The sequence below is a fragment of the Somniosus microcephalus genome, chromosome 7 (assembly GCF_052327205.1).
Source record: "Somniosus microcephalus isolate GS21.2 chromosome 7, FLI_Smic_1.0, whole genome shotgun sequence".
NCBI classification, from domain to species: Eukaryota; Metazoa; Chordata; class Chondrichthyes; order Squaliformes; family Somniosidae; genus Somniosus; species Somniosus microcephalus.
In genome coordinates this window covers 253,735,841-253,807,929 of record NC_140993.1, presented here as the reverse complement: position 1 = coordinate 253,807,929, position 72,089 = coordinate 253,735,841, and the positions used below count along the sequence as shown (strand labels likewise).

The 72,089-nt window shown below is 44.7% G+C and overlaps 1 protein-coding gene across 2 annotated transcripts; it reads right to left on the bottom strand.

Moving 5' to 3' along the window:
* Positions 1 to 48,864: 48,864 nt before the first annotated feature.
* On the bottom strand, positions 48,865 to 57,545 carry txnl4a (thioredoxin-like 4A). 2 transcript variants are annotated; one of them, XM_085993618.1, is made up of 4 exons: positions 57,358 to 57,545; positions 54,214 to 54,387; positions 53,379 to 53,482; positions 48,865 to 50,136 (listed from the first exon to the last, which is right to left on the bottom strand). In XM_085993618.1, the coding sequence occupies exons 2-4, from the start codon at positions 54,364 to 54,366 to the stop codon at positions 49,965 to 49,967; spliced, it is 429 nt and encodes a 142-aa protein (XP_085849744.1). In that variant the 5' UTR covers positions 54,367 to 54,387; positions 57,358 to 57,545; the 3' UTR covers positions 48,865 to 49,964. The 2 variants fall into 2 exon arrangements, with proteins under 2 accessions (XP_085849744.1, XP_085849745.1); XM_085993619.1 differs by lacking the exon at positions 57,358 to 57,545 and adding an exon at positions 56,947 to 57,182.
* Positions 57,546 to 72,089: the final 14,544 nt, after the last annotated feature.

Here is a 72,089-nt window from a genome sequence, read left to right as displayed (position 1 = left end):
AGATAGAAAACAGAGAGTTGGAATAAACGGCTCATTTTCTGAATGGCAGGCAGTAACAAGTGGGGTACCACAGGGATCTGTCCTGGGCCCCCAGCTGTTCACAATTTACATTAATGACCTGGATCAGGGAGTCGGATGCAGCATTTCCAAATTTGCAGACGACACTAAACTAGGAGGGGGGGTGGGCTCAGAGGAAGAGACCAGGAAGCTCCAGAGCGATTTGGACAGACTGGGCGATTGGGCGGATAAATGGCAGATGCACTATAATGTGGACAAGTGCGAAGTTATCCACCTTGGGTGCAGGAACGGGAGGGCAAATTATTATTTAAATGGCAATAGATTGGGAGAGGGGGAAGTACAGAGAGACCTGGGTGTTCTTGTACACCAGTCACTGAAGGCGAGCATGCAGGTGCAACAGGCGGTCAAGAAGGCAAACGGTATGCTGGCCTTCATAGCAAAAGGGTTAGAATACAGGAACAGGGATACCTTGCTGCAGCTGTACAGGGCACTGGTGAGACCACACCTCGAGTACTGTGTACAGTTTTGGTCGCCTCATCTGAGGAAGGATGTTCTTGCCATGGAGGGGGTGCAGCGGCGATTCACCAGGCTGATACCAGGAATGGCGGGAATGACCTATGAGGAGAGACTATGTAGTTTAGGGATGTACACACTGGAGTTTAGAAGATTGAGAGGGGACCTCATAGAAGTGTATAAAATTCTGACAGGTCTAGACAGACTGGATGCAGAAGGAATGTTTCCCTTGGCGGGTGAGAACAGAACTAGAGGACATAATTTAAGGATAAGGGCTAAACCATTTAGGACAGAGATGAGGGGGAATTTCTTCACTCAGAGAGTGGTGAACCTGTGGAACTCATTGCCACAGAGGGCAGTGTATGCCAGCTCATTAAATATATTTAAGAGGGAATTAGATATATTTCTACGGGCAAAAGGGGTTAAGGGTTACGGAGAGAAGGCGGGGACGGGATACTGAATTAAAGGATCAGCCATGATCTCATTAAATGGCGGAGCAGGCACGAAGGGCCGAATGGCCTACTCCTGCTCCTATCTTCTATGTATCTATGTATCTATGTATCCCAAGTTCACGTCATTACAGTGATTTCAGTGCTGAGTCTATCCGTGTGGTATCGCACCCTGTGGAGGAGCAGGGTATCTCTAACAGCAACTTTTGGATTTCCGCATTTAACTGCACATGTGCAGACGCCAGAAGTTGCTGTCGGAGTACTATTCGTCTCGACCACTCCCTGTGGTAGCGAGTTCCACATTCTCACCACTCTCTGGGTAAAGAAGTTTCTTCTGAATTCCCTATTGGATTTCTTAGTGACTATCTTGTATTAATGGCCTGTAGTTTTTGCTCTTCCCAGTTGAAGGACGTGCCTTTGGCAGTGACTACCATCTCCAGTGACTCCCACATGGGTACTCAGTGCCGGAAGAAGTTCAACGAGCTCACCAGGTTAGCCAAGTTAAAGAGAGGCAGTCACAATTTGAACCAGTGCAATGTTAGAAGCATGTTTCACATTTCCACCCACCTTACCATCCCTGCCTTGAACACCATGTGCTACTTCCCATGTGGGTATCACAAGACCCTTCACATCCCCTTCAACTGCTGCAAATGTTCCTTTGCTTATAGTCCAACATGAATCCAAACAGGAAACTTCTATGTATTACCGTATTTCCTACACTTGGTATTGAGGAAGGATTACTGATCCCTCGATGTATATGTTTAGCAAGCTTTTTGGCAAGGTGGGGAAGTGCCTTACAGAATTAGGAGGCACAGTAAGTTGTGTAGATGGAAGCGGAAATTACAAAGGGACATAGACAACAGCAATAACATCTTGCATTTATATAGCACCTTTAATGTAGTAAAATGTCCCCAGATGCTTAAGACAGATTAAGTGGGTGGGCAAAACTGTGGCAGATGGCGTTCAATGTGGGTAAGTGTGAGGTTATTCATTTGCATCCACGAAAGACAAATCGGAGTGGTGAAAGTTGAGGAGCTGTGGAGGAACAGTGATTTGGGTGTCCAGGTACACAAATCACTAAACGTTAGTGCACATGCGCAAAAAGTACTCAAAAAGGCTAATGCAATGTTGGCCTTTATCTCAAGGGCATTGGAATACAAAGGTCAGGAAGTGATGCTTCAGTTGTACAGAGCCTTGGTCAGACCCCATCTGGAGTGCTGCGTATAGTTTTGAGCACCGCACCTCAGGAAAGATAACTTGGCCTTGGAGATGGTACAGCACATATTCAACAGAATGATTCCAGGGCCTAAAGGTTAAATTATGAGGACAAGTTGCATAAACTTGGCTTGTACTCCCTTGAGTTTCAACAGTTGATATAACTGAGGTCTTTAAAATGTCAAAAGGGTAGATACAGGAAAATTATGTCCTCTGATGGGGGACTTCAGAAGAAGACAGCACAATATTAAAATTAGAGCTAGGTCATTCAGGAGTGAAATCAGGAAGTGCTTTTCACACAAAAGGTAGTGGAAATCTGGAATTCTCTCCCCCTAAAGGCTATGGACACTGCGTCAATTGAAATTTTCAAGACTGAGATTAACAGATTTTCCCTGTTGGTAACTTCCCTATAGTTAACTCTTTCCCTTTGGGAAAATATCTCAAATGATGCGTTGTATTGCAGTGTGGGCAGGTACAGATTGTGAAGTTGGATGCACCACAGCCAAAATACTTCAGCTGTTGATCCCTTGCCAGAGATAGTGTGTCCATGTCCAATGCCCCAAATCTGCTATACACATTGTGGCTGCGCCCCAAGGCGGGTCCGGGGGGGTCGGTTTCGCGGTCCCAGCCTGCTGCCTACTGCAGCCCGCACTCTCCAAAAGATTTTTCGTTGATTGGGCTGCGAGGTTCCCGGCCAATTAATAGGAAGCGGGTCTGATGACGGTTTCCTTAAAGGGGCCATGTCCAAATTGATCTTGACAGTTCTACAGCATTGAGGTGCTGCAAACACTAACAAGCACTGCACAGAGGTGCACGGCTGCACCCAGGGTCTCCCATGACTCCCTCCATATGCCTATGGAGGGAGTCACAGCACGCAGGGAGGTTCTCTTCCCTTCCCATAGGCGGATGAGACCTCCCCAGGACACCAATGCAGCCTGGTTGCACATTGCACAGGAGGACACAAGCAGCGATGTTGTCAGGAGGACCAGGCTGCAGTGGCGCAAACCTTTCAATGATCTGAGCAGCTCACAAAACGTTACTGCCAAGCCACACTCAACCTCATCCTGCTGTGCCACTCATCACATCCCCATCACTCTGCCTTCCCTACCCTACTCCTGCACATCCTTACTCACACCAACTTACCTTGCACCTCCATCCATCCCTCTCTATCTACATTATCACTTCCCCATCTCACTAGCCACCCCTCACACTCACCCTCATCGAACTGCAAGCGTACAAACTAATAACACACAAGGGTAGGCACCTGGATGGTTTAGCCAATGTTCATGTGAAGTTTCTGTTAATGTGTTGTCAAACATTGAAATCTTTATTTTCAACACTTTACCTTATTGGACAGATCTGTGCTCACCTTTGGAAGTGTCGTAGTCAGTTCCAGTGAATGTTGAGACATAACTTCCCCCTCCCCCACAATTGTGATGAGTGTGAAAGGAAGGGCTTCGACATTGTAGGAATGCTTTATAGTGCTGGTGCGGGGTGGTGTCAACCTGGCGCATTATGTGGCAGCCAGGGTGTACAGCATCAAGTGAAATAAATCTGGCCATGGTGATGCCATCACTGGCCTCCCGGGCAGCAATGTTGTCGGGTGCTGATGCCCTGTGTCCTGTGCAGCATCAGGTGATTGCGGAGAAGGTTGGTACTGATGTTGGTGTGCCTGGTGATGTTGGTACTGGGGCTGATTGTGGAGGGATTCAGAGGACCCAGGTGAGATTTTTTCAAGGGCACCGATGTTGCTGGAATAGATGGCGGCTGAAGTTGAGATGACAGAAGCGATCTGTCAATGGTGAGAGAGCTTGCTCCAAGGAGGTGACAGTGGATAGAGAGTTTACTTCAAACACTTCCAAACTGCATAAAGCTCAAAAGTGTCTTCCAAGTCCTGAAGGCTCAAGCTTCTGACATTGGCAAGTGAACAGCTGTGAAATAGTAGCTTTCATACCACTTTTGCAGCTGTCACCTATTCACAACAATGGGGAGAACCCAACCTACTTACCTGACGTGATCTCCGAACGACGTGAAACCCGTTAAAAAAGTGGGAAAATAGAAATAGGCTGGCAAAATAGTAGTTAACGAGTATTTAACAAGCATTTAACTATCTTAAATGCCTCCCCCGCTGCTTGGTGGCGGGTCTATTCTGAAATTGCAGACCCGACACTTTGGAAACTTACACAGAGGTGGGTTCGGAGCGGGTTCCCAACCCGCTGTCAATCATTTCGATTTTAACAGCGTACCCACCTCCGAACCCGCCCTCTGAGCACCGGTAAAATCATGGCCTGTGTGTTTGTAATACTAGCTCAGGTACGGTTGTCAAATCTACAGACCGCAATGCAATTTGGTATTTCATGATAAGCCTCCTCAGAATGAATGAGATTTGATTTGAGTTTGATGGGGTATTTGCCAAGCTTCTGAACAGTGCTCCCACGAAGTACACAAATGTGGGCAGAGTCCTCAGGCCATTGTTTCCTAGCTATGATTTTCTGTAAGATAGGTCATTTTCTGTAATAAAAACAGAACAGGTCCTGTTGAATATTTCCAGCATTTTCTGTTTTTATTTCAGATTTCCAGCATCTGCAGTATTTTGCTTTGGTATTTGTTGTAGGTCATTTTCTGTGCTCCATTGTTAAACATAGTGGGCTTATTATATAAAACAGAACAGTGACTACAGTAGCAGTTGTTTCTCATAACTGGGTTCTGTCAGGGATTGATATCGGCAAGTGTGTCTGGTTCCTCATATCACACTTGGCTTGTCGACTGGCAGGACTTTTGTTGGGGTGCTCATCACAGGCCACCCACTAACTCCTGTCATTGATTTAATTTCCCCTTCTAGAGTTGCCAAATCCTGATGCCACAAGTTTACATACTCTGTCTTGAATGTATGGTTACATTCCAAACACCTGCCAGCTATTCCTCTGTACAATTTAAATCCTCTTCCTATCATATCAATTACCAGGTTTAGAGCAAAACGAACAGTGATCAAGTACCACAACTTGCATTTATATAGCGCCTTTAATGTAGAAAAAATACCCCTGGACACTTCACAGTGGCATACCAGGATTCATTTTGCACAAACATCGAGTTTCAGTGCAGCACTCCCACTCAGCAATTGAAATTTAAATTTAAACAATTAAGATTCAAAACAATGGGCCGTATATTCCGGTTTCAGGCATGCCAAGCGCATGCGCTGAAAACCGGCATTTCCTGCCTGCCCTGGAGAAGGGCCTCTGCAAGGGGAGAGTTCCACTTTCTGGAGAACCTCCGCCCGCTGAAAACCCTTAGGAATCTTACGCCTGGTAAAGGCCTGCTTTTACCAGCATAAGAGTTGAAAAAAAGTTTTAAAAAAAATGTTTTCACTCATTTATCATTTAAAAATACTTTAAAAAAGGTAAGTTTATTTTTAGCCCCGTAAAAAACTTTAATGGCCCAGAAATTCGGGTCTCCATGGGTGAGTACGCACGGGGTACTTGAGAATACCAAGGTCAAGGAAATAGAAACCAGAAACTGTGAAGGCAGCAAGAAGTAAAATAAAAAGGCTAAACTGATCTTTGGCTGCTAATATGGCTGGCGCCCACAATGTTACACCTTGCTGTTAGAAACAATGTAAGGCAGAGTGCAGAAGTTATACAGACAATAGGCGATCAGAAAACACATTACCGTGATTGCAAACGCATTACCATAATGTTTAGGTGATCAGGAACCCATTACCAGGATATTTACTTAACTGTAACCCATTCAGTAAAATGTGACTTCTTTATTTCAAACTGCCAGGCCAGGAAATCAAATTAAATGTATACGTGCACAGCTCAGGATTGGCTCAGAATGTACGATGTGTTAATGTCTTCTCAAATGCAAGTATAATAATGTAGCACACTGTATGGCAAATTGCTTGCTCTGTTGGGTTCGTCAGACTCTTGCAGGAGTCGGTGCCGACATTCCAGAGTAAGACTCCGCGGATAATAAATCGTTTGAATTCATCCAGTTGTATTCGACTCAGTGTTTGCTGAACCAGACTGAGGGTAAAAGAATCCGTTCTATCATTTGGTGTCAGAAGTGGGATCTCAACGGACAGTCACCGAGAGTTTGCGAACTAGGAGCTGAATCATCTCGGACGTGGAGGGAGGAAATGGGCCCCCGATGTGAGTAATTTTTGTACTGCCTCGGTTTTCCTCCGATTCCGCCAGTCCAACAACGAGTCGGCCAATCGCTAACTCCCGTGTGGTGTCCCGCCGAGATCCAGGTCAGTCTGGCGAATACTGGAAGGGATAGGTGATTAGGTCAGTGATCGGATATCACTGAGGGTCAGTGATCGGATATCACTGAGGGTCAGTGATCGGATATCACTGAGGGTCAGTATACGTACTGAGGGAATAACTAGGAACTGTGTAAACTTAGAAATAAGCACTTGTGTCAGGTAAAGAGTGTCGACCTTGTATCTCACTTGGCCCGCCTAGGCTCTGAACAAGTTTAAAACGCGACTGTGTAAAGTTCACAAGGGGAGTAAGATGGGCAACTGTTCAGATACCACGACTGAATCGGGTAGCGCCTTACAGACCCTTTGTGAACAACATCCTGACAAAGCGAAGCAACTCAGACAGTTGTCGGGAGGATTGAATAAGAAATTAGGAAGTGATCAATGGCCACTAGGAGGAACTAAGAATCTAGATGCCGCTAAAAAGGCTCAAGAACTAATTTGGAAAAGTAACAGGGGCACCACTGCCAAAGAACTAATTGCCCTATGGAGACAGTACTGTCAGGAACTGAAAGAAACTTCCTTGCTAGCAAGTTGGCAGGATAATGCCTTAAAATTAGGAATAGCACTTACAGGGGGAGGGGTAGCCAAATCAGTAGAGTTATTGAAAAAGGAATGCGCTCATGAGAAACGCTCAAAACAGGAGTCTGAAAAGACCACGAGCGAGCCTGGAAAGGCTGATAAGAGTGGATTACGTAATCCAATGGTTGGCCTTGCCTTGACAGAGGGAGATGGTGATGATGATTTGGACGAATGGAATCACAGGGCTCAGGTTGTTCCCCACGCTCCCCCCCCCCGTACGTTAACATCTATCCCCCGGTGGCACCTGTACCAGCTGCACAAACCCCCGCGCCGACACCTCAAGTATCTGCCAGTGCCGTTTCCCCACCGCCGTCAGTCACGGTTCAAGTAAATAATCCCCCGCCGGTCCAGATGGGAGACCAACAACCGGGTCCCCAGTATACCGACCCTGTTGCCTTTAACACCCAACTCAGGACTAAGAATAATCGGCCCCCGACGACACCTTCCCCACCCCAACCCAGTCCATCAAGGTCACGAAAATGGAGAAATCAAAGGCAGATGATTCAAAGTCAGAGACTAGAGAGTCAGAGCCAGAGTACCCTCAAGGCTTTAAGGTCCTTTTAGAGTGCCGGGACCATAGTGACATTGACAGTGGAGATTCAGGAGACGACTTGTCATCCCTGGAATCAGAATCCGATACCGAGAGACCCGCCAGACATAAACCGACACCCCGGCAGTTGCCGGTGAGACAAATGCCTAACCCTGCCTTTAACGCAAATATTCCAGTGGCCGCCGATAACCCCCGAACCATAGGTATCTTCTACCCCTGGAAACCTAACGAGATAATGGCTATCTTAGCCGGGATGCCAGATAGGAAGAAATCCCCCACCCTGTTTGTAGAATTCCTCCGGACTACTATACTCGTCTATAATGCTGAATCAAGAGACTTATGGGTGTTAGTACAGCAGATCTTGAATCCCGCCGAACATGCAAGGTTTTTGGTTAACCTAGGCTTTGAGGACCATGCTGCATTAGAGGCTCAAAACGCACAGGGTGCTGCTCGTGAACAGGCCATACTCACTGCTTTAACCACCACCCTGCAGAAACCCATTGATATATCCAAGGTGTTGGATACTAAACCATGAAAGGGCGAGGGAGCAGAGGAATTCCTAGAGAGATTCTCTGAGGTATATCGGAGTCAGTCAGGAGATGCTAATTACCGGAACGGAGCAAACTCGCCGCAATACTGTGCTATCCTGATAAATTGTCTACCAACCTCGGTGTCTGAAGCAATTAAGACTAACAATATGGACTGGTCAGAGAATAGTCCCAGCCAGATGGCCAGGGCAGTGAAATATTATTGGAAAGAGAGTAAGAGTCAGGAGAGTCAGCCCCAGGTCAAGGTCAAGACCGAATATGTGATAAAAAAGGAAGAGCCAAAGCCCACCCAAGATGTGATAGGATATCAGACGGAGCCCCAGTACTGCGTCCCAGGGTGGGTTGATAGACAAGGGTACAGAGATACCAGCCATCCCAACGGACCAACCGTCCCTAATTATGGCCCACCCTACGCTCCCCCAAGACAAAATTTCGGCGATAGAGGAAGAGGAGGGAGGCAAGCAGGGTCCCCTGCCACAGTCTGTTCGCCCTCCTACCATCTGGAAGACGCTACAGATGCATTCGCACCCGTACGACCAGATTTAGGAACAGCTTCTTTCCCAGGGCTGTCATCCTACTGAACTCCACAAATAAACACTAAAGCCTGCACATCTGCCGATGCACTTTATTATGGTCATATTTATGCTAATATATATGTACAAATGTATGTTGAAATGTTTAAGTGTCCTAATCCAAATTGTACACTCTCGGGAGCCGCAAGCCTACATTTCGTTGTACTGCACTTGTGCACTAACAATGACAATAAAAGTTGATTTGATTTGATTTTGATTTGATTTGATATCTGTTTTAATTGTGGCCAGCAAGGCCATTGGAGCAGGGAATGTCCCTCCCGAAGACAAGGAAGAGGGGGCCACATGCAAGGACAACGGGGAGGTTGACAGGGAAATCGGGGACGAGGAAGATATACAGACTTCTCCCAGAATAATCCGTTTCCCCAGTACTGACTAGCCAACCTCGTGGCGAACGGGTTCCAGTCAGACAAGGAGCCCCTTTCTATCCCTGCTGATTGAAGGGAGCCGACATACGTTTCTGGTAGACACCGGAGCTGCTATGTCATCTGTCCGATCAGAGCTCAATCTCCCTAAATCCGGGGAGACACAAAGCCTGTCCGGATTCCAAGGACAAGTGTGCCAGTACCCGATATCAGAACCAGTTGAAGTAACACTGCGAAATGAGTCTGTGAAACACCAATTCGTGATCACAAATGGGCTGGATTGTAATCTCATGGCCAGAGACCTGTTATGCGCATTTCAATTAAGAAGCATTGTACTACTATCAACCCAGCATGTTTTCTCACAGAACCACCCCTCGAACAAACAGACCCAGGACATGATTGTCTATTTTAATCAAGGAAGATACCTCCATCAGGGAGGATCTATCTGATGCCCCAATGCAGAGTCCTGACACAACCATGTATGTAGATGGAAGTGCGTCCGTCAGTCCCCTTGGGAAAAGACTTTCTGGATATGCAATCGTAGATCAGGACAGTAATACTTTGGAGTCTGCCGCCTTTGAGTTTCCGTATTCCGCCCAACAAGCAGAACTGTTCGCATTAATACGAGCTTGTATCTTAGGGAAGGACTTAAAGGTTAATGTTTATACAGACTCGAGATATGCCTTCGGAGTGGTTCATGATTTCGGACAATTATGGAAAAACAGAGGGTTCCTAACCTCTGCAGGAACACAGATATCTCATCAAAAATTAGTATCTGATTTGCTACAAGCCCTCATGCTACCAAAACAGATCTCCGTGATAAAGTGCTCCGCACACACAGCAGGACAAACCCCAGTAGATATAGGGAATAGATGCGCTGACCAGGGAGCTAGGGAAGCGTCCCAGGAACAACGAGTGGTTGTGCCTAGAATGCTGAGCCAGACTAAAAGCTCAAATAAAAGCAAGTCTCCCTCGGAAAAGCCAATGCCAACCATCCAAGACGTCATTAAGTTACAGGAGGACGCTCCTGACTGTGATAAGGGACTGTGGAAACAGCTCAGTTGTACATATGATTGTGTGTCTAAATTATGGGTCACCCCTGCCAAGCAAAACTTGTATGTCAGATGAGCTAGCATTATGGGTTATTGAATATATACACTTTGCAACTCATTGTGGTGCCAGAGCAACTAGTGACACGTTATTAGCTACATGGTGGCATCCTAGATTACAAGCTCTGGCTCAAGGTATTAGCAGTCGCTGCCTCATTTGTCAGCAGCATAACCCGGGAAAAGGCATACCTTGTGAAATGGGTAAGACGCCGTTACCCACGGGTCCCTTTGAGACCCTCCAGATGGACTATATTGAGTTAGAAAGGTGTCAGTGTTATAAATATGTACTGGTTATTGTTGATGTATTTAGTAAGTGGATTGAGGCCTACCCGACTACGGATAACAAAGCCTCCACTGTTGTAAAAGTTTTAATGAGAGAAATTATTCCAAGGTACGGAATTCCAAACCGATTAAGTTCAGACAACGGCCCTCACTTTGTGGGTCTGGTAAACAAGGAGTTCTGCACTCAAATGGGCATCCAACAGCAGCTACATTGTGCCTACAGGCCACAGGCCGCCGGACTGGTCGAGTGGGCTAATCAGACCTTGAAAAATAAATTTGCCAAATTACAGGCCGAGACGGGAACTACATGGCTCAAATTACTCCCCGTGGCCTTGTTCCAAATACGTACTATCCCGGCTGGTGCCACCCCAACTGCTGCCAAAGTAGAGGGAAAGAGTGCTTGGGTCCACCTCCACCACTGTAAAATTGTCAGTAATGCTATGCCTAAAACTTAAAGAATGCTAACCTCTCTTGCTTCCAAGAAATCTCTCCCTAAACAGACGTGCCACGCCGACCAGCCATGCAGACGTCGCTGTGGATCCTCTCTATCAGTGTCCTGATCACCCTTGGAATAACTCAACAGCCCAGAAGGAGGACATGCCGGCGGAACCAGCCCAAGCGGGTACACCACCTATGCCACGGAGACGTGCTTCGGTGCAATGATGATAACCCAGGCGGGTTCGGGAAATGGAACGTGATCAACTGGGACACCTACATTGGGCTTATTAGACAGCCCCACCGCTCGCTAATGCTGAGATACATACACAGAGGAACATTGTCATGCCATTGGACCAAGTGTAAATTTGATTACGTCTGTCGACGCCAGGTGACCAAGTCTGTTACTGCAGGACCATGCAACAGAACTACCGATACCAAAGGACAAAGCTGTTATCCGAAGTCCAACCAGGAAAGGAAAAGAAATGGACTGCCCCCTATGAGCAGCTTCGACTATTCGAGGGTAGAAAGTATCCTCACAAGGAGACATGAACGAGATAAAATAGACGTAACCGAATAACGGTTGGTTATCATAGAATGATAAAAGGAGGGAATGAGAATACCAAGGTCAAGGAAATAGAAACCAGAAACTGTGAAGGCAGCAAGAAGTAAAATAAAAAGGCTAAACTGATCTTTGGCTGCTAATATGGCTGGCGCCCACAATGTTACACCTTGCTGTTAGAAACAATGTAAGGCAGAGTGCAGAAGTTATACAGACAATAGGCGATCAGAAAACACATTACCGTGATTGCAAACGCATTACCATAATGTTTAGGTGATCGGGAACCCATTACCAGGATATTTGCTTAACTGTAACCCATTCAGTAAAATGTGACTTCTTTATTTCAAACTGCCAGGCCAGGAAATCAAATTAAATGTATACGTGCACAGCTCAGGATTGGCTCAGAATGTACGATGTGTTAATGTCTTCTCAAATGCAAGTATAATAATGTAGCACACTGTATGACAAATTGCTTGCTCTGTTGGGTTCGTCAGACTCTTGCAGGAGTCGGTGTCGACATTTCAGAGTAAGACTCCGCGGATAATAAATCGTTTGAATTCATCCAGTTGTATTCGACTCAGTGTTTGCTGAACCAGACTGAGGGTAAAAGAATCCATTCTATCATACTCACCCGTAGGCCGAATGGAAGTGCCAGTTTTCTGCATGCACTGCGCATGCGCGGGAAACCAGCACTTCCGATCCTCTGAACAAAGAGGTTCAGAGGTCGAACACGCGCGCAGGGGAGGCTGCGCGTGCGCATCGAACTTCGTTTTTTTTTACAGGTTTCCCGGGAGGGTAAGCCTGCAGGATTTACACATTTAAAAAGCAGGCGTAAGGCCTGTTTTTTGCAAGGTAAGTTGTCAATTAATTAAAATTAAAACATTTTTTCCACAGGTTTATTATTTTTAAATACTTTAAAGCAAGGTAAGTTTATTTTTAGCCCCGTTAGAATATAAAATTATTTTTTTCAAAAATTTAAATTATTGTTTAAAATAGTTATTTAATGTAATTTATAGTTTATTTAAAAAGTGTGATTTAAAAAAAAAAATTATTTGAAGGTTTACTGCTATTTTGGGGCCCATAGTATTTATAAGTTTTGACAGGTCTTCCTGTCAATCTTATGAATGGGCTTTTCCCTCCTCCGATTGGCTGCCCATGGCTCACGTGATCCCAGGGGACGCATCGCACTAACTACGCCCCTGGGATACGCAAGCACAGCGTGCCGGCAGCTGGGCCAGGCCCCGGAGCGGAATTCCACGGGGCCCTACAGCTCAACTGCTGGCGCGCAGGGTAAGTGCAGGTCGGGGGCTTGCAGCCGCGGGAAGCCCCCGACCCGAATTTCTGGGCCAATTATTTTTTTCAAAAAATTAAATTTTTGTTTAAAATATTTAATTTATTGTAATTTCAACTCATTTAAAAAATATGATTAAAATTTTTTTTTTTATGTTTTACATTGTTTTTGGGGTGATCTCCATTCATATATTTAACAGGTCTATCTGTCAAATATATGAAGGTAGATTCCCTTCTCCTATTGGCTCCCCATAGCCCACATGATCCCAGGGACACTTGCGAACCGCATGCGCTTCTGGGATACGCGGGCCCTGCGCATTTCGAGTTGGAGAGGCCCAGGAGCGGAAGTGTTTGGACCTCGGGAGCCCTCAGGTAAGTCCGTAGATTTTTTATTTTATTTTAGAAAATATGGGCCAATCTATCAATGAGGTGTAGTTTTTCCCTCCACCCCACTCTAAATAGTTTGTACTAGATGCATCAAAGCTTACACCTTAAAGGTTACAATGTCTGATTAAGCAACTGTCATTTTTCAGTCTCGAATTGCTTAATATTTTCACTAAACACAAATCTTTTGTACTAATGAAACAAGGCTTTTACAAATTCAACAGAAATTTGTGCTTTGTAATAAACATGCAAAACCTTCACGCTGAAGGAAATTGACAATTGAAACATACAGAGATAAATCTAAGAAAGCAGGCTTTACATGACCAAAAATAAAATCTATTTAGCCTTCTTTGATTTCTGGATTGCAATTAGAAGACAATTCCGCCCCCCCACCCCACCCCAACCCTAAGTCCCATATGCTGTGAGTCAAGAGGTCACTTTGCCTGACCTAACTTGCCCAACTCGCTGAGCTCTCAATCTCTTCCCCACTGACTAAAGTTATTCTTGTTCAGGCGTCAATTGTGAAAAGCCATTAAGCACCAGATAACAGGGTTTTCAGCTGCTTCCACACAAAGCTCCAAACATAGTTATGCATATAGAACAGAGTGTGCTATATAAAAACCAGTAACAATGGTACAAGTCAGATAGTGGAACAGCATTTGAGAGAGTCTTCTGTCTATGTTTCTGTCTGTCTGTGTTGTTCCATAAGCTCTTCTGGGTTTTGCCTTAAAAAACCAATGCCCCCTTCTCCTTCCCCATGGGTGGGAGAAACCACACACCACCTTTTCAAAGATCATTAAACAACTTACATTTATATAGTGCCTTTAAAGTAGAAAAAGGTCCCAAAGTGCTTCTCTAGGGTTGCCAGCCCTCCAGGATTGGCCTGGAGGTTCCAGGAATCCCCAGGACACTGATGTGAGCAACCCTGCAGTAAAATCAGAGGGGCATTCAAAAAATTGTGGGGTATTTTTCATTTTCTTTGAACACTTTTGTTTACTACTTATAAAAATATTGGACATGGGGAGGAAAAGGCTGTATGGCTGGCAGTCAAGAATCATCCATAGATACATAGAAGATAGGAGCAGGAGTAGGCCATTCGGCCCTTCGAGCCTGCTCCGCCATTCAATGAGATCATGGCTGATCATCCAAATTCAGTACCCGGTCCCTGCCTTCTCCCCATATCCCTTGGTCCCTTTAGCCTTAAGAAATATATCCAACTCTTTCTTGAATATACTTAATGAACTGGCCTCCACCGCCCTCTGTGGCAGATAATTCCACAAGTTCACCACTCTCTGGGTGAAGAAATTCCTCCTCATTTCAGTCCTAAATGGCTTACCCCTTATCCTTAGACTATGACCCCTGGTTCTGGACTCCCCGGCCATCAGAAACATCCTTCCTGCATCTAGTCTGTCCAGGCCTGACAGAATTTTATAGGTTTCGATGAGATCCCCTCTCAATCTTCTAAACTCCAGTGAGTATAAGCCCAATTGACACAATCTCTCCTCATACGTCATTCCTGCCATCCCAGGTATCAGCCTGGTGAATCTTCGCGGCACTCCTTCCATGGCAAGGACGTCCTTCCTCAGGTAAGGCGACCAAAACTGCACACAATATTCAAGGTGTGGTCTCACCAAGGCCCTGTACAACTGCAGCAAGACATCCTTGTTCTTGTACTCGAACCCTCTTGCTACGAAGGCCAACATACCATTTGCCTTCTTAACCGCCTGCTGCACCTGCATGCTTACCTTCAGCGACTGGTGTACAAGAACACCCAGGTCTCTTTGCACTTCCCCTTCTCCCAATCTATTACCATTCAAATAATAATCTGCCTTCCTATTTTTGCCACCAAAGTGGATAACCTCACATTTATCCACATTATAGTGCATTTGCCATGTTTCTGCCCAATCACCCAACCTGTCCAAATCGTGCTGGAGTTTCACGACATCCTCCTCACAGCATACCCTTCCCCCCAGCTTTGTGTCGTCTGCAAATTTGGAGATATTACATCCAATTCCCTCGTCCAGATCATTAATATATATTGTGAACAGCTGGGGTCCTAGGACCGATCCTTGCGGTACCCCACTAGTCACTGCCTGCCACTCGGAAAACAACCCGTTCATTCCAACTCTTTGCTTTCTGTCCGCCAACCAGTCCTCTATCCAAGTCAATACCTTGCCCCCAATCCCATGTGCCTTAATTTTGCACGATAATCTCTTATGCGGGACCTTATCGAAAGCCTTCTGAAAGTCCAAATACACCACATCCACTGGTTCTCCCTTATCTATTTTACCAGTTACATCCTCAAAAAATTCCAGTAGATTAGTCAAGCATGATTTACCTTTTGTAAATCCATGTTGACTTTGTCCGATCCAGTCACTGCTTTCCAAGTGCTCTGCTATTACATCTTTTATAATGGACTCTAGCATTTTCCCCACTACCGATGTCAAGCTTACCGGTCTATAATTCCCCGCCTTTTCTCTACCACCTTTTTTGAATAGTGGGGTAAAATTAGCTACCCGCCAATCCATGGGTACCGTTCCAGAGTCTATCGAGTTCTGGAAGATGACCAGCAATGCATCTACTATTTCTAGGGCCACTTCCTTAAGTACCCTGGGATGTAGATTATCAGGCCCTGGGGATTTATCGGCCTTCAGTCCCATCAATTTTCCTAACACCATTTCCCTACAAATACTGATTTCTTTCAGTTCCACCCTTTCATCAGACCCTATGTTCCCCGGCATCTCTGGGAGGTTATTTGTGTCCTCCTTTGTGAAGACAGAACCAAAATATGTATTTAGTTGGTCTGCCATTTCTTTGTTCCCCATTATAAATTCCCCCGATTCTGACTGCAAGGGACCTACGCTTGACTTCACCAATCTTTTTCTCTTCACATATCTATAAAAGCTTTTACAGTCAGTTTTTATGTTCTCTGCAAGCTTACTCTCATATTCTATTTTCCCTTTCTTAATTAATCCCTTTGTCCTCCTTTGTTGAAAACTAAACTGCTCCCAATCCTCAGGATTATTGCTTTTTCTGGCCAATTTATATGCCCTCTCCTTGGACCTTATGCTATCCCTAATTTCCCTTGTTAGCCACGGTTGGGTCACCTTTTTTGTTTTATTTTTATGCCAAACTGGGATGAACAAATTCTGTAGTTCATCCATTCGGTCTTTGAATGTTTGCCATTGCCTATCCACCGTCAACCCTTTGAGTGCCATTCCCCAATCAATCCTACCCAACTCGCTCCTCAGACCATCATAGTTTCCTTTATTTAAATTGAGGACCCTAGTCTCTGAGTCAACTACTTCATTCTCCATCTTAATGAAGAATTCGATCATATTATGATCGCTCCGACCCAAGGGGCCTCTGACAACAAGATTGCTAATTAATCCTTTCTTGTTACATAATACCCAGTCTAAGATGGCCTGATCTCTGGTTGGTTCCTCGACATATTGGTCCAGGAAACCATCCCATAAACACTCCAGGAATTCCTCCTCCACAGTATTGTTACTCATTTGGTTGGCCCAATCTATATGTAGATTAAAGTCACCCATGATGACTGCTGTGCCCTTATTGCACGCTTCTTTAATTTCTCTTTTAATGTCATCCCCAACCTCCGCCTTACGTTTGGAGGTCTATAAACCACTCCCATTAACGTTTTTTTCCCCTTAGTATTTCTCAATTCTACCCATACAGATTCCTCCTCATCAGAGCTAATACCTTTCATTACAATTGTGTTAATCCCTTCTTTAACCAGTAGTGCTACAAGGTAACGAAGAGTATTTGCTTTCCAATTGGTGTAGGAAGGCGGGGCACCGTGAGGATGGACATTGTAATGTAAGGGGGGAACTACTTTTTACAGCTCATGTATACTGTAGTACCGGCAGTGACCACACCTGTATATAGCACTGAATAGTAATCTGTACAGTCAGTTCCACTGTGAGCCATGTTGAGTAAACACCTGTTGTACCGTTTCTCCTGCAGTCTGTGTCTTATTATACCCAGACACAACATTGGCGACAAGGCAAGTTCGAACCTACCTGCAACTCTGCATCACCTCCCGGGGATTTGTTCCTGGAGATCAGTGGATTGGAGGTCAAGGCCAGAGACTCGGGCGTCGACCACGGGCAACCGCCCAGTCATCCAGCAGAGACTCGAGAATTGCGGGGGAGGCTGTCGAGAGCCAGGCTTGGCTTTCCAGTCGAGGTGGTCCAGCGAAACAGGCTGGCAACAGATAGTGCGCAGACCCTTCCCGGACAGCGGCGGGCTAGAGCCTGACTGAGCGGCACAGCAAAGGGCCAAGCAGCGTCAACGGGGGAGAGAGAGGGCAGAGCGCACAGGGCGCAGCCAGTATTCAGGGGCCGAGCAGCGTCGAAGAGAGGGAGAGAGAGACGCGCAGAAACCCGCGAGGCGCCGCCATTGCCATGAGGACCGCTGAGAGCGGCGTTGGCAGCAGTGCAGGAGAAGCGCACGAAACCTACAGGGCGCCGCCATTGCCACGAGAACCGCCGGGAGCGGCATTGGCAGCAGCGGGGGAGGAAGGAAAGCGCGGGAGATGCCATTTTAAGCCATTGGGAGACGCCATTTTAAACCACACCCAAAATGCCGAAGAGTGGCAGTATCACTGCATTTGACAATGAAGTCGAAGATTGGACTACATATGTCGAACGAATACAGGTGTACTGCAAGGCAAATGAGGTGTCAGATGACAAGAAAGCGTCGGTAGTGTTAAATTTAATGGGTGCAAAGACGTATGGCTTATTACGAAATCTAGTAACCCCAACGAAGCCAATGGAAAAGAGTTTTGAAGACATAGTAACGATACTACAGGGACATTTAAACCCCACACCGCTGCTGATAGCAGAAAGATTCCAGTTTCACAAACGGAACCAGCATAAGGATGAAAGCAATGCTGATTATTTAACAGAACTGCGCAAACTATCGAAACACTGCCAGTTTGGAGCGGGACTGGCAGATACCTTAAGGGACAAGTTTGTGTGTGGGCTTCAAAGTGAAGGAACCCAGAAACGGCTTTTATCTGAAAAGGACCTTACGCTGGAAAAGGCTTTCAGCATTACGGTATCATATGAAGCAGCAGCATGGGGCGCTGCAGAGATACAACAGAGACTGCAAGAATATGGCACAAATGAAATGTCATATGGAACAGAGAAGTGCTATCGCTGCGGCAGAACAACACACGACCAGAATGATTGCTGGTTCAAAGACAAAGTGTGCAGACAGCGTGGAAAAGTAGGACACATAGCACGAGTCTGCAGGTCGGGAAAGAAAACCAGCAATAAGGAACCTACCAAAGAAAAGTACAAGAAGGTACATAAGATGACGGAGAATAGTTCAGACGAACAAAAGAGTGATAACGACTCCGAAAGCAGGGAACTGAGTTGTCTGAAACTACATAATGTGATCACAACGGAGGATCACCGAACCATTTGGGTCACTCTCAAGATAGCAGGAGTCCAGGTAAAGATGGAATTGGACACAGGATCAGCCCTAACAGTCATAAACCGATGGGACTACGAGCGGCTATTCTCACACATACCCTTGAGAGACACAAAAATTATTTTGAAGATGTACATGGGGCAAAAAGTCTACCCCAAAGGAAAAATAAGGGTGACCGTTATATATAACGGTAAGGAAACACCAAAACTAGACCTGTATGTATTGCAAGATGGAGGACCACCATTACTGGGACGTGAATGGATCCGGAAAATACAACTGGATTGGCATTCCATACAGGCACTGACTGTGGCTGACAAAAAGGATGACGACGTCACACCTAGGCGACTGTCAAAGATCCTAACTGACGCGAAAGAAGTGTTCCAGCAAGGACTCGGAACACTAAAAGGCATGACAGCGATGATTAAAATTGAAGAAAACGCAAGTCCAAAATTTTTTAAGGCCAGACCGCTACCTTATGCGATCCGCCCAGCCGTCGAAGCAGAGCTGGAGAGTCTGGAACGTTCAGGTGTACTGGCCAAGGTAGACTGGAGCGAGTGGGCTACACCCATCGTCCCTGTGATGAAAAAGTCGTTGAGCAGCACGCCTGGGGAACCAAGGAAGGTTCGCATCTGTGGGGACTTTAAGGTAACAGTGAACCCGGTCCTTCACACCGTACAATGTCCACTTCCGCGGATTGAAGATATTTTCACCTCGCTATCTGGAGGGAAACGCTTCACTAAGATTGATCTGGCCCAGGCGTATCTGCAAATGGAGGTAGAAGAAACATCAAAAAAATACCTCACAATCAACACCCATAAAGGTCTCTACCAATACAACCGGCTGGTATTCGGGGTAGCATCAGCTCCGGCTATTTGGCAGAGGGCAATGGAACAAGTCCTGCAAGGGATCCCAGGGACCCAGTGTTATTTGGACGACATCCTGGTCACGGGCGAAAATGACAGTGATCACCTTGCCAACCTGGAGCAGGTGCTCACTAGATTGCAGGAATATGGGCTCCGAGCTAACCGCCCCAAATGCGAGTTTTTTAGAAAACAGATCTCGTATTGTGGCCACGTTATCGATAAAGAGGGGTTACATAAGTCCCTAGAGAAGATTGAGGCAGTAGTCAAGGCTCCAGCACCGGAAAATGTGTCACAACTGAGGTCTTTCCTCGGGCTGGTAAACTACTACCATAAGTTCTTGCCAAATTTGTCTACAATACTACACCCACTGAACACCCTACTGCAAACTGGGGTGCCATGGAAGTGGAGTGACGAATGTAGCCAAGCTTTCCAGAAGAGCAAAACACTAATCACATCGAAAGAGGTATTGGCCCATTACAACCTAGCATTACCAATTCGGTTGGCATGTGACGCGTCACCCTACGGCATTGGAGCAGTGCTGTCGCACAAATTCTCGGACGGCTCAGAGAGGCCAATAGCCTTTGCGTCACGATCACTAACCTCAGCCGAGTGTAACTACACCCAGATTGACAGGGAGGCCCTCAGCCTAGTGTGGGGAGTGAAAAAGTTCAATCACTATCTGCACGGGCAGAAATTCACCTTGCTGACTGATCACCAGCCTCTTGTCTCCATTTTTAATCCGAAGAAGGGCGTTCCGGTGATGACTGCGCAACAACTACAAAGATGGTCACTTTTTCTAGGGGCGCACCACTATGAGATTGAATATAAGGGCACGAAACAGCATGGAAATGCTGATGGGCTATCACGCCTGCCACTGCCTACTGCGGAGGAAGCACCAGCAGTGGATCCTGTTGAAATATTCCATTCGACTATAGTTGAATACCTACCGGTAACTAACGCTTGTATCGAAAAGGAAACCCGAAATGACCCGACACTGTCTCGGGTATATGATTTGACGGTGAAGGGATGGCTAGCACATGGCGACTCACTGTTGCCAGCATTCTCGACAAGGAGAGAACAGCTGTCAGTGTGCCGGGGGACCTTGATGTGTGGATCCCGAGTGGTAATTCCACCCAAGTTAAGGGATAGAGTGCTCAATGAGCTTCATGAGGGTCATCTGGGAGGGGTAAAAATGAAAAGCCTAGCCAGGGCTTATGTGTGGTGGCCGGGAATCGACAAACAAATCGAGGACCTGACCAAGAGCTGCTCAGGATGCCAGAAAGTCCAAAATGCACCACCATAGGCCCCTCTACACCCATGGGAGTGGCCCTCATCTCCATGGCAACGGGTGCATATTGATTTTGCTGGTCCATTCATGGACTCAATGTTTTTGATAGCCGTGGATGCGCACTCGAAATGGCCTGAGGTCATCAAAATGTCCTCCACCACCACGGAGAAAACTATTGCAGTCCTACGGACCATTTTTGCCAGGAATGGCTTGCCAGAACAGATTTGCTCCGACAACGGACCACAGTTTGTGTCCGAAGAGTTCCGGAGGTTCTTGAAAAAGAATGGGTAAGGCATTACACATCTGCCCCGTATTATCCAGCCACAAATGGATTGGCTGAGAGGTTCGTACAAACCTTTAAGAAGGCAATAAAGGCTATGTACAATGACAACATTCCGCTGCAGCACAAGGTGGACAATTTCCTGTTCGCCTACCGGAATGCGACACATGCAGTCACCAACCAGGCCCCAGCCATGATGTTCTTTAACCGAAGGTTAAGATCTCGCCTGGATTTGCTCAGACCAAACGTACGAAGAGATGTTGAGAGTAAGCAATTCCAGCACATCCATGAGAAGCCAACAAGGAGCTTCAATGTAGGGCAACCAGTCTTGGCCCGCGACTACCGAACAGAAAAATGGCAGCCAGGAACGATATGCACACGGCAGGGCCCACTAATGTACACAGTGGACGTTGGGGAGAGCATCGTGAGACGCCATGCTGACCAGATCCTAGAGTCACAGGAACAAGTCAACCCCATGCCTCGCCCATACGTACCTGGTGATGAACCCAACGTACAGGTCGCATCTACCCCAGAAACAGTAGCATCGGAAGCTGATGAACCAACCGACGACAGGGGGCCAGAATCGCCTCCGCACCAAGAGCAAGACACTCGGGAAAGGCGCTATCCAGAAAGGATCAGGAAGCCTCCCCAAAGACTGAATATATAAATAGACTATTTTCAGCTAATGTTGCATGTTAAAAGTGTTAATTGTAATTAGTTTGATATTTAATTGTTAAATGAGTGTTATGGTACTGTTAATCTAAAAGGGGAGGAATTGTAATGTATATACCTTTAAGGGGGGAACTACTTTTTACAGCTCATGTATACTGTAGTACCGGCAGCAACCACACCTGTAAATAGCACTGAGTAGTAATCTGTACAGTCAGTTCCACTGTGAGCCATGTTGAGTAAACACCTGTTGTACCGTTTCTCCTGCAGTCTGTGTCTTATTATACCCAGACACAACAGACGTGTTGGGCGACCAATGGCAGGAGTGTGGGGGCGGGGTGGTTGGAGGTAGGAGGTCATGTGATGACACCTCTAGGAATATGGCCAACCAGAGTTGGCAACCCTACGCTTCACAGAGGCATAGTCAGACAATAATAGATGCCAAGACAAAGAAGGGGATATTAAAAGGGGTGGCTGTAAAAGGTGCATCAAAGAGATGGGTTTTAAGGAGGCCCTTGAAGGAGGAGGGGGAGTTGGAGTGGTGGAAGGATTTAGGGAGAGAATTCTAAATTGTGGAGTGTGGGGCCTAAACACATACATTGTGAAACTGATTTATTCTCTAATGGCCTTATTTTATGGGATCGGTCTCTCCCCAGTGGCATTGCCTGATTTGGGTCTCTGTTATATTTTGAAAATGGGTGCAGACAGGGTGTAACAGACTGATCTCCGCCTATAGAGACTGATTTCCACCTACAAATGAGCTAGTTCAAATCTCCCGTTGGGGTATGGGATGGGCATCGGAAGCTCCTGCCCAAAACAGGCAGGAGCCTCATTAATCTATGATGTAAGAAAACTACTAGGCACTTGGTCTAAGCGTTAAACAAGGCTTTAATCAACTGTTTTACAACATGGAGATCTAGTTATGTCCTTCACTAGTTCCTGTTAAGAATGTCCTGCGCAAGCTGGGCCCATGCCCGAGTATTTATACTCTCCCTGGACAGCGCCACCCGTAGGCCGCTCAGTATTATTTCATAAGTTTTTCTTTCATGAATGACTGATTCATGTCAATCTATGCAAAAGGAGGTGGGGAAATCTGCACTTTACATTCCCAACATGGGGACGTGCAGGATGCCAATTGCTAACCAGATCCAAGAAATCAGCGGCCAGGATAACCTTCATAGAATCATAGAATGATACAGCACAGAAGGAGGCCATTCAGCCCATCGTGCCTGTGCCGGCTCTTTGAAATTAGTCCCACTCCCCTGCCTTTTTCCATAGTCCTGCAAATGCTTCCTCTTCAAGTATTTATCCAATTCCCTTTTGAAAGTTATTATTGAATCTGCCTTCACCACCCTTTCAGGCAGTGCATTCCAGATCAGAACAACTCGCTGTGTAAAAGAATTCTCCTCATGTTGCCTCTGGTTCTTATGCCAATTACCTTAAAACTGTGTCCTCAGGTTACTGTGCTTTCTACTACTGGAAACAGTTTCTCCTTATTTATTCTATCAAAACCCCTTCATGATTTTGAACACCTCTATTAAACTTTGAGAGGGATTTTTGCAGCAGTTCATGTAAAGGGCAGTGATGCACAGATAAATGGTTTGAGGCCATTTCAATTTTTTTTCCTGTCAACATTAGCCTCACGCCGGCTTTTGTGCCCAGTGTTCTACGCTAGTCCCAGAGGCAGCGATTGGAAACAAATCTAAGTGGCAACAGGTTATTTGAGAAATATATATGCAAATAAAAGTCTAATTTGTACTGATCCTTACAAACTAGGTTACAAATTGAGTTATCTGGTTTCAGCAGGACAGCAATGCAAATGGTGCAATGGCTCTCAGGCTAGTTAGGGGAATGTTAGCCAGGTGTAGCAGGTGGTTAAGAAGGCAAATGGTATGTTGGCCTTCGTAGCAAGAGGGTTCGAGTACAGGAACAAGGATGTCTTGCTACAGTTGTACAGGGCCTTGGTGAGACCACACCTTGAGTATTGTGTGCAATTTTGGTCGCTTTATCTGAGGAAGGATGTTCTTGCCATGGAAGGAGTGCAGCGAAGATTCACCAGGCTGATACCTGGGATGGCAGGAATGACGTATGAGGAGAGATTGTGTCGATTGGGCTTATACTCACTGGAGTTTAGAAGATTGAGAGGGGATCTCATCGAAACCTATAAAATTCTGTCAGGCCTGGACAGACTAGATACAGGAAGGATGTTTCTGATGGCCGGGGAGTCCAGAACCAGGGGTCATAGTCTAAGGATAAGGGGTAAGCCATTTAGGACTGAAATGAGGAGGAATTTCTTCACCCAGAGAGTGGTGAACCTGTGGAATTCTCTGCCACAGAGGGCGGTGGAGGCCAGTTCATTAAATATATTCAAGAAAGAGTTGGATATATTTCTTAAGGCTAAAGGGATCAAGGGATATGGGGAGAAGGCAGGGACAGGGTACTGAATTTGGATGATCAGCCATGATCTCATTGAATGGCGGAGCAGGCTCGAAGGGCCGAATGGCCTACTCCTGCTCCTATCTTCTATGTTTCTATGATTGACACTCCTGATTACTGTGCAGGGCTCATTGCTGGAAAGTGCAATTGCCTGTGTGTTGGATGAAGAACAAGGCAGGGTTTTTACTATGATGCTGCCAGCAGTGAAATAATGTGTTGGCACCCACTGTCTGGACTAATGATGAGGAACGGTTACTTGATCAGTTACCATGAGGATTGGCAGCCCCTGTGGCACCTGTACCCAACATGCCAGTGCCTTCAGGAGAGGAGGGCAGAAATTGGGTGAAAGACACATACACTGACTATATTTTTTTACCCAGATGTTACTAGGGATATCCATCACGATTGCTACTCGACTAACATTTGTGCTTGCCTTTCTGACATTTAGTGTGCAGGAGCTTATCTCATGAAACCAATGGATCCAAAAAGTTCATGTGGGCATTTGCAGGAAATATAAACCATCGAACAGACACTAGGAACATAGGAATAGGAGTAGGCCATTCAGCCCCTCCACAGGCATCTGTGCGCCACAGGCATTGTACAATCGTCATTTATATTCCCATTGAGCGCACAGCTTTCAATTGCTGTAATGTTGTATTATAACTGAGTAGATATTTGACAATTGAGGCCTATGTAGCTGATGAACACATTGCTGATTTTGAACGTTTGCAAAACGTTACGTTCTGTTGATCTTGTTGCTGAGCAGCTGGTCTGGACGCGGTTGATGGTCCGTTTGGAGTTTGCTGACAGCCAGACAGAACGACACTTACATCCTCCAGACCCTACCTCCTCAGACAGCAAGGATGACTGACAGGAACCCCCACACCGTTCAGCATTTGTCAGAATTAGTAAGCCTTTTCTTTGCTTTCTGAACTGCACTTGCATGCATAAGCCTGCTTTATGCAACGGTGCTATTGTGCTTCTCAGGGTGCAACTTTACAGAGTACCAAACCATACAAAATCATTCACAGCTACATCTCTTTGAGGCTTGGTTAATCTTACAGGGGGACCACCCCACAGTCTTATTCAAGCGTTGCATGGAGAAGACGATATTGTAACTTGGAATATACAGTTTAGATGATAAAATAGCATCAGCCAGTTGATCAGTGTGTGCTCGGAATGTCACTCTCTTTAAAAAGAAAGGGCTAGATTTTCAGTATAGACAGTTTTGGGGCGCTAACCTTAGCGCCCGCCCCAAAGTAGCGCCCCGTTGCCGGAAATTCAGTGGCTTCGCCCTAAGAGGTTGGTGGAGCGCTAAAAGAGGCGTTCCACTACTATCTTTAGGCGCTAAGCCGGCGGTGCAGAGCGCAACACCCGAGCTTGGGCGCAGCGCACGGCAGACACTCTGGTGCCAGTGAGCTCTTAAAGGGGAAGGGTGCATGTGTTTTTTTCAAAGGCAGAGTCGGGGGGGGGGGGGGGGAAACAAGACAAGAGGAATAGGAGGAGGAGGAGGAGGAGGAGGAGGAGGAGGAGGAGGAGGATGATGATGATGATGATGATGATGATGATGATGATCAACACCACACTGGATCCGTCCAACACATGCAGACTGCCTTTTATAGTGCAGGAGGAGTGCCCTTTAATTTGCGCTCCCCAGGGTGTGTTGCGTTCCATTTTACAAACGCTCTGGACGCCAGCCGCACAATGGGACGGTCCGACTGAAGATTCGGGGCGGCCAAAGGGCGTTGCACGAGGATGCGACGTCATTTTCTGCGCGCGCATCCGGGCGGCCGCTAAACTTTGCGCCGGCGCTAACGGGCAACTTAATTTGGGGCGGGGCGCAAACTGCGCTGCGCCCGGGCGCTACACACATAGCGCCCGAAAATCACTTCTCTTAAGGCGCTAACTGCTGGCGCAAGCAACTGAAAATCTAGCCCGAACAGTTTACCTTTCTGTGAAGTAGCAATGCAGGATTTAGATTAAGAAAGACAGACTTGCATTTCTCAAAGCACTTTACAGCCAATGATGTATTTTTTGAAGTGTAGTCACTGTTGTAATGTGGGAAACGCGGCAGCCAATGTGCACACAGCAAGCTCCCACAAACAGCAATGTGGTAATAACCAGATAATCTGTTTTTATTATGTTGATTAAGGGAATAAATATTGGCTAGCACACCAGGGATAACTCCCCTGCTCTTCTTAGAAATAGTGCCTTGGGATCTTTTACGTCCACCTGAGAGAGCAGACAGAGCCTCAGTTTAAGGTCTCATCCGAAAGACGGCACCTCCAACAGTGCAGCACTCCCTCAGCCCTGCACTGGAGTGTCAGCCTAGCGTTTATGTGTTCACATCCCTGGAGTGGGACTATGAACCCACAACCTTCATGACTCAGAGGTGAGTGTGCTACCCACTGAGCCACAGCTGACACTGGTCATCTTATTATCCAGGTAATCTCTATTGATACAAGATACAGGCAGGATAAAAATAAAGGACACAAGAAGCATATACGAGAGAGTTTATTTTGGTGCGATAAAAAACACCTCCATTGGCACTGGAGCGGCAATATTCTTTATTATATTGTATAGCACTTTACTAGAATAACCATTCGTTTCTGCTTCTTTTACAAGTGGTTTTAAAAATTAGCCTGTGCTGTTTTATATCTCAACAGGTTCAAACTCTATTAACACACTTGCAGAGCAAGTTGGCGGCAATAAATGACGAGATCATGTCTTGATATATCCTTTTTGTTTTTGAAAAAGGGTTTATTATTTGTCTTAAATCCCCATGTATCTGAGGGTGTGGAGTAAATTGGTAAGACATGGAGGAGGTGGGGGGTCGGGGCGGCGGGGGTGACGGTAAAGACGAGGCAAATCAGGAATCCAACTGCCTGGATTTTACATCTTGCTCTTTACTTTCATCTATTTTCTGATTAGCAAGTAGCAAAAAAGCAAACACGTTTTCAGTTCATGGAATATTAGTAAAATGGTTAATTTACATAAAGGACAATTTTTAAACACATTGGCTGGAATTTTCTGACGTCTGTGTGGGCGGGAATAGAGGCGGGTTGGGAGGGAAATTTGAAATAAGTTGGAGTGGGTCGGGAGCCCGCCGTTATCCTGCCCCCACGCGTCTTTCCCTCGGGCACGGTTGCCAGCATGGCGGCGACCCGACCGGCAGAGGCGGTCGACCTAATTCAGATGATTATTAGGTACTTGTCAGACCCTTAAGCATCTTTTTAACTCTACCTTTCAAATTTCCCTGGATAACTACGGGAATCATACAGCTCAGGAACCACATCTGTGAACCTGAGGCGGAAGTTCAATGGCCATTGATCCAGCTCATTAGTGCACAGCATGGAAAGCACAATAAATACTCCCACCTGACACCTGGTTACTTTCCTGTGCTACTTACTAGTAAAGGGCACAAAGAAATTTTAGTGAACAACCAAACACCACCACGAACATCCCACAGAAGTATTATTAAAAAGCAGCATTATCGATATGCAGTTCTTACTTCTAGAATGTACAGCACGGAAACAGGCCATTCGGCCCACCTGGTCCCTGCTGGTAACGTGTTTATTATCCTTTTACCTTGCACCATCATCCCTTTTGTCTCTTAATCTCTCCTGCCTTCCATCCTATCACAGACCTTCCCTTGTGTTCTTTCCTCCCCTTCCCCCTTTCCCTGCCCCTACACTCGCTTAAAAACCTGTTCCATCTCCAGCTTTTTCCAGTTCTGACGAAGGGTCATCGACCTGAAACGTTAACTCGGTTTCTCTCTCCACAGATGCTGCCTGACCTGCTGAGTATTTCCAGCATTTTCTGTTAAAATACATGTTGGTGGGACTTCCCCTCACTTTTGACAGTTTTATTTGCAGGCTCCTCTACATATTTACAGGACTGTGAGACATTAACCAAACAATTCTATAGTATGATCAAGAGAGCCTAGATTTAATATTGACCCTGAATACGCGGTCGATATGACGGCGTACCGCCTTTTAAACTGACTGCAAGTTCGGGATTTCCGCATGCGCAGAATCCCGAACTTGCAATCTGTCAAGTTCCAACAGCACATCGGATTCGCTGTAAGTTTCACCTACCCATTCAAATCAACCTGCTGGCGAAAAGTTGGGCTAATTGCCCACCTACTGTGCATTAATTACCCTGAATTTTTTTACGTCTGATGCAAACAGGCACAGGAGCCTGTTGCACAGCATAAGGGGAGGGGTGGGGGGGGGGATGAAAAAATTCTATTCACTGGCAGCTGCTTACTGACCCATTGAGTGTTTCCAGCATTTTCTGATTAAAAATTTACTGGGCAGACAGCTCTTCTGTGTGTCAAAATCTTTCCCAATGAGTTTTTGAACCCAGAAATTTAGCACAGTAAACACCAGCAATAGGCACAACTGTGTCAGCTGTGGCTCAGTGGGTAGCCCACTCCAGCATATTAAAGCTAGGCTGACACTCTAGTACTTGAGGGAGTGCTGTACTGTCAGAGGTGCCTTCTTTTGGATGAGATGTTAAACTCAGGTGGACTGTAAAAGATCCCATGGCACTATTTCGAAGAAGAGCAGGGGAGTTATCCCCGGTGTCCTGGCCAATATTCATCCCTCAACCAACATAAAAACAGATTATCTGGTCATTATCACATTGCTGCTTGTGGGAGCTTGCTGTGCGGAAATTGGCTGCTGCATTTCCTACAGTAACAGTACAGGTTGAACCCCGGTAATCCGGCACCCGACGGTCCAGCACCTTCAGTGGTCTGGCACGAATTGAAACCGGCGGTCTTTAGTTTGCGGAGCAGCCGCTTGGTGGCGCCACCGTTTCCCGCGATATAAACAAACATAATATTGTACCTAATATTGTTATTTTAGGTGTTATTTACCTAACCTTCAGTGGTTCGGAATTTTCAATGGCCCGGCACCTGCCTGGTCCCGAGGGTGCCGGATTACCGGGGTCCAACCTGTACTTCATTGACTGTAAAGTGCTTTGAGGTGGTTGGGAAAGGCACTCTATAAATGCAAGTCTTTCTTCCAATAAAAAAAAAACCTACTGCTTTATAGAAACATTTTGTACTGGGGTTTGCTACTTTATGGGCAAAATTCAAATAATGGAGCATCTAATCTAATACTGAGTAAGTAAGAACCATATATCTAACAAATGCAGTATTATTATTTACACGTAGTTATGAAAGATGTTTGATCAAATCTGGCATAACTAAAATATATACACCTACCTTTTTAAATCCCTTCAACCAACATTTCCAATTAAGAGTGGCTTCTGTCTTCTATTGACATATATTTACAATCCTGTTTTAGCAATCTCCTCTGTTTCTTGATTGGCTAAGTGTCAGGAAGTGAAAGGAGCACCGCCCCACGTGATCCCAGGTTTGCATATGCACGATGGTACGCCCCTGGGATCCGCGGGCCACCAACAGCCGAGTCCAGTCCTGTCTTCATCCAGTATCCACACTGTTATGTTCATTAATAACTAGTCGTTTTCATTATGAACAGCTAGCTTGAGCTAGTCACTTTATTCATGCCATGTGGACTCTTATACAGGCATTCATCTTGACTACTGCCTTGTGGGTAGCCTACTCTTATATACATACAGCTCTACAGCTCCACCTAGTGTACCATTCTAGAATGACATGTTACTGATCATTACATCCCCTTTCTTTGAGGTTAAACAAAATCAATATCAATCAATATCAATCAACTTTCAAGAAACATGATAAAGATGATATCAGTAACACTTTTGTTAGTGCTCTATAAACAAACATTTTCACAACAGTCAACACATTTTCAAAGCTTTACTTTATACTCAAAGATTAAGTCTATCAGGCTTCTTTACTTCACGTGTGGATCTTCTCAGCACAGGTAAGTCTGATGTGTTTTCATGAGAGCCTGTATGTGTGTTTGTGTTGGATTGTTCTGGTGGTGAGTGACAAGATTCAGTTGCGGCATTGTCATCGATTTGCTCTTGGATGGTTTCTTGTGTTTTTAGGAGGGAACGGCGGTTCCTCCTGAGAATCTGTCCTTCCTCAGTTCTAACAGTGTATGACCTTGGTCCTACTTCCTCAAGAACTGTAACTTTCCTGTTCCATGCATCTGGATCCTCAATCCTGACAACATCATCCCTTGTCAATGGTTTCAGAGTTTTGGATGACTTGTCATAGTATGATTTCTGTTTCAGCTTTAACAGTTGAAGTCTCTGTCTCAGTTCCTTACTCTGCATTTCTTTTGCACAGCAGGGTAGCGTGGTACGCAACTTGCGACCCATTAGTAGTTCAGCAGGTGAGGAACCAGAGTCTAAAGGTGAGGCTCGGTAGCTCAGCAGGGCGAGATAAGGATCAGACTTGCTTTCTGTTGCTTTCTTCAGTAGCTGCTTGAGAACTTGAACACCTTTCTCTGCCTTACCATTCGACTGAGCATACAAAGGACTGGATGTGATGTGCTGAAAGTCATACTGTGCTGCAAACTGTTGCCACTCCTTACAGTTGAAGCACGGACCATTGTCGCTAACGGCAATCCTGGGAATTCCATGCCTGGCGAAGATGGATTTCACATGCATTATGACACTGCTTGCTGTGGTGCTTGAGAGCAGCACCATCTCAGGATAGTTAGAATAGTAGTCAATCACTATTAGATATTCTTTACCATTCAAATGAAAAAGGTCCATACCAACCTTTTGCCATGGTGCTGTTGGTAAGTCAGCTACTATCATTGGTTCCTTTGCTTGTTTGTTTTGGTGTTTCTGACATGTCTCACATTCGCCTATCATGTTCTCAATGTCCTTATTTATGCCAGGCCAATAAACAGTGTCTCTTGCTCTCCTTTTGCATTTTTCAATTCCGAGGTGTCCCTCATGAATCCTTTTGAGCATGTCTCAACGTAGAGCCTGTGGAATGACTATTCTGTTTTGTTTTAGTAATAGTCCACTTGCGACACTCAACTCTGACCTTATGTGAAAGTACTTTGGACAGGAACCTTTTGGCCAACCATGATGAATGTTCTCTATTACTGTTTGTAACACTGTATCTTTTACTGTTTCTTCTGCTATTTGCTTTGATTTTGTGTCTGACATGGGCAGCGCAGCAGTGACCATACTCACATGAACATCCACGTCTTCTTCAGTAGAGCTCACATGACTCATTGTGGGTGCTCGGGATAGTGCATCTGCTAACACTATGTGTTTGCCTGGTGTGTAGATCAGTTCCAAGTCATATCTTTGCAGCTTCATCATAAGTCGTTGAACCCTTGGAGACATCTGTAATGTATGTACCTTTAAGGGAGAGAACTACTTTTTACAGCTCCTGTATACTGTAGTACCGGCAGTGACCACACCTGTATATAAACCCTGAGTAGTGATCTGTATAGTTAGTTCTAGAGTAACCCTCATTCAGTAAACACCTGTTGAATCGTTCCTGCAGTCTTTTGTCTGATTATTGAAGGACAAACATTAAGATACACGGATCTAACAACATCTCATTCAGATTTTTTTTTATGATGGCAACCAATGGGCAATGGTCTGTCTCAACTGTGAAGGTGGGAAGTCCATATGTGTAGCCATGAAACTTTTCTAGTCCAACTACCAAGCCTAGACATTCCTTTTCAATCTGGGCGTATCGACACTCAGAATCAGTCATAGACCTGGAGGCATAGGCAACAGGCTTCCAATCTTCACCCTCTGCTTGTAGCAAGACCGCGCCTAGGCCATCTTTTGATGCATCCATTGACACTTTGATTCTCTTTGTTGGGTCAAAGAAGGTGAGTACAGGTGTGGTTGTCAGCACTGTTTTGAGGTTCATCCACTCTTGTTCATGTCTTTCTGTCCATGCAAACTCATTTGTTTTATGTAGCAGGTCTCGCAGACAGGCTGTCTTGGCTGACAAGTTAGGAATGAACTTTCCAATGAAGTTTATCATCCCCATGATGCGTAGCACTCCTTTTTTATCAGTGGGTCGGGGCATGTTGATTATGGCGTTTACTTTTTCCATATCTGGCTCTATTCCTTTACCAGATAGATTATCTCCTAGGAAAGTGACTTCCTGGATGCCAAACTGACACTTGGCTTTGTTGAGCTTCAGTCCATTCCGGCGTATGCTTTGTAGCACTTTAGTCAGTCTCTCATTGTGTTCTTTCAGTGTGGAGCCCCAGATGATGATGTCATCAACATAGACCCAAACTCCTTCCAGACCTTCAATTATGTGTTCCATCGCTCTATGAAAGATTTCAGATGCAGATATTATCCCGAAAGGCATTCTGAGGAAACAATACCTGCCAAATGGTGTGTTGAAGGTACAGTATTTGGTGCTCTCTTCATCCACTTTTAGTTGCCAAAATCCTTGTGAGGCATCGAGCTTTGTGAAGTATCTGGCACCTGACATTTCACTGGTGATTTCTTCTCGCTTGGGAATCTGGTAGTGTTCACGTTTTATGTTTGCATTTAAGTCCTTTGGATCCATGCATATTCTTAGATCATTGTTCTTTTTCTTTACACATACCATGGAGTTAACCCAGTCTGTTGGCTCTTTGACTTTCCTGATGACTCCTAGTGTGGTCATTCTGTCCATTATAGTTCTTCAGTAGTACTGACTTTTTCTGTATTTTGGGCTTTTCTTTCATATTTTTAATGTCACTCATACTGATTAAGTTTGCTTTTGCCCCAGTGTCTAGTTTCAATGTAACTAATGCTCCATTTACCTGCAGTGACATCATCCATTTGTCCTCTTTTACTGCATTAAGTTTATGTTCAGCATTGTCCATTCCTGAGGGCTGCACATTTTCTGTGTCCTTTTCTACGTTGTCAAATGACACCATTCATACAAAAAATTCAGTGTCCTCAATCACATTGACTTGTTGTCCTTTCTTTGTTTTTCCTTTTTAAAAGCATTGTTTGGCAAAGTGATTCTTTCCATAACATTTTGTGCACATTTTCCCAAACACAGGGCATTGTCGTGACTGGTGTTTGTAACCACAGCGTTTACAATAAAAAATTCCTTCCTCCGATTGCTTTGCATTTCTGTTCTGCCCATGTTTCTTCCCCTTGTAGGACACAGCACTGACAGCAGCACTATCACTTACTACAATCGCATCATTATTAATTTCACTGAAAGTCTTCGCGTGCTTTTGAGCTAGCTCACTGGCTTGGCATATTTTCACAACATTTTCCAATGTTAGTTCGGTTTCTCAACAGACGTTCCCTGACCTTTTTATCATGAATACCAAACACAATCTGGTCACGAATCATGGATAATTTCAGTTCAGAGAAATTACATGTCTGTGCTTTCAGTTTCAGATTGGTCACAAAGCTATCAAAAGTCTCATTTTGCTGCTGTGTCCGTGAACGGAACACGTATCTTTCATAGGTTTCATTCTTTTTGGGAGAACAATGTGTATCAAATTTCTTTAGCACATCGTCCAGTTTTTCTCTGTCCTCCTCTTGATCAAATACAAATGTATTAAATACCTCTATCACCTGTGGGCCTGCAACCGTGAGCAGCAACGCTAGTTTTCCTTGAGTCTGGCTTCGTACCGAATCCGATGGCAGCAATTTAGAGTTCGAATTGTTGTTTGAAAGTCCGCCAATTGCAGTCGACATTCCCCGTGAGTTTCAAACCCTCCGGTGGCTTCAAAGTCTCCATGTCGCGTTTCACAATATTCAGCAGATTTTACCAATCCTGGTACCATGTTATGTTCATTAATAACTAGTCGTTTTTATTATGAACAGCTAGCTTGAGCTAGTCACTTTATTCATGCCATCCGGACTCTGATACAGGCATTCATCTTGACTACTGCCTTGTGGGTAGCCTACTCTTATATACATACAGCTCCACAGTTCCACCTAGTGTACCATTCTAGAATGACATGTTACTGATTACACACACATGCACATTTTCCATCTTACCAGGTCTTAAACAGCAAGTGGGAGCAGGAACTCTTGCTGAATTTTCCCCTTCCTTGCCCCAAAGACACTGTGTCCAATTGTGTGCATCAAACTGCTGCCCATAACATTGTAATAAATCATTTTCCCTATGACATTAAAAAAACCTAGTTACCCCCTATAGAACAGAATATGGTAGAGTTATCACAGAAACAGCAACCTCCTTTTACTGAGATTGTTGTCTTAGTGAATGTCTCTCCCATTTGATACCTGCTTCTTGTACCAAGAAAGTGTCCTAATTAATCAAAAATGCTGATACAGCTTAGAATTGAAGTTGAACATTATGGGGGGTGCAGGGGTCTGGGTGGAATAGTGATCTAGCCTGTTTTTTCCTACAAATTGACACTAGCCCTCAAAAAGGCTATAAAGGAGGGCTGGTTTGAAAAATCTACACTAGCATCGTTAGGGAGTGTCCTTCTGCGGTTGGTGTTCAAACACATTACAGCATTGAGGAATGCTTAGAAAGCTACACTGCACTGACTGTTAAGATGACCTCAAAATGCTCAGTAGCATGAGTGGGAAAAGTGCTCTACTTCATACAAAGATAGAAATGTATAGGACCCAGAGAAACACATTGAAGTCCATTTGGCTGATCCCAGGAAAACACGTAGGGGGAAAAATTCAGTTGTTTGCGCCTCCCGTTAGCGCCTTAAGAGGGCGCTAATGGGGTGCAAAGCAGCTAGTGCCCGGGCGTGGCGATGTTTGTACCGCTCATGAAATTAACTAGACATTTTGCGGTGGCACTAAACACTACCGCCATGATCTCCTGTGCCGGCAGATCGTGACGTCAGTCGAGTGCGCAATGCCCCGGACCGGATATTGAGTGGCGCCCCCTGCCTTACCGCCTGCCGCTAGCAACGACAGGTTGAGGGGAGCGTTTTGCAGGCAGAAAGGGACTGGGGGAGCGCTATTTAAAGGCGACCGCTTCCTGCCTTTTTTTGTTGGTGATATTTTTGCACCACGCATTCTGAGAGAGAGAGACACTTCTGGAGAGATTCAATGCTGTGTGAAGGAGTTTTGGGTACTGAGCAGCACTTTGCAGGTTCATTTTGATTTGCCCTTCCTTGCTTCGCCAGCGCTCTGAGGTAGCACCTCGCTCCTCGGCCTTTGCGCCTTCAGACAGGTGTGAAGCGCCTGATTTAGCACTCCAATCACCTCCAGGGGCGATAAAAGCCAAGTTTGTCATCGGAGGCGATAAACTTTGCGCACGGCCGATAATGGTGCCCCAAATGGGGCGATACTGAATTTTTCCCCCTTACACTTTGTAAGCCTTAACCAAATTAACAACCCAAGGATGATTTTGCTTTAATAACAACAGAAAATGCTGGAAATACTCAGCAAGCCAGGCAGCATCCGTGGAGAGAGAAACAGTGTTAACGTTTCAGGTCTGCGACCCTTCATCAGAACTGGAAAAAGCTGGAAATGTAACAGATACTAAGCAGGTGCAGAGACAGGGGGGGAGGGGTTTAGGAGGGGAGGAAGGAATTGAAAGAACATGCTGTGAAAATGTTGCAAATGGGAATGGCAAAATCATACTGCATGAAAAATGGGGCAGGGATTGTTATCTGAAATTGTTGAACTCGATGTTGAGTAACAGAAAATGCTGGAAATACTCAGCAGGCCAACAGAAAATGATGGTTTTGTTTTATTTATTTTTCATTATAATCCTTTGTTGTGCCAGTTGATCTATTCCTTAGCACGGATATCCTTTACTTTGATCATTAAAAAATTCACAAAATATATTTTAAAAAGTTACTATCATGGTGCTACAAATATCACAGGTTTTAAAAATCCTGCTTTTTATTTAACTTCTTACTTGATGACATGGACTGTTGCATTGATGATCTAGAGAAGAACACAAGTGATCTGATCACACAAGCTGGGGTTGAAGAATGTGATAGTCCGGTAAGCAACTGAAACAAGGGAGATAAACTGGGCCGGATATTCCAACCCCCACGGGTGTGTACGCACCCGTAGGGGCCTCGCAAGCGCTGGGTTTCGGGCGTGCGAAATGCATGCACTGAAACCCGGCACTTCCGATCTGTCAAGAATCCTCTTGACAGATCGGATGCCTGCCCTGGAGAAAGGCCTCCGTGGGCAGAGAGTTCCGCTTTCTGCAGAACCTCCGCCCGCTGAAAACTTTTAAATATCTTACGCCTGGGAAGTCCTGCTTTTACCAGCATAAGAGTTAAAAAAAAAAAAATTCCCCCTCATTGATAATTTAAAAATACTTTAAAAAAGGTAAGTTTATTTTTAGCCCCGTCAAAAACTTTAATTCTTTTTTTCAAAAATTTAAAATGTTTAAAATATTTAATTTAATGTAATTTTAACTAATTTTAAATACATGATTTAAAAAAAATGTATTTAATGTTTAACTGTTTTAAGTGAGCCCCATTCATACTTTTGACAGATCTATGCGTAGAGACCTGTCAAAAGTGTGCAGGGGGATTCCCTTCTCTGATTGGTCCCCATGGCCCACGTGATCCCAGGGACGCTTGCGAACCACCTGTGCCCCTGGGATACCTGGGCCTCTGCCCGCGCGGACCAGGAGAGGCCCAGGATTGGAAGTCTCGGGATCTACGGAGCCAGCAGGTAAGTGCGTAGATTTTTCCCGATCGGAGGCATCCGCACGCAGGATCGGAAATTCAGGGCCAATGAAACAAATTTGCAATGCAAGAACAAGAAATAGGAGCTGCAGTGGGCCATTTGGCCCTTCAAGCCTGTTCCACCATTCAACAAGATCATGGCTGATCTTCTACCTCAACTCTACCTTCCAGCACTATCCCCATATCCCTTAATTCTCCCAAAAATATCGACCTCTGTCTTGACTCAATGACTAAGCATCCACAGCTCTCTGGGGTAGAGAATTCCAAAGATTCACAACCCTTTGAGTGAAGAAATTTCTCATCATCTCAGTCCTAAATGGTCTACCCCTTATTCTGTGACTGTGACCTTGTGTTCTAGATTCCCCAGCCAGGGGAAACATTTTCCCAGCATTAACCCTGTCAAGCCCCTTAAGAATTTTATATGTTTCAATTAGATCACCTCTCATTCTTCTAAATTCTAAGGAATATAGGCCTAGTCTACTCAATCTCTCCTCACAGGGCAATCTCCTCATCCCAGGAACCAGTCTAGTAAACCTTCACTGCACTCCATCTAAGGCAAGTAAGTCTTTCCTTAGGTAAGGAGGCCAGAACTGTACACAGTACTCCAGGTGTGGCCTCGCCAATGCCCTGTATAATTGTAAGTAAGACTTCTTTACTCCTGTACTCCAATCCCTTTGTAACAAAAACTAACATACCATTTGCTTTCCTAATTGCTTGCTGTACCTGCAAGTTAACTTTCTGTGATTCATGTACAAGGACACCCAGGTCCCTCTGAATGCAAACATTTCCCAGTCTCACCATTCAAAAATATTCTGCTTTTTTGTTTTTCCTACCAAAGTGGATAGCTTCACACTTCCCCACATTGTATTCCATTTGGCATGTTCTTGCCCACTCAACCTGTCTATATCTCTCTGCAGCCTCTTTGCGTCCTCCTAACTTTGTATCATTAGCAAACTTAGATGAAGGGACTGTGTGCAACATATCCAAGTCATTAATATAGATTGTAAATAGCTGAGGCCTAAGCACTGATCCTTGCGGTACCCTGCTAGTTATAGCCTGCCAACCTGAAAAAGTCCCATTTATTCCTACTCTGTTTTCTGTCCATTAACCAATCCTCAATCCATGCTAATATATTACCCCCAATACCATGAGTCCTAATTTTGTACAATAACCTCTTGTGTGGCACCAATCAAAAATTCAAATACACTACATCCACTGGCTCCCCCTTATCCATCCTAAAAAAAACCCCTAATGGATTTGTCAAACACAATTTTCCTTTCATAAAACCATGTTGACTCTGCCTAATCCTATTACGATTTTCTAAGTGTCCTGTTACCACGTCCCTAATAATATATTCTAGCATTTTGCCTACTACTGATGTCAGGCTAATTGGCCTGTAGTTCCCCATTTTTTCCTCTTCCTCCTTTCTTAAATAGCAGTGTTGTTTACTACCTTTCAATCCTTGGGGACTGTTCTAGAATCTAGGGAATTCTGGCAGATTAATAACAGTGCATTCACTATCTCTGCAGCTACCTCTTTTAAAACCTTAGGTCGTTAGGTTCAGGGGATTTGTCGCCACTTAGTCCCATTAATTCTCCAGTACTATGTCTTTAGTTAAACTGATTTAAGTTCCTCATTCTCTCTAGACCATTGGTCCCCCATTACTTCTGGAATGTTTTTTGTCTTCTACCATGAAGACAGATACAAAGTATTTGTTTAATGTCTGCCATTTCCTTATTGCCCATTATAATTTCTCCAGTCTCTGCCTCTAATGGGCCCACGTTTACTTTCACTAATCTCTTCCTAATTACATACCTATAGAAACATTTACAATCTGTTTTTGTCTTGCTAATTTACTCTCATTCTTTTTTCTCTTTCCTTATCAATTTCTTGGTCCTCCTTTGCTGAATTCTAAAATCCTCAGGCTTACTACTCTTCTTAGCAACATTATAAACCTCTTCCTTTGATCTAATACTATCTTTAAATTCTCTTGGTAGCCACGGTTGGACCACTTTTCATGTGGGGTTTTTGTGCCTTAAAGGAATGTATATTTGTTGCAAATTATTTATTAATTCTTTAAATGCTAGCCATTGCTTGTCTACCATCATACCTTCTAATGTAGTTTCCCAATCTACCTTCGCCAACTCGCCCCTCATACCTACATAGTTTGCTTTGCTTAGATTGAAGGCCCTAGTTTTGGATTTAACTAAATCACTTTCAAACTCAATATAAAATTCTATATTATGGTTACTCATCCTTAAAGGCCTCTTTACTACAAGGTTATTAATTAGCCCTTTCTCATTGCACAATACTAGATCTAAAATAGCCTGTTCCCTAGTTGATGTAGAAAACTATCTTGTATACATTCCAGGAATTCATCCTCTACACTATTACTGCAAATTTGGTTTGCCCAGTCTACATGTAGATTAAAGTCCCCCATGATTACTGTATTATCCTTGTTACATACCTTCAAAATGTTTACAATGTTTTTAGGTCTCTTGCTAATTTACTCTCTTTTTTCTCTTTCCTTATCAATTTCTTGGTCCTCCTTTTTCCTTATTTACATATGATGACATAACTAGGCTTGAGGTTTCCACATCTTTTATACACTGGTACATAAATGCTCCAAGACTGCATGCACAGATGCTAATCAATGTGCAAGACAAACTACTGGGGTTCTAATAGATATGAATTACTTAGAAATACACTCACAAATTAACAAACTCGGGGCGATAGCATAGAGTTGAATTGTTACTCGTATTTTCTTTCTGTTCTTTATTTACATAATAGGAGCATAAGTAGGCCATACGCCTTTCGAGCCTGCTCTGCCATTCACTAAGATCATGGCTGATCTTCTACATCAACTCCACTTTCCTGCCCTACCCCCATCCCTTGGTTCTCTTAAGTCCCCAAAAATCTATCGATCTGTCTTGAATATAGTCAACGACTGAACATCCACAGCCCTCTGAGGCAGAGAATTCCAAAGATTCACAATCCTCTGAGTGAAGAAATTTCTCATCTCAGTCCTAAATGGCCGACCCCTTATTCTGAGACTATGCCCCCTAGTTCTAGACTCTCCAGTCAGGGGAAACAGCCTCTCAGCATCTACCCTGTCAAGTTCTCTAAGAATTTTAGACTATTCCATGATGTTGTGTATGTACCTTTAAGGGAATAACTGGTCTCAGACTGCAGTACCGGCAGTGACCACCCCTGTATAAAAGGCCCTAGCAGGCTTCCGTAGTTTCAGTTTCCAGGTTGTCTCCATTCAGTAAAGACTTGTTATAATCAACTCCTGCAGTCCGTGTCTCAATTATACATGGACATAATACTGGCGACGAGTAAGAAACGAACTTACCTGCAACTCGGCAGTACCTCAGACGACGTTATTGAAGGTCGAAGCCAGAAGAAAGAAAAAAAAATAATCCAAAGGAACTCGAGAAACGGGCGTCGACCGTGGGCAACCACCCTCCAAATCATCGAATTGAAAAGTTGCAGGAGAGACTGTCGAGAGCCAGGCTTGGTTCTCCAGTCTGTGGTTTCCCAGCTAATCGGGCTGGTGGCAGGTAGTGCACTGATCCTGGGCTGCGGCGAGCTAGAGCTCGATCGGGTGGCTCTGCAATGGGGCCGGGCAGCGAGTCGGGAAGCAAAGAGAGAGAGGGTGGAGCACACAGGGCGCGGCCGGTGCTTCGAAGCCGGGCAGCGTTCGGACCTAAGAAGAGGGAGGGAAGTGTCCCAGAGGGTCCGCTCCACGACGGGAACGGTTCTTCAATTAACAGAGCAAATATTGAAGCGCGATAGAAAAATAAATATAATCGCCAGCAACAGCGTGGCAGCAGCGGCAGCGGCGGGAAAGCGCGGGAGGCGCCATCTTAACTCGGCGGGGAAGAAGGAAAAGCGCGGGAGGCGCCATTTTGATCCATCGGGGATGAAGGAAAAGCGCGGGAGGCGCTATCTTAGATTTTCAAGATGCCAAAGACTGGCGATATCACTGCCTTCGATAATGCAATAGAAGACTGGACCACGTATGTGGAAAGAGTCGAGGTATATTGCAAGGCAAACGAAATAGCCGATGAGAAAAAGGCATCGGTATTGCTAAATTTAATGGGCGCAAGAACGTACGGCCTATTGCGGGACCTGATTACTCCAGCCAAACCAAAGGCGAAGAGTTTTAACGAAATTGTTGCTGTCCTACAGGAACACCTAAATCCTACACCGCTGCCGATAGCAGAAAGATTTAAATTCCACAGGAGAAATCAGCATAAAAATGAGAGCAATGCTGATTACCTTACGGAACTACGCAAGCTATCAAAGCACTGCCAGTTCAGAGCAGGACTGGCAGATACCTTACGGGACAAATTTGTCTGTGGACTCCTGAGTGAAGGAACCCAGAAGAAGTTACTCTCAGAGAAAGAGCTGACGCTAGATAAGGCTTTCAGCGTGGCAGTATCATACGAAGCAGCAGCCAGGGGAGCTGCGGAAATACAACAAAAGCCACAGGAATACGGCACCCATGAAATGACACGGGGATTTGCAAAATGTTATCGCTGCGGCAGAACAAACCATGACCAGAAGGACTGCTGGTCCAAGGACAAAATATGCAGGCAATGCGGAAAGATGGGACACATTGCACGAGTTTGCAGGTCTGGGAAGAAAACCAACGACAACAAAAAGGCTACTAAGGAACCGTACAGGAAAGTACAAAAGATGATGGACAGTAGTTCCGAAGACCAGATGAGCGATAGTGAATCCGGGAACAAGAGACTAAGCTGTCTCAAACTTCACAACGTAATCGCAAAAGAGGATCACCGAACCATTTGGGTCACCCTCACGATAGCAGGGTCCCAAGTCAAAATGGAATTGGAGACAGGATCAGCTCTAACCATCATGAATCGACGAGACAACGAGCGGCTATTCTCACACATACCCTTGAGAGAGACATCCATTGTCTTGAGGACGTATACGGGGCAAAAAGTATACCCCAGAGGAAAAATAAGGGTGCCTGTCGAATACAATGGCAAGAAAATAAGGAAATTGTATCTCTACATTCTGCAAGATGGTGGACCACCGTTATTGGGACGTGAATGGATCAGAAAGATAAGTTTAGACTGGCACTCCATTCAGGCACTGACGGTGGCTGGTAAAAAGGATGACGACGTCACTCCTGGACGACTGTCAACAATCTTAGCTGACGCCAAAGAGGTATTTCAACAAGAACTGGGCACTCTTAAAGGCGTAACCGCCTCAATAAAAATAGAGAGGAATGCAATTCCCAAGTTTTTCAAAGCAAGACCGGTAACATATGCAATTCGCCCATCCATCAAGGCAGAGCTGGAGAATCTGGAGAATGCAGGCATGTTATCTAAGGTAGACTGGAGCGAGTGGGCGACACCCATCGTTCCTGTCATGAAGAAAACGTTAAACAATAAGTCTGAGGAGTCAAGGAAGGTTCGCATCTGTGGGGACTTCAAGGTGACAGTGAACCCAATCCTTCACACAGTACAATATCCTCTTCCAAGGATAGAAGATATCTTCGCCTCACTATCTGGAGGGAAGCGTTTTACAAAAATTGACCTAGCACAAGTATATTTGCAGATGGAGGTTGAAGAATCCTCTAGGAAGTATCTCATGATAAACACGCACAAAGGTCTTTACCAGTATAATCGACTGGTATTCGGAGTAGCATCAGCTCCGGCGATATGGCAAAGAGCGATGGAACAAGTCCTGCAAGGGATTCCGGGGACTCAGTGTTACTTGGATGACATCCTAGTGATAGGTGAAGATGACAGTGAACACCTTGCCAACCGAGAGCAGGTGCTCACTAGACTACGTGAACATGGGCTACGAGCCAATCGCCCCAAGTGCGAGTTTTTTAAGAAACGGATATCGTATTGTGGCCACGTGATTGATGAAGAGGGGTTGCATAAGTCCCCTGACAAAATTGAAGCGGTAGTTAAGGCTCCAGCGCCTGAAAATGTGTCGCAACTGAGGTCATTCCTCGGATTGGTGAATTACTACCATAAGTTTTGCCGAATTTGTCCACAATTCTGCATCCACTGAACGCCCTACTACGAACGGGAGTAGCATGGAAATGGAGCGGTGAATGTAAGCGGGCCTTTCAGAAGAGTAAGGACCTAATCACTTCAAGAGCAGTGTTGGCTCACTACAACCCATCACTACCGATAAGACTGGCGTGTGATGCATCTCCCTACGGCATTGGGGCGGTACTGTCACATAAATTCCTTGATGGTTCAGAGAGGCTGATAGCTTTTGCGTCACGCTCGTTAACTTCAGCCGAGCGTAACTACGCCCAGATTGACAGAGAGGCCCTCAGCCTGGTGTGGGGGGTGAAGAAGTTCAATCACTACCTGCACGGTCAGAAATTTACTCTACTAACTGATCATCAACCTCTCGTCTCCATTTTCAACCCTCAGAAGGGCGTACCGATAATGATGGCACAACGGCTACAGAGGTGGTCCCTTTTCCTAGGGGCACACCAATATGACATCGAGTACAAAGGAACTAAACAGCATGGGAATGCTGATGAATTGTCGCGCCTACTGTTGCCAACGGTGGAAGAAGAACTGGCAGTGGATCCAGTGGAGTTATTCCACTTGACTATAGTTGAATGTCTACCTGTGACAAATGCAAACATAGAAAAGGAAACACGAAATGACCCGACACTCTCCTGGGTCTATGATTTAACGGTGAAGGGATGGCCAGCACATGGCGAACCACTGCTGACAGCTTTCTTGCTGAGAAGAGAACAGCTGTCAGTGTGCAGAGGAACCTTGATGTGTGGATCCAGAGTAGTAATTCCACCCAAATTGAAGGATAGAGTGCTCAATGAGCTTCATGAGGGTCATCTGGGAGGGGTAAAAATGAAGAACTTAGCCAGAGCGTTTGTGTGGCTGGGAATCGATAGAGAAATCGAAGAGATGACCAAGAGCTGTACAGGATGCCAGAAGGTCCAAAACACCCCACCACAAGCCCCTCTACATCCATGGGAGTGGCCCTCATCTCCATGGCAAAGGGTGCACATCGATTTTGCTGGTCCCTTTATGGACTCGATGTTTTTAATTGCGGTGGATGCACATTCAAAGTGGCCAGAGGTAATAAAAATGTCCTCAACCACCACAGAAAAAACTATCAGTCTTACGAACCATATTCGCCAGGAATGGGCTGCCTGAACAGATTTGCTCTGACAATGGACCACAGTTTGTGTCTGAAGAGTGCCGGAGGTTCTTAAAGAACAATGGTGTTAAGCATTACACATCCGCCCCATATCATCCAGCCACTAATGGATTGGCCGAGAGGTTTGTTCAAACATTCAAGAAGGCTATCAAGACAATGTGTAATGAAGATATACCCCTACAACACAAGGTGGATAACTTCTTGTTTGCCTACCGGAATGCGACACATGCGGTTACCAACCAAACTCCAGCCATGATGTTCTTCAATCGAAGACTACGATGCCACTTGGATTTGGTTAAGCCAAACGTCAGAAGAGATGTGGAGAACAGGCAGTTTCAGAATATGAATGAAAGGCCGACCAGGAGTTTTTAGGTCAACCAGTTTTGGCCCGGGACTACCGCACAGAGAAATGGCAGCCAGGAACGATCTGTACACGGCAAGGACCTCTAATGTATACCGTGGACGTTGGAGAGAGCATTGTAAGACGCTATGCTGACCAGATTCTAGAGTCACTGGAAAACGTCAAATCCACACCACGATCTGATACACCTGGCGATGAAACCGAAGTACCAATTGCATCTACCGCAGAATCGGTGATATTGGAAGCAGATGAACCAAACAACGACATTGATCCCGACTCAACCTTGCCAGAAGAACCTGATATCCCAAAGAGGCGTTATCCAGACAGAATCAGGAAGCCTCCTCAAAGACTGAACTTATAATTGCTTAACTTCAACCAATGTATCTAGCAACCGTAATTGTAATTGTAATTAGTTATTATTTAGTTGTTAAATGAATGTTATGTACTGTTTATCTAAAAGAGGAATTGTTGTGTATGTACCTTTAAGGGAATAACTGGTCTCAGACTGCAGTACCGGCAGTGACCACCCCTCTATAAAAGGCCCTAGCAGGCTTCTGTAGTTTCAGTTTCCAGGTTGTCTCCATTCAGTAAAGACTTGTTATAATCAACTCCTGCAGTCCGTGTCTCAATTATACACGGACATAATACATGAGATCACCACTCAGTCTTCTAAACTCCAGAGAATATAGGTCCATTCTACTCAATCTCTTCTCATATGACAACACTCATCCCAGGAATCAATCTAGTGAACCTTCATTGCACCCCCTCTAAGGCAGGTATATACTTCCTTAGGTAAGACCAAAACTGTTCACAGTACACTGATGTCAAGATTCTTGTTAAAGCAGGACTGAGATTATCTCAACAACAAAAAACTATCAAGCAGTATCTAGTTGATTGCTGGAAATTATAGTACAGGTAACATGATTGAGTGGAATTATAAAATCCAACATAATTTGTATAAAGGATTTATGATGTACATGGATACATATATCTTGCATAAACCTTACTATATAAATATTTAAATAGCAGTTATTGCATTGGTACTTTGTTTTAGAGAGAGGCTGGGTAACATCACACATTCCTTCACCTGTTCAAGTCTCTGGTTGAAGTCCAGCTCAGACTGGTGGAATTCAAGTCTCCTCTTTGCTGGCTGGGTGAAATTAATTTGAACCAAGATCACAATAGGTGTGGGTTCACAGTAAAATAGCTGCTCATAATGTGACACTGAATCAGCAACTAAGTTGGAGAAGTCACAAGGGAGGACTGGTGTGAAAATGTCATACTTGTGCAGCAGGGTGCTCTTTTGAGTTTGGATTTAAGACATGTTGAGGGAGAACAGGTTTCTGTTGGATCTGGCCCAATCTGTACCTGACCTCAATACATTGTGAAAAAGTGTTCTGTTCCCCAGCACCAACATCCCTCACCTTCATGAGCACAACCCCCTACACCCAAATATCTATACATAACTTAAAAGAAATGACTGAATCAGATATTTAATACTAATATTTTTCCTTATTTCTTTCAGCATTACAAGGCAAATTGTTGCACAACAGCAAAGGGCATGTACCTTCTGCACTAAAAGTAGAAGAAATCATATTGAACTGCAAGAGTTTAATGCACAAAACCTGCTGTGATACAGAAGATAAAGACATCATATTCATGGGATACGGTGACATCCAAATTGACACATGGATGCTGCAGTAGCTGTGGTTCATTTCTTCTGCTTTTTCATGGGAAAAAAAAATTGTAATTTTTAAAATGAGGTAATTCTACAATTTTCAGGAATAACTTATTTTGCAATTTTCCTTATAAACAATGATCTCTTCTGACATCATCTTCCTCCTCCTGGATTTTCTCCACTCCTCTCCTGAAAGTAGTGATTCTTGTTTTAGTACAGTTCTAAACATTAGGGGCCTGAATTTGCAGTTGGCGGCGAAGCGAGAGTACGCCGTGCTGACATCGCAAGTAAATCCGCACCTACCTCGTGTGATCCCCCGCTAGAACTGCCTTTAAAATGCTGCAGAGTTCCGTGCAGCATACTCCATCAAGGAGCCCACCATTGTGCGTACGCAAACTTCGGATCACGTGGGGTGATGGTTATTTTACTTCCTGATTCTTAGCCTATAAACTACAGCTGAGCCCTTAAAGTGCAAAGTGACAAGAGGAGAGATTCACTCATATAGGTTAAGAACGGAAATGAAACCTTCACAAATATAATTACTGTGAAATAAGTCGATCCCTTTTCAGCAACTAATGCTGGAGTCGAGAGATTATGTTGTCCAATTTAGAGAGCATTAAGGGGTCATAAATTACATGGACATCTGTGAAACGTTTGTGCACATTTATGACAGTAGAACAGGGTCAGCAATAAGAAGCAAATATCAACAAAGTTGTCGATTTAGTGAAATAATGGAACATTAGGGTAAATGAAAATAAATGCGGAGAAGAAAAAGTTATAGCCACTTCAAGGTGCAATTGCTGGAAGAGAAATATAACCAATCTCAAGAACTTAAATATCATGGCTTATGACACATTTAACTCTTAATAGGAACTTGGCTGTAATATTACAATCATTTACCACCTCAAGAGGAGCTCGAATGTCATTTAGTCTCCACTAAAGGTCAATGAAACTGAGACAATGCATTGGAAAGACATTAACAATTGTATTCCACGTTTAAATTAAGTTTTGCGTATCTTTTTAATCGAAGTCTATTACTGATGAAAAAGTGAAAATGTAGGTGAGCCAATATGCAATACCCTTGCCATTTTACAAATTAAAAGGAACATATTCTGCCGAAAAATTATAACTCGTTACTAAAAGCTAAAACTAATTTTGTGGGAAAATTTGTTTTATTCACATGTAGCAAAATCATAAATGCACTTAAAAATGCATTTTCGATTTTGCTGTATCGGACAAATCTTCCCTTGTTATTACAAGCCTCAGCACTGTGTACTCTGTGGTTATAAATCATTGATAAGAACTTTTGCTATTACAATTCTCTCATCCGGCCCCCTTACGCTGCGCCCGTTTGCACAAGACTTAAAAATTGAAAGCGTAATTACTTCAGAGTGGGTGGGCAATTCGTCCAACTTTTCACCAACACGTTAATTTCTATCAGGTGGTGAAAGATGCAGCGAAGCCTCTATGTAGTCGTAACTTGACAGATTGAAAGTTCAGGATTTAGCACATGCGCAAGCGGAAATCCCAAACTTGCAGTCAGTTTCAAAGGCGTACTCTGACAGTTTACAGTCATACCAACTGCAAATTCAGGGCCTAGGTGTCTCTCAAGTCATCATTCATGTGCAAGTCCAGTAAAAGTTGGTAGGCTATTCAAGCCTGATCCTGTGAACACTAGTCATCCACACTTATAAATCTGAGCAAAAACCATGACTGATTTTGCCCTCCCTAGTTCATGGTTACTAAGGCAATTAATTGTAGCACCCCAACTGCTACCCTGGCAGATCATTGAATTCAGCATAGACTAAGTGAACCTGGCATCTTCTGGTCGGTACGGTTTAGTATTACATTAGTCAGTGCATTTGCCCACCATTTCAACAAGGAATCCTGCACAGTTCAATCAAAAAAAATAATCGGGTTTACAGAAACATTCTTTTTGAATTTCAATATAGGTCGACTTGAAGCCCAAGGAAAATACAATACCTAGACGGTACAGTAAAAGGAGACAATGTTTGAACCCTGGGATTTAATTGGGAAATGTATTAGAGGCATTGATTCATTATTTCCCCTCCAGCGGTTTCCATCTTTAAACTCTTCCCCCAACCGTGCTTCTCAGAAGCACTGTGGGGCATTTTACGTTGAAGGTGCTATATTAATGCAAGTTGTTGTTGTTCTGTACCATTTCAACCTTCATATCTCCTGGCAGCCTGGCAAATAGCTACACCTGCTGGTGTCACTGATGCACATTTCAGTTACTAGGAGCTTGTTCTGTAGATTAGGTTGATTGACTATGATAAATTGACACTTAGTGTTAGGGGGATTAAATACGTGGGGTTACGGGGATAGGGTGGGATATGTAGGGGTTACGGGGATCGGGTGGGATACGTGTCGGTGCAGGCTCGATGGGCCAAAATGGCCTCTATCTGCACTGTGGGGTTTCTGTGATTCTGTGATTAGTGACACTATTTATATGAAGACCTCAGACAGCAGCTAATGAGAACTAAGTTTTCCTGAACTATTACAAAACGCTAGCACAGGTCGGAGTATTTGACAATTGAGTAACACTCAACATCGATCAGAAGTATTATGAAATAGGATTGATTACTGCAATGGGCATTCCTGGAGCTGTGCAGTGCATTTTTAAGTAAGAGTATTACAATTAGCAGTCTGCCATTTGACTGCAAAATTATACTTTGGTCCAACAGTGCCGAGAGTTATTGGTATTACTTCCACTTCCTATGAAGAAACTAAGAATGTCTTTGTCTAGACACAGAATTATCTATTAATACTACTCAATGTGATTAACACAAAGATTCACACAATTCACTTCAGAGGAAAATTCAATGCCATTGTTTTCTAAGTGGTGTCCATGAGATTAGGCAAGATTACTTCTTGGTGATATATACAATAGATGTATGGAGTAAGTGACACTAGATGACATTACTTTTATACTAAGACCCTTTAAAGTTTTGGCCTTTGGAAAGGCCATTTCCATTATGGCAGCAAAAAAAATTGTAAACAGAAGGGAGTTGAGATTCACAAACACAAGAAACAATGCACTTAACCAAGAAATGCTACAACAGTTCAAAGACAATTATTACTTTGATCAAATCTAAACAGTTGTTTGCCAAATTAATTGGTTGACAGCCCAAGCCAGTAGCTTATAGGGGGCTCAGGTTGTATGAGGATAAATCGTAACTATTCTCATGCCACACTATTTTTATTTTAAAAGACAACACACAATGAATGTCAGTATAATCTGACTGGTTTGTTATTATGCATTTTGTAAGAGTTTGAAGACTATGGACCTAGGCCCATAACCATAAAAGGCAATCAGCCACACCATTTTTTTTTTGGGGGGGGGGGGCCAACATTAAATACTGACTACTTGGCATATGCCCAAGAATAAAGGCTGTAAACATTGATATAATAGTGTTGCCTGTCAACATTTAAAATAATTAAATTTTATATTTTCTTCCCAATGCTGGCTGAAAATTTAGCCCATTATATAGTTGGTTCAAAAAAACCATAATACAGTACATAACCACTGCCACGAATGGAGACTATGGCTTACGTCTTTCCAATCAGAATACCAACAGAAACTCATTTTAAACGGGTTCCCGTCAGCGTTATGATCGGAAAACCCAAGTCCAATCACGTGTCGTTCTTCAATTTTTATTTGGATGTCGAGAAAGAATGAACTATAACAATTCAAATATTCAAAGTACTGTACCAAAAATATAATTTGTTACCAGGTTCAGGACAGTTATTCAACACAAAAGTCCTTTTTAAAAAGAATGAATGGTAAATAAATCAACAGTTTCTATTTAGGGCAACAGAAAATATGGTAAAAAAAACCTCCACAACTTTCCATTCATATATAGTTTATAAATCTTGCAGTAGACAATATAAAATAGGTGAGGGCATCCAATGCAAATGTCTAAACACAGATGCAATCTGAAGGTGGGTACTCCATGTACAACGGTGATATTCCAGGACGATGCATATGGCAAATTGTTCAACTGAGCATACACGACCCCTCAATATCTATATTTAGTGGAGTAGTCTTTTGGAGATACAACAAGACCCCTTCCCTTGCGGGCTCCTCTGTAAACTGTCTCGACAATGTCAATCATTTCTTGTTTGTCTTCCATAGGCCAATTAATTTTATTGTTGTTACCGGTGCCCAAATCAATCATGATGTGCTTGTTTCTGGAAAGAAAGAGCAAAAATTATGTAAGGAAAAATTAATGCACACAAAAGCTTCCTGCTGTTCAAAGTTTGACAGACAAACAAACACTGCTTTGATAATGTAATCTTTTGCAATTTCTTTGAATTCTCCAATTATTACAACTTGCTATAAGAGCTCTGACAGTCCATTAGTGAGTTTATCCAGTGAGCAGTTGAGGTACACAGACTCAGACAATCCCAGTTTGAATCACAAATTGTGACGAGCCTGCTGATCTCAGTCCAACTGATGTTCAAAGCACTATATTTGTAAAAATAACTAAAGGTTGCCACTCCTGATCATTGTCCAACTCGGTTACTGGAAATGCATGCATGTATGTGTGTGCGATGAGAGAACAGGACTGGGCTTGGCTGTGATTGCCTCTCCCTGCCCTCCAAGGCTAACACATGAGTAATGGTCACTTGGGTGAAGTACTGAAAAGTGCCCAGTATTTGTGGAAAACCAACAATTTAAATCTTGGTGAGGGGAGGCAAAAGGGTAAAACAAAAACGATAAACTTACTGTGAAAAGATATTAAAATAACTAATGTTTAAAAATTGGTAAAGAGGGGGTAATTTATTTTAAGTTGTTCAACAAGTCAGTGCTTAAATATACAGATTTAGCTCCAGTTTTAAAATTCAATCTATTGCTAATTAATAGAACTAGAACAAATCGATGAGTGTGAAAGACCACTTTAGGTAACAAGTGCAATGCAGTAAGACAACATACACAACTTGACTGTAAATAAACAACTAGCTTGGAACAGGATAGTACTCTGAAATGAATGGAGAAAGAAATCCATATTTAGTTCACAGAATATCTCTGAAGTGAACATGGTACCATGGCAGAGAGAATCAGACACAAGTACATGCCACTATTACACAGTAAACTGACCATCTTGGCCATATAAGTACTGTACTAAGGCCATGAAGAGAATGAAAAGGAAAACCAGAGGACTAGTGATCCCAGATCTACTCTTAGTGGCTGGCTGCATAGCAGCACTAGCAGAAGCCTGGGAGTTATCTCAAGTCTGCCCTCTACTGGCATTAGTGCATGAAGACAAAAATAAAGTGGAAAATAATCAAAAATATATATTTGTTCTGAAGTAGATCAGTACATACTGTGCATTCACCATATAAATTAGATACTAATGGATTTGGTGGTGGTGGGGGGAGGAAACGAGACTTTACATCATGTGATGCAACATTGGAGTTACATTACAATTATTTTTTTATAAAAAGGGTTGCTCGTGACTTACAATATTTGTTATAACACACTGAAGTGCCCTTTTAAGGGTCACAATTTCCACTTGTCAGATGACTGGTCTAGTAAAAATTCTCCAATTTGTTTTGGTCTTGAAGAGCCCATTCGTAACACTGAGCAGTGTGGTCCAGAAACCAAGAGCTGCAACAAATTTTTAAACATGCTGCAAAGTGGTTTTAGTACAACGCCACCCAGTAGCGAGAATTGGGCACTACAGCATATAATTTCAACCGTACTAGTCAAAAATAACTAGCAAAAGTAATTTTGTTAATCATCTAAAAAAAAAAAAGAAAAACCTCAAAATAGGTGAGAAAATCTTAAGAAAATAAATTTGTGCTTTGGACTGTTAGAAGAAAACTTAGTGAGGCTACACAGACCAGATAGCTTGTTAATGAAGACACTAATAAGTCTCCCTCAGTCATCACTGGTCCTGGAGAGTGACCCACCTTCCCAGTCCAAGGGTAAGAACGTGATCTGCGCCCAGCCAACCTCCTTCACTATTCAAACCAGATTTGAATAGGGCAAGTCATTTATTACGGTACCACATCCTGTGACAAATCATAGCATGTTCACCTTACACTGCAGTTTCCCAGTCAGTTTCTTCCCTCAATAGCACTTTAATCTTAAAATCAGCATGCTCTAAAGTGCTGGAATTCTGTTAAGCCCACTTAACGGTAAAGGACATTTCCACCTTTTGCAACAATTGGTCTTACAGTGAACACCTGAATTGTTTACAATTAGTCCAAATAAAGCACTAACCTGAACCTGCTGACTGTAAGATTGTCAGTGACCTACTGGTCTTACAGAATAAAGATGCTTTTGTCCTCTGGGATAATCCCCTGAATGGTAAGAACTCTTCAAAGGTGCCACGAGGTTCCTTTTACGATTCAGCACTCAAATTGATGAAAATAGTGATCAAGATGTCCCTGAAGTTATCTAGCATCCACGCTGTCACAGACCAACACGAGTTAGCAATGCAGCAGTACAAGTTGTGTGTTGATAGACTGGAGGAAATTATTCAGAAGCAAGTAACTCCTACCCGAGGAAACATCAGCTGAGGTGAAAGATCGCAAATCTCTTACTGGGCACATGTCTGAAATCTATCAACCAGTAAGCAGCTGGATCTGGAGAAAGTATGTGCATTGAGTCTTAGATCAGCTGGTAATACAGTCAGCAAGCACTGAGGTCAATAGTCACTATTCAGACCAATTGTAAACAATGCAGGTGCCCACTGCAAGACCAATTGTTGCAAAAAGGTGGAAACTTTCCGATCCCACAGAAATAGTGAAGGAAATGGAAATCTTACACTGATGCAGCAGGAGGTACACACTAGCCAGGGATTACAACAGATCTTCAGTGCTGAGGTGAAGCTGCCCAGTGCAAAGACTGCAGTCATACCATAACTACCAATCTCAGGTCAGTTCCTACAATGCTGATTTGCAGTTGGCTGCAATTTATTTATACTGTCCAACTAGGACTCCAACTGTCAAGCCTGTCAAACTGAAGAGTATGGGCAGGAATGTCCACACACTCAAAGCATTTGAATAACCTGTGTGTAAACTTAGTGTCCAGGAGGGGCAAAGTACCCCACGAGCACTTTTTAAACTCAGCTTGACACGACACTGGAGTTATATTACATGCAGTGTCAAGCTGAAGTGGTGGGAAACTGCTTTCTTCGGGTGGGGGGGGGGAATCCTTCCACATTCCCATCTAAAGCACATTGCACTGCTATACACCAAAGGCAGATGAGGAGTTTCATTATTGATAGCGTAGCACTATAATTGCCTATTAGCTTATTCAGAACACCATTTCTGGTGCAGGCAAGACTACCATCCTTTGCGTATTGCAGAACCTAGTTAGTCCCCATCTATTCAATTACTAACAATACAAAATCTTAACAAGGTTTTATAAGGGTTGTTATTTATTCTTGTCACATTAGTTCTAGAACTGTGATTATGCATACCTGAAGAAAAACATAACTGTGCATGGATCATATAACTCGTACATCTTGTTGAAGTCCGGTACCTCTGTGATATCCACAAGATAAATAACAGCAAAGTTTTTCACCTAAAAAAAATACCTTTGATTATAGATTTTATATATGAATAAACTTTGATAATTGTATAGAGGAACTAAAAATTGGGCTACTTAAGAGGTCATATAATGAAGCACTTTATACATGCCCTGTGTTTATAAAGGAGCCATAAACAACATGTATATTGCAAACTATGGTATATCAGAACTATGTATTTATACACAGACTTTTATTTTATATTATCTGATAGTTATTTAAGTTTTGCATGTTATCTTTGAAAGTCATGCAATATTGCAATTGCAAAAGATGGCTTGATACTGGTTTTAACAAAACTAGTCCTCAATGAGAGTACACGGTGATGGCATGTTAAGAATTGGAGCAGTAAAGCTCAGGGCCACTCCACTCAGTGCCTGATATGAGCTCGAACAAGTGGAAAACACCAAGTGGAGACTACAGCATTTTCCAGATGCAATGAGAGAGAGTTGTAAAGTGCTACTGAAGGTACACTAGCCTTCGGCTGGTCAAAGGGGAGCACTGATAGAGGTCTGGATGTAGGTGGCTTGCCTCCCCTCTAGTGAATCCAGGCAAAGTGAAGAGTTGGATAATTTACTTATCTTGAAAAAAAATTAAAAAGTACTACCAAACTGTGTCCATGACAAAGAACCTATGGATTGAACTATTTACATATTTCTGGCACTCTACTTTAACTGAGTATAACTTTATTAAACCGTGCTATATTCTTTTGATGTTGTCAAAGGCTTACCTTCTCAGCAATACTGTACAACACCTCATCCATCTTCATACAAGTTGGATCCCAGTCATGACCAAAGCGAATGACGACGACACGATCCTCCTCCGACAGAATGGCCTGGTCCACTTGCCAGCCATTGTGGAGATGTGGTAACATGTACGACATCCTGACAGAGTTGTACAACTTCTAATACAAAAATAAGACTGGGTCAGTATATCTTCCTATTATTACCACAAACAAAGGTTGGAATACAATTACTTCTGAACTAGAAAGAAAAAAAGTGCACCTTATGACTAAAGGCTCTGTGCCGATAGAGCTATGAGAGGGACTAAAGAAATTAATTCTAAAGACATGGGCGGACTGATTTAAATAAATAGTAGCAGGGACACTACTGCATGTAAAAGCAGTTAAAGAGCAGAATCACAGCTGCTATTGCTGGTAGCCAAGTAATTAACACTGCAATTCTACCAATTGAAAATACCATATAGAATGTTTCCCTCTCATTTGCTCCCCTTATTGTTCCACTTAGCCAATTTGGTTAGAATTATACTGCAGCAATTTTTAAACAAAACTTCATTCACTGAAGGGATGAATGAAAGCACAATATATTCTAATTAAATAAAAAACAATTTAAGTGCTCATTTTTAAAAGGTAACTAGCTGATCCCTTCTGCATTGTTTGAGGGCAGTCTTGGGGCATGATTATCATGCAGAGGCAAAAAGTTTTAAAACGATGTCCATATGCAGTTACTTTTCATATTTTCTCATACTTCATTTCAACCTCAAAATTATTTGTCACTATGAGGCCTGGAGCGGAACCCAAACTGAGCATTGAGGTTACTGGTGAGTAAGTGTCGCTTGATAGCACTCATGACGACTCTTTCCATCATTTTGCTGATGACTGAGAATAGGTGATGGGTTGGATTTGTCCTGTCTTTTGTGGACAAGTCATACGTAAGAAATTTCCCACATTGTCAGACAGATGCCAGTATTGTAGCTGTACTGGAACAGCTTAGCTAGGAGTACTGACTGAGTACTGCCGGCTGACACTTGTTCAAGATCTGGGTTGTCCTTAGATCAACAGAAGCCAGTGTTCCAGCTCAGGTGTACACGATTTGTTAGGAATAACCTCTGCGCTTTTGGATTCAAAATATGCACACGAGCCGTTTCAGTGACAGAGCAGATAAAGAGGAAACTCTTCAAAAAAACACAAACCAATTTAAGCAATAAAAAAAAATTGTTGCAGTTTTGGTCGCCTTATCTGAGGAAGGATGTTCTTGCCATGGAGAGAGTGCAGAGAAGATTCACCAGGGATGGCAGGAATGACGTATGAGGAGAGATTGGGTCGATTTTTTAAAAATTCATTGATGGGATGTGGGCGTCGCTGGCTGGCTAGGCCTGCATTTAGTGCCCATCCCTAATTGCCCTTGAGAAGATGGTGGTGAACCGCTGCAGTCCATATGGTGTAGGTACACCCACAATGCTGTTAGGGAGTTCCAGAATTTTGGCCCAGCGACAGTGAAGGAACGGCAATACAGGTCCAAGTCAGGATGGTGTGTGGCTTGGAGGGGAACTTGTAGGTGGTGATGTTCCCATGCGTCTGCTGCCCTTGTCCTTCTAAGTGGTAGAGGTCACGGGATTGGAAGGTGCTGTTGAAGGAGCTTTGGCGAGTTGCTGCAGTGCATCTTGTAGATGGTATACACTGCAGCCACAGTGCGTCGGTGGTGGAGGGAGTGAATGTTGAAGGTGGTGGATGGAGTGCCAATCAAGCGGGCTGCTTTATCCTGAATGGTGTCGAGCTTCTTGAGTGTTGTTGGAGCTGCACTCATCCAGGCAAGTGGAGAGTATTCCATCACACTCCTGACTTGTGCCTTGTAGATGGTGGAAAGGCTTTGGGGAGTCAGGAGGTGAGACATTCGCCACAGAATTCCCAGCCTCTGGCCTGCTCTTGTAGCCACAGTATTTATATGGCTGGTCCAGTTCAGTTTCTGATCAATGGTAATCCCCAGGATGTTGATAGTGGGGGATTCAGCGATGGTAATGCCATTGAACGTCAAGGGGAGATGGTTAGGAGAGTCTCGCTTGTTGGAGATGGTTATTGCCTGGCACTTGTGTGGTGCGAATGTTACTTGCCACTTGTCAGCCCAAGTCTGAATGTTGTCCAGGTCTTGCTGCATATGGACACGGACTGCGTCAGTATCTGACGAGTCTCGAATGGTGAACAGTGGGCTTACACTCGCTGGAGTTTAGAAGAATGAGAGGGGATCTCAGTGAAACTTATAAAATTCTAACAGGACTAGACAGACTAGATGCAGGAAGGATGTTCCCGATGGCCGGGGAGTCCAGAACCAGGGGTCACAGCCTAAGGATAAGGGGTAAGCCATTTAGGACAGAGATGAGGAGGAATTACTTCACCCAGAGTGGTGAACCTGTGGAGTTCTCTACCACAGAAGGCAGTGGAGGCCAGTTCATTAAATATATTCAAGAAGGAGTTAGATATATTTCTTAAGGCTAAAGGGATCAAGGGATATGGGGAGAAGACAGGGACAGGGTACTGAATTTGGATGATCAGCCATGATCGAATTGAATGGCAGAGCAGGCTCGAGGGGCCGAATGGCCTACTCCTGCTCCTATCTTCTATGTTTCTATGAAAATGTTTATTACTATTAGCAACCTGATGCAAATTACACGGCAGGGAATGGTCGGTGCAAGAGAGAAGCAACCATGCTGCAAAGGCCGAACTCACATCACAATAAAGTGAAAATGCTGGAAATGCTCAGGTGGTCAGGTAGCATCTGTAGCAATAGGAGGAGCTGGGTGTTAAACCCGCAGTCTCTCTCACTCTCGCTGTCCCTGGAATGGGTGCTCAGGAGGGCAGCGCGCTCGGCTCCAGGGTCCGACCAATGGGGGAAGGAAACAATTCACCGCCGGCTACCCAGGGACGGGTTAAACCATTCACTGCCCCGCCGGAACCTGCAGAGAATCGAGTTCGAGCCCCCAGGCCGCCCCTAAAAAAAATCAGGAAAAGAGGAAAAAAATTACCCGCACCCCTCTCCAACCCCCCCGACAAACGATGCAACTGATCCGCGAAGGGAAGCAGCCCGACTGCCGGGCGCTGTTTCCCTGGAGATTAACGGCCCGGCATGGCGGCGCTCACCTCCCGCCCCGGCTAAGGCTCTGGGACACGGGCACCCCGCCCGCCCCTCCAGCTGTCGAGATGCGCAAGGTTTGTTGGTTGCTTCCAGCCGCCTGAGATTCCTTGTTAAAGACACACTGCGGTTTAATTCTCTCTCTCGGTCCCTGTTACTAAAATGGCGGGTGGCCAGCCGGGCGCATGTGCGGAATCCGGAAAAAAAAGGGGGGGAAATCTCGCGATGTCTGAATGAGACCTTTTGGTCTGTGCAAGTGAAAGACTTGCATTCCTCTAGCACCTTTCCCCACCTCAAAGTGCTTTACAGCCAATGAAGTACTTTTGAAGTGCAGTCACTGTTGTAATGTAGGAAATGCAGCAGTCAGTTTGCGCACAGCAAGCTCCCACAAACAGCAATGTGATAATGAGCAGATCATCTGTTTTTGTTATGTTGATTTTGAGGGATAAATATTGTCCAGGACACCGGGGAGAACGCCCCGGCTCCTCTTCGAAATAGTGCCATGGGATTTTTTTACATCCACCTGAGAGAGCAGACTTTTAAACTCAGTTTAACGTCTCATCCAAAAGACGGCACCTCCGACCCTGCAGCACTCCCTCAGTACTGCACTGGGAGTGTCAGCCTAGATTTTGTGCTCAAGTTTCTGGAGTGGGACATGAACCCACGACCTTCTGACTTAAAGGCGAGAGTGATACCAACTGAGCCAGAGCTGACAATCTGGAGGTTCTGGAAACAGCGAGAAACTACTGGAAATGAAGTCAGGTGAACTGCAGAAAATGCAAATAAATGGATTGAGAATATTTAAAAGGAGAAGAATAAATGCACACCAAAGAACCCCCTCTATTTTATTTTTAATTGCTACTGCAACACAACTTGAACCTCTCTGCTTCTCTCGCCCACGAATGCCAACCCCACCGTCTCATAAATCAAGAGATAAATACTTAAAAATCATGAGATTTGGTATAGAAATAAGAACATAAGAACTTTTTAAAAATTAATTCATGGGATGTGGGCATCATGGCAAGGCCAACATTTATTGCCCATCCCTAATTGCCCTTGAGAAGGTGGTGGTGAGCCGCCTTTTTGAACCGCTGCAGTCCATGTGGTGAAGGTACTTCCACAGTGCTGTTAGGTAGGGAGTTCCAGGATTTTGACCCAGCGACGATGAAGTATCGGCAATATACTTCCAAGTCAGGATGGTGTGTGACTTGGAGGGGAACTTGGAGGTGGTGATGTTCCCATGCGCCTGCTGCCCTTGTCCTTCTAGGTGGAAGAGGTTGCGGGTTTGGGAGGTGCTGCTGAAGAAGCCTTGGCGAGTTGCTGCAGTGCATCTTGTAGATGGTACACACTGCAGCCACGGTACGCCGGTGGTGGAGGGAGTGAATGTTTAAGTTGGCGGATGGGGTGCCAATCAAGTGGGCTGCTTTGTCCTGAATGGTGTCGAGCTTCTTGAGTGTTGTTGGAGCTGCACTCATTCAGGCAAGTGGAGAGTATTCCATCATACTCCTTACTTGTGCCTTGTAGATGGTGGAAAGGCTTTGGGGAGTCAGGAGGTGAGACACTCGCCGAAGAATATCTAGCCTCTGACCTGCTCTTGTTGCCACAGTATTTACGTAGCTGGTGCAGTTAAGTTTCTGTTGAATGATGACCCCCCAGGATGTTGATGGTGGGGGATTTGGCGACGGTAATGCGGTTGAATGTCAAGGGGAGGTGGTTAGACTCTCGCTTGTTGGAGATAGTCATTGCCTGGCACTTGTGTGGTGCGAATGTTACCTGCCACTTATCAGCCCAAGCCTAAATGTCGTCCAGGTCTTGTTGCATGCGGGCATGGATTGCTTCATTATCTGAGGAGTTTTGAATGACACTGAACACTGTGCATTCATCAGCGAACATCACCATTTCTGAACTTATGTTGAAGGGAAGGTCATTGATGAAGCAGCTGAAGATGGTTGGGCCTAGGATACTGCCCTGAGGAACTCCTGCAACGATGTCCTGGGGCTGTGATGATTGACCTTCAGTCACCACAACCATCTTCCTTTGTGCTAGGTATGACTCCAGCCAGTGGAGAGTTTTCCCCTGATTCCCATTGACTTCAGTTTTACTAGGGCTCCTTGATGCCACACTCGGTCAAATGCTGCCTTGATGTCAAGGGCAGTCATTCTCACTTCACCTCTGGAATTCAGCTCCTTTGTCCATGTTTGGACCAAGGCTGTATTGAGGTCTGGAGCCAAGTGATCTTGGCGGAACGCAAACTAGGCATCAGTGAGCAGGTTATTGGTAAGTAAGTGCCACTTGATAGCACTGTCGATGACACCTTCCATCAGTTTGCTGATGATTGAGAGTAGACTGATGGGGCGGTAATTGGCCGGTTTGGATTTGTCCTGCTTTTTGTGGACAGGACATACCTGGGCAGTTTTTCACATTGCTGGATAGATGCCAGTGTTGAAGCTGTACTGGAACAGCTTGGCTAGAGGCGGGCTAGTTCTGGAGCACAAGTCTTCTGCATGATAGCCGGGATGTTGTCGGGGCCCATAGCTTTTCCTGTATCCAGTGCGCCTAGCCATTTCTTGATATCATGTGGAGTGAATCGAATTGGCTGAAGACTGGCTTCTGTGATGGTGGGGACCTCAGGAGTAGGCCGATATGGATCATCCACTCGGCACTTCTGGTTGAAGATGGTTGCCAATGCTTCAGCCTTGTCTTTTGCACTAATGTGCTGGGCTCCACCATCATTGAGGATGGCGATATTCATGGAGCCTCCTCCTCCAGTTAGTTGTTTAATGGTTCACCACCATTCACAACTGGATGTGGCAGGACTGCAGAGCTTTGATCTGATCCGTTGATTGTGGGATCGCTTAGCTTTGTCTATAGCATGCTGCTTCCGCTTTTTAGTATGCATGTAGTCCTGTGTTGCAGCTTCCCCAGGTTGGCACCTCATTTTTAGGTATGCCTGGTGCTGTTCCTGGCATGCTCTTCTGTACTCTTTATTGAACCAGGGTTGGTCTCCTGGCTTGGTGGTAATGGTAGAGTGAGGGATATGCCAGGCCATGAGGTTACAGATTGTGGTGGAATACAATTCTGCTGCAGCTGATGGCTCACAGCGCCTCATGGATGCCCAGTTTTAAGCTGCTAGATCTGTTCTGAATCTATCCCATTTAGCACGGTGGTAGTGCCACACAACACGATGGATGGGACTTTGTCTTCACAATGACTGTGTGGTGGTCACTGCTACCAATACTGTCATGGACAGATGCATCTGCGACAGGTAGATTGGTGAGGACGAGGTCAAGTGGGTTTTTCCCTCGTGTTGGTTCTCTCACCACCTGTCACAGGCCCAGACTGGCAGTTATGTCCTTCAGGACTCAGCCAGCTCGGTCAGTAGTGCTGCTACCGAGCCACACTTGGTGATGGACATTGAAGTCCCCCACCCAGTGTACATTCTGTGCCCTTGCTACTCTCAGTGCTTCCTCCAAGTGGTGTTCAACATGAAGGAGTACTGATTCATCAGCTGAGGGAGGGGGGTAGGTGGTAATCAGCAGGAGGTTTCCTTGCCCATGCTTGACCTGAAGCCATGAGACTTCATGGGGTCCGGAGTCAATGTTGAGGATTCCCAGGGCCACTCCTTCCCGACTGTATACCACTGTGCCACCACCCCTGGTGGGTCTGTCTTGCCGGTGGGACAGGACATACCCAGGGATGGTGATGGAGGAGATTGGGACATTGGCTGAAAGGTATGATTCTGTGAGTATGACTATGTCAGCCTGTTGCTTGACTAGTCTGTGGGACAGCTCTCCCAATTTTGGCACAAGTCCCCAGATGTTGGTGAGGTGGACATTGCAGGGTTGACTGGGCTGGGTGTGCCGTTGCCGTGTCTGTAGCCGGTGCTGAGGTTGATGCCGGGTGATCTGTCCAGTTTCATTCTTATTATGTTTCGTAGCGGTTAGTTACAACTGAGTGACTTGTTAGGCCATTTCAGAGGGCACTTCAGAGTCAACCACATTGCTGTGGGTCTGGAGCAGGAGTAGGCCATACGGCCCTTCGAGCTGGCTCCACCATTCAATAAGAACATGGCTGATCTTTGACCTCAACTCCACTTTCCTGCCCGATCTCCATGTCCCTAGATTCTCCTAGAGTCCAAAAATCTATCTATCGCAGCCTTGTATATACACAATGATTCAGCATCCACAGCCCTCTGGGGTAGAGAATTCCAGAGATTCACAACCCTCTGAGTGAAGAAATTCCTCCTCATTTCAGTCTTAAATGGCCAACTCCTTATCCTGAGACTATGCCCCCTAGTTCTGGACTCTTCAGTCAGGGGAAACAACCTCTCAGCATCTACCCTGTCAATACCCTTCAGAATCTTATATGTCTCAATAAGATCACCTCTCATTCTTCTAAACTGCAGGGAGTATATGCCCAATCTACTCAATCTCTCCTCATAGGACAACCCTCTCATCCCAGGAATCAATCTAGTGAACCTTCGTTGCGCTGCCTCTAAGGCATGTATGTCCTTCCTCAGATAAGGAGACCAAAACTGTGCACAGTACTCCAGGTGTGGTCTCACCAAGGCCCTGTACAATTGTAGCAAGACATCCTTACTCTTATACTCCAACCCCCTTGCAATGGAGGCCAACATGCCATTTGTCTTCCTAATTGCTTGCTGTAGCTGCATGCTAACTCTCTGTGTTTCCTGTACAAGGACACCTAAATCTCTCTGAATACCAACATTTAATAGTTTCTCAACATTTAAAAATATTCTGTTTTTCTACCTACCAAAGTGAATAACCTCATCTAAGTTATTAATATAGATTGTAAATAGCTGATGCCCAAGCACCGATCCTTGCAGCACCCCACTTGATACAGCCTGCCAACTTGAAAATGACCCGTTTATCCCTGCTCTCTGTTTTCTGTCCATTAGCCAATCCTCAATTCCATGCTAATATATTACCCCCAGTTCCATGAGCCCTTATGTTGCGTAGCATTCTTTTATGTGGCATCTTATCACATGCCTTTTGGAAATCCAAATATACTACATCCACTGGTTCCCCTTTATCTACCCTGCTAGTTACGTCCTCAAAGAACTCTAATAAAATTGTCAAACACGATTTCCCTTTCATAACACCATGTTGAGTCTGCCTAATTTTCTAAGTGCCTTGTTACCACTTCCTTAATAATGGACTCCAGCATTTTCCTGACGACTGATGTCAGGCTAACTGGCCTGTAGTTCCCTGTTTTCTCTCTCCCTCTTCTCTTGAAAAGTGTGATTACATTTGCTACCAGGGGATTTGTCAGCTTTTAGCCCCATTAGTTTCTTAAGTACATTTTCTCTACTGATCTTAATTACTTTTAAGTTCCTCACTCTCATTAGTCCCTTGGTTCCCCACTATATTTGGTATGCTTTTTGTGTCTTCTACTGTGAAGACAGATACAAAATATTTGTTTAAATTCTCTGCCATTTCCTTATGTCCCATTATAATTTATGCTGTCTCAGCCTCTAATGGACCAACGCTTACTTTGGCTACTCTCTTCCTTTTTACATACTTATAGAAGCTCTTACAATCTGTTTTTATATTTCTTGCCAGTTTACTCTCATAAAAATACTTAATTGGAGGAAGGTCAATTTCAGTGGGATGAGAACGGATCTGGCCCGGGTAAATTTGAATCAAAGATTTGCAGGCAAAACTGTAATTGAACAATGTGCTGCCTTTAAAGAGGAAATAGTTTTTGTACAGTCGAGGTACATTCCTATTAGAGGGAAGGTAGGGCAACTAAAGTCAGAGCTCCCTGGATGACAAAAGAGACTGGGGGGAAAATTGAGTAGCGCCCAGAAAAAGTTAGCTCCCCTACCCCGTAAATTCAGTAGTAACACCCCATAAATGAGATGGAGCGCTACTGGAAGTGCTCCACCTCGTTCTTGGGGCGCTACTAAATGTCATGACGCTACGTACAGCAGCGCCACGCGTGGTGGCATGTAGCGCTGCATCATTGCAGGCCTCCACCCCTGATTAAAGGGGAGGGGCCTAGCGCTGCGCGCACTGGGGCCCTACCGGACCACCAGGGAGCGGGGTGCCATGGAAACAGCCCGGCACTCAAGAGGAGTGTCGGGTTAAGTGATCGCGGCTGGCACCACGCATACAAATGTGAAAGGGGGGAAGGTGCTGGCAGTCAGCCAAAATAAAAATGGCCGGCCAACACCTGCCCTTTAAATTGCGCCACCCCCTGACCCTGTTGCACATATCGCCCGGCGATAGGTCAGGGGGCGCAAGGGAAGTTTGTGGCCAGGGTGCAAATGGGGCGTTGTGCACGGCGATGAAGTCATCATCGCCGGCGCAGCGGTGCGGGGCACTACCAGCTGCCACCGCCACTAACCTCCTGCTGAATTTTGCGGGAGGCGTTAGTGGTGCCCGGGCGCTAGGGCATATGCCCCCCGTTAGTGGCCCCCGAGGGGCGCAAACGAGAGGTGCAAAGCAACCCAATTTCTAGCCCATAGAGAGAAAGATGAAGCAGAAAAAGAGTGCATATGACAGATGTCAGGTCGAGAATGCATCTCAGAATCAGGCTGAATATAGAAAGTTCAGAGGAGAAGTGAAAAAGAAAATAAGAGGGGCAAAGAGGTTATGAGAATAGAATGGCAGCTAACATAAAAGGTAATCCAAAAGTCTTCTATAGGCATATGAATAGTAAACGGGTAGTAAGAGGAGTGTTAGGGCTGTTTAGGGAACAAAAAGGAGACCTACGTATTGGGGCAGAGGGTATGGCTGAGGTGCTAAATGAGTACTTTGCATCTGTCTTCACCAAGGAAGAAGATGCTGCCATAGACATAGGAAGGAGGAGGTAGAGGAGATACTGGATGGGATAAAAATTGATAAAGAGGAGGTACTAGAAGGCTGGCTGTACTTACAAGTAGATAAGTCACCAGGACCAGATAGGATACATCCTAGGACGCTGAGGGAAGTGAAGGTGGAAATCGCAGAGGTACTGGCTATAATCTTCAAATCCTCCTGAGAAACAGGGGTGGTGCCAAAGGACTGGAGAATTGCAAATGTTACACCCTTGTTCAAAAAAGGTTGTAAGGATAAACCCAGCAACTACAGGCCAGTCAGTTTAACCTCAGTAGCGGGGAAGCTTTTAAAAACAATGCTCAGGGTCAAAATTAACAATCACTTGGACAAATGGATTAATTAAGGAAAGCCAGCACGGATTTGTTAAAGGCAATTCGTGTTTAACCAACTTGATCGAGTTTTTTGCTGAGGTAACAGGTTGATGACGGCAATGCGGTTGCTGTGGTGTACATGGCTTTCCAAAAGTCGTTTGATAAAGTGCCACATAATAGACTTGCCAGCAAAGTTAAAGCCCATGGAATAAAGGGACAGTGGCAGTATGGATACAAAATTGGCTAAGTGACAGGAAACAGAGAGTAGTGGCGAACGGTTGTTTTTTGGACTGGAGGAAGGTATACAGTGGTGTTCCCCAGGGGTCGGTTCTAGGACCACTGCTTGTCTTGATATATATTAATGACTTGAATATGGGTGTACAGGGCACAATTTCAAAATTTGCAGATGACACAATACTTGGAAGTATAGTGAACAGTAAGGAGGATAGTGATAGACTTCAAGAGGACATAGACAGGCTGGTGGAATGGGCGGACATGTGGCAGATGAAATTTAATGCAGAAAAGTGCGAAGTGATACATTTTGGTAGAAAGAATGAAGAGAGGAAATATAAACTAAAGGTTACAATCCTAAAGGGGGTGCACGAACAGAGAGTCCTGGAGGTATGTGTGCACAAATCGTTGAAGGTGCAGGTTGAGAAAGCAGTTAAAAAAGCTTACGGGATCCTGGGCTTCATGAATAGAGATATATAGTATAAAAGTGTGGAAATTATGATGAACTTGTATAAAACAGTGGTTTGGCCTCAACTGAAGTGTTGTTTCCAATTCTGGGCACTGCAGTTTAGGAAGGATGTGAAGGCCTTAGAGAGGGTGCAGAAAAGACTTACGAGAATGATTCCAGGGTTGAGACACTTCAGTTACGTGGATAGACTGCAGAAGCTGGGGTTGTTCTCCTTAGAGCAGAGAAGATTGAGAGGAGATTTGATAGAGGTGTTCAAAATCATGATGAGTCTGGACAGAGTAGATAGAGAGAAACTGTTCCCATTGGCAGAATGGTCGAGAACCAAAGGACACAGATTTAAGGTGATTGGCAGAAGAACCAAAGGTGACATGAGGAAAAACGTTTTACTCAGCGAGCGGCTAGGATCTGGAATGCACTGCCTGAAAGGGTGGTGGAGGCAGACTCAGTCACGGCTTTCAAAAGGGAGTTAGATAAGTATCTGAAGGAAAATAATTTGCAGGGCTACGGGGAAATGGCGTGGGAGTGGGACTAGTTGAAGTGCTCTTGCAGAGAGCTGGCATGGGCTCGACAGGTTGAATGGCCTTCTTCCGTGCTGTAACCATTCTACGATTCTATGATTCTATTTTCTCCCTTTTTATCATTTTTTTGGTCATCCTTTGCTGGTTTCTAAAACTCTCCCAATCCTCAGGCTTACTACTATTCTTCACAACGTTATAAGCCTCTTATAGTCTAATACTATCCTTAACTTCTTTAGATAGCCATGGATGGATCACTTTTCCTGTCGAGTTTTTAATTTCTCAATGGAATGTATCCATTGATGATTTTAGAATATTTCTTTAAATGTTTGCCACTTCTTATCAACCGCCATACCTTTTAATCTAATTTCCCAATCTATCTTAGCCAACTCGCCCTCATACCTATGTAATTGGCTTTATTTAAGTTTAAGACTATAGTTTTGGATTTAAGTATTTCACTCTCAAACTCAACGTGAAATTCTATCATAATATGATCACTCTTCCGCAGAGGGTACTTTATTATGAGATTACTAATTAACCCTGTCTCATAACACAATACAAGATCTTAAATAGACTGTTCCCTTGTTGGTTCCACAACGTATTGTTCTAGGAAACAGTCTAGATTGCATTCCATGAACTCATCCTCCAGACTACCTTTGCCAATTTGATTTGCCCAGTCTATATGAAGATTAAAGTGCCCCACGATTATTGCATTACCTTTATTACAAGCTCCTTTTATTTCTTGATTAATACTCTATCCAACGGTATAGCTACAGTTAGGGGGCCTATAAATTACTCCCACCAGTGTTTTCTACCCTTGTTATCTCCACCCATACTAATTCTACTTCCTGATCTTCCAAGCCAGGATCCTTTCTCACTACTTTCCTTATGTCATCCTTTATTATCAAGGCTACCCCACCTCCTTTTCCATTCTGCCTGTCTTTTCAAAACATCAGGTACCCTGAAATATTTAGTTCCCAACCTTGGTCACCATGCAACTACGCCTCTGTAATGGCTATTAGATCAAAACCATTTATCTCTATTTGTGCCACTAATTCATCTATCTTGTTATGAATGCTTTGTGCATTCAGATAAAGAGCCTTTAATTTAATTGTTTACCGTTATTCCCTGCTTTCAGCTTAAGCTCATGTCCCTTCCTGTCACACTCTACTTATCTTTTCCCAAATAGTTACACTGCTCCATTGCCTTGACTTTTCTCTTTAGATTTGTAAACTTCCCCTCACCTGACCCCTCCCCCCGCTCCCTGCCCCCTTTTAGTTTAAAACCCTATCTGCAGCCCTAGTTATTCAATTTGCTAGGACACTGGTCCCAGCCTGGTTTTAAGTGGAGCCCGTCCCAACGGAACAGCTCCCTCCTTCCCAATACTGGTGCCAGTGCCCCATGAATCGAAACCTCTTCATCCTGCAGCACTCTTTGAGCCATGCATTTAGCTCTCTGATCTGCTTGTCCCTATGCCAATTTGCGCATGGCTCAGGTAACAGTGCAGAGATTATTACCTTTGAGGTTCTGCATTTTAATTTGGACCCTAGCTCCTCAAACTCATTCCTAGTTCTACCTATGTCGTTGGTTCCTACGTGGACCACGACAATTGGATCCTTCCCCTCCCACTCCAAATTCTTCTCCGGCCGTGAGGAGATATCCTTAACTCTGGCACCGGGCAGGCAGCACAACCTTCGGAACTCCTGGTCGCAGCTGCAGAGAACATGAGAAATCATGAGTTGCTTTTTTTCAAGCATACACCATTATAGATTGAGAGTTCATTTATAAACCTCATTAATGGCTTATTTAATCTCTAACAGGTCACAGCTCTTTTCAAGAACTACCTGAAAATGGGCTCGATCCCTGGCCTATGCTGAATTACCAGATCTGGGCTAGGGTGGCAGTAGCGATGCTATAATTGGTCTCGAAGCCCCTGTTTCCTCTTATCTCAATACCAAACCCAACACGGGCTATGGCCTTGCTGCAGCCCCAGAGACGGTCAAGTCTCTTTATTTCCGCCCCCCCCTTCCCCGCCTCCAAGGCCACGTGGTGCGCGCACTCTCCAATGATGGCGCCGCCCCCCCTCCCCATCTCAATCACCAATTAATGGGGGACAAAACGGGCTCTTTGTAGCAGTGTAGGCGTGACCGGCTCCCAACCAACACAGGGTGGCTCCGCACGAGGGGAAAGAAAGGTTGAAAGGAAGGCTCGCTACCTCGGCCCACGCAACGCTGGGCTAACATCACTGATTTTCATGCCCTCAACTCATGTTTCAAGAAGTTCTAACTCCCTCTATTCTATTTAATAGTTAAAAGCAGTGAGTGGGCTATGTCTATGAACGTAGAAGCAATGAAAAAAAACTTACCGAGAGAAATCCGTACAAGCTAGTATACGCAGTGAACTCGCCAACCACGTTGCAAATCATAAATGGTGTCCAACAGAGTGAACTACGCATGCACAGCCTTTGTATCGGAGGCTATTCCAATCGTCTCAATACACAGAGGAGCAGGGGAGACTACTGATGGGAAAAACAGACTACTAATGGGACAAACCAACTCGCGGACCCCCGAAATCTTTTTGGGGACCCCGTCCCGGATGCGAACCCCTGACCTAACCCATATATCCCAGCAGCAGCCAATCACAGGAGGTGTGACGAAGATTAATATTGTAGAAAAAAGTCCTGACTCCTCAGAGTTGAATCGTGAGTTGGGCTAAATTTTCATTAAAATCGCGTATCTTGCAATTAATTTGCGTGAGTTGGCATTACTGCTCTCTTTTTAGGCGCTCCTTAAAACCTACCACTTTGACCAAGCTTTTGATCACCTGCCCTAATATCTCCTGATGTGGTTCAGTGTTAAATTTTGTTTGATAGTCGCTCCTGTGAAGCATCTTGGGACGTATTACTAAGTTGAAGGTGCTATATAAATGCAAGTTGTTGTATTTATATAAAATTACATAGAATGCACAGCACAGAAACACTCCACACAAGCCTCCTTCTACTCGAATGACTTCTTCTCACCTCCCTCCCTCTCGTGCATGCATCAAGTCGCCCCTTAATTATGCCAATGCTCTCTGCTTCAGCCACTCCATGTAGCAGTGAGGTCCACATCCTCACCACTCTCTGTAAAGAAATTCCTCCTCAATTCTTTACTTGATCTGTTAGTGACTATCTTACATTTATATCCCATTGTTATAGACTCACCCCCAAGAGGAAACCGTTTCTCCACATCCACCCTATTGAACCATTTCTGAATTTTCAAGAGCTCTGTCAGGTCCCCTCTTAGTCTTCTCTTTTCCAGAGAAAAGAGCCCCAACCTGCTCAAACTTTCCTGATAGCTGCATCCTCTCAATTCTGGTAACATCCTTATGAATCTTTTCTGTACTTCCTCCAGGGCTGCAAAATCCTTTTTGTAATATGGAGTACAGAACAAGTGTGTTCATCCCCTCTTCTTCTCTCATCCCACTTCCCCCTCACACCACTAGCCTTTCCCACTTTCCAGCTCCTGATACTGCCTGCATTCCTTGCTCACTTCCAACCCCCCTGCCCTCACGTTAACGCGAGTTGTGTGCCTTTATGCTTTCAGAGAATCAGCAACCAGATGACCAGCCTGTCCCTGAGCCCCCCACTGAGAGTGAGGAAGGAGAAGAGGAGGAGGGGCAAAGCACCGCGTCACTGTATCTCTCACCCGCAGACACCACCTCCGATACTGGCACTACGCGATCTTTAGAGGCAAGTTTAGTATAGGGGTCTGCACTGGGTGATGCACCGGGGACGAGCAGGCTGCAGCAAGGCCAGGGGGAAAGGGTAGCTCGGGAGCCTGCTCCCCAGAGGATGAGTTCGTGCGCGAGTTATGCTGTGCAGGACTCAGATAAGGACCTCGATGGGGAGGCGTTCACAAGAAGGGTGATGGCCATGCACACCGAGATGATAGGTGCATTGGCAAGGGTGCCTGAGAGCCTGTCGGCAATGGTAAGGAGCATGGAGAAGTCTTCCTCCAACATTGCACAGAGCTCTGTGCACACCATGGAGCCCATCCTTGGCAGTCTGCAAAGGATGGTGGACTCCCTGAGAGACTGTGGGAACCCAGACCTCATGCCGCGTGTCATGGGCAATGTGGTAACATCCATTGCAGCACAGGCGGAAGCTACCATCTTAGTGTTGTAATGCAGTCAATGGTTGATGCCATCCAATCTCAGACTGCTCTCATGCAGTCTCAGTTTGATGCCACGAAAGCTCTGACTGCTGCCATCATCGCTGTGTCCACCACAGTCCACCGGGGATCTCACAGTGTCGCAGCAGCCCAGCAATCTGTGATGCAGCAGATTGGTGGGGATGCTGAGGTGCTGCCCTAGGGGAGTGGCAGTGTGTCAATGGAGCAGGAACCTGCTGTCCTCTCTCAGGATGACAGCATCCCTGCTCCCACCACTGCCACTCCACCATTGCCCTTGCCGCTGCCTGTCATCCAGCCAGCCCAGACTGCCACCGCCCATCCTGAGGTGGTGCAGTGTACAGCTGGGCCTTCCAGGCCCAGAGCTGGTCGAGGGCGACCTGCAAGGCCATCTGTATTTTCTGGCACCGACACTCAGCAGCCTTCCACCAGCTCTGGTGTATATATAATTTTAATTTTAAAAAGACAAGTATCTGAAGATGAAACAGCATCACCCATTGCTTAAATCAGGGAAAACCATGAATGCAGCTGACTGTTACTATATTTTAAACAATCTACTGACCACAAACCAAATCAGATCCATAGCTTTTGAGATTAAATAATTCAGTATCAGTATTATTTGGTATTGTGGTTATAGATATTAACAAGATTACTTGACATCATTTAAAAAAGTTGCCTTACTATCTTGGTGCTTTCCCTTGATTTATAAAAGGCTTCTGACAGACTGGAATGGCCTTTCTTGAGAATAGTGTTGAAGACCATGGGATGTGATCTGAATAATATTGGCCCAGAAATTCGGGTCTCCACGGGTGAGTACGCACGGGGTACTCGCCCGTAGGCCCGATGGAAGTGCCGGTTTCCTGCATGCACTGCGCATGCGCGGGAAACCGGCACTTCCGTTCCTCTGAAAGCAGGGGTTCAGAGGTCGAACGCGTGCGCGGGGGAGTCTGCGTGTGCGCATCGAACTTACTTTTTTTTACAGGTTTTTCTGTGAGGGTAAGTCTGCAGAAGTTAGAAATTTAAAAAGCAGGCGTAAGGCCTGCTTTTTACAAAGTAAGTGGTGAATTAATTAAAATTAAAACATTTTTTCCACAGGTTTATTATTTTTAAACACTTTAAAGCAAGGTAAGTTTATTTTTAGCCCTGTTAGAATATAAAATTATCTTTTTCAAAAATGTAAATTATTGTTTAAAATAGTTATTTCATGTAATTTATAGTTTATTTAAAAAATGTGATGTTTTAAAAAAATTTATTTGAAGGTTTAGGGATGTTTTGGGGCCGTAGTATTTATAAGTTTTGACAGCACTTCCTGTCAAGACTTATGAATGGAGCATTCCCTGCTCCAATTGGCTGCCCATGGCCCACGTGATCCCAGGGGACGCATTAAACTAACTGCGCCCCTGGGACACGCAAGCACTGCGCGCCAGCAGCTGGACCAAGCCCTGGATCGGAATTCCACGGGGGCCCAGAGCTCAACGGCCGGCGCGCAAGGTAAATGCAGGTTGGGGGCTTGCACCCGCGGGAAGCACCCGACCCGAATTTCTGGGCCATTTTTTCAAACTGTAATTCAACATTAGCCACCAATTTGAATTTTGTTGCTTTGAGCTGCTAAGGACTGAGTGACAGGAATGTCCTTTGCTGACTGCATATGCGTATCTGGGGCCTAACACCTGTTTTAGGACTCTTTCCGCCCCCCCTCCCAGGACCTACCTGAGGGCGGCTGCGATGCCAGCAGCAGCCCAACTAAGGCAATGATTTATATATTTTTACACTGTAATGTTAGGATTAGATTAGAAACATAGAAACATAGAAGATAGGAGCAGGAGTAGGCCATTCGGCCCCTCGAGCCTGCTCTGCCATTCAATGCGATCATGGCTGATCATCCAAATTCAGTACCCTGTCCCTGCCTTCTCCCCATATCCCTTGATCCCTTTAGCCTTAAGAAATATATCTAACTCCTTCTTGAATATATTTAATGAATTGGCCTCAACTGTCTTCTGTGGTAGAAAATTCCACAGTTTCACCACTCTCTGGGTGAAGAAATTCCTCCTCATCTCAGTCCTAAATGGCTTACCCCTTATCCTTAGACTATGACCCCTGGTTCTGGGCTCTCCCACCATCAGGAACAGCCTTCCTGCATCTAGTCTGTCTGGTCCTGTTAGAATTTTATAAGTTTCAATGAGATTTATAAGTTGCCATGAAG

Bases quoted from the DNA above. Each gene is read 5' to 3' on its own strand.
- txnl4a (XM_085993618.1), bottom strand. From the start codon at position 54,366: ATGTCGTACATGTTACCACATCTCCACAATGGCTGGCAAGTGGACCAG. The intron at 53,483-54,213 runs GTAAGCCTTTGA...TATTTTTTTTAG, and splicing joins TGTACAGTATTGCTGAGAAG to GTGAAAAACTTTGCTGTTAT. The intron at 50,137-53,378 runs GTATGCATAATC...CTTTCTTTCCAG, and splicing joins ACAGTTATGTTTTTCTTCAG to AAACAAGCACATCATGATTG.